The 54,914-nt window shown below is 46.6% G+C and overlaps 3 protein-coding genes across 5 annotated transcripts; 1 reads left to right on the top strand and 2 right to left on the bottom strand.

Moving 5' to 3' along the window:
- Nucleotides 1-2,177: 2,177 nt before the first annotated feature.
- Nucleotides 2,178-4,260, bottom strand: LOC108932219 (alpha-(1,3)-fucosyltransferase 4-like). Its single transcript, XM_018748463.2, has one exon. The coding sequence runs from the start codon at nt 4,258-4,260 to the stop codon at nt 3,214-3,216; it is 1,047 nt and encodes a 348-aa protein (XP_018603979.2). The 3' UTR covers nt 2,178-3,213.
- Nucleotides 4,261-6,504: 2,244 nt separating this feature from the next.
- Nucleotides 6,505-16,025, bottom strand: ankrd49 (ankyrin repeat domain 49). The gene is made up of 3 exons (XM_018748533.2): nt 15,962-16,025; nt 14,607-14,863; nt 6,505-7,702 (listed from the first exon to the last, which is right to left on the bottom strand). The coding sequence occupies exons 2-3, from the start codon at nt 14,823-14,825 to the stop codon at nt 7,247-7,249; spliced, it is 675 nt and encodes a 224-aa protein (XP_018604049.1). The 5' UTR covers nt 14,826-14,863; nt 15,962-16,025; the 3' UTR covers nt 6,505-7,246.
- A 101-nt stretch (nt 16,026-16,126) lies between these two features.
- On the top strand, nt 16,127-54,587 carry mre11a (MRE11 homolog A, double strand break repair nuclease). 3 transcript variants are annotated; one of them, XM_018748884.2, is made up of 20 exons: nt 16,127-16,189; nt 16,552-16,601; nt 17,062-17,194; nt 17,328-17,488; nt 18,327-18,414; nt 18,670-18,811; nt 22,402-22,516; nt 23,042-23,227; nt 25,381-25,552; nt 27,791-27,871; nt 28,843-28,999; nt 29,102-29,208; nt 36,355-36,528; nt 46,045-46,104; nt 46,432-46,633; nt 48,810-48,905; nt 49,615-49,676; nt 51,943-52,007; nt 53,655-53,739; nt 53,880-54,587. In XM_018748884.2, exons 2-20 carry the CDS (start codon nt 16,576-16,578, stop codon nt 53,934-53,936), a joined length of 2,169 nt encoding a protein of 722 aa, XP_018604400.2. In that variant the 5' UTR covers nt 16,127-16,189; nt 16,552-16,575; the 3' UTR covers nt 53,937-54,587. The 3 variants fall into 3 exon arrangements, with proteins under 3 accessions (XP_018604400.2, XP_018604401.2, XP_018604402.2); XM_018748885.2 differs by having other exon boundaries at nt 28,873-28,999; nt 53,880-54,485; XM_018748886.2 differs by lacking the exons at nt 16,127-16,189; nt 16,552-16,601 and having other exon boundaries at nt 17,134-17,194; nt 17,306-17,488.
- Nucleotides 54,588-54,914: the final 327 nt, after the last annotated feature.

The raw sequence follows: 54,914 nt of genomic DNA, 5'->3' as shown, positions 1-54,914 counted from the left end.
AAAGCGACGTACATCTCATAGAAAATACAATGTGTTCATTACATTAGTAAAAAGAGACACTTAGATGCAGACAAGTGATTCTTAAGTGCAGTGAGTTTGTTTCTTTCCACCATATGAACCAACGTTCATCACACGAGTAGCTCCATAAAACTTTATCCGAATATCGATAATTCCTGATCACCTTCCTATTAATTCATTTTTTTTTTGGAGATACATGTAAACATTTACGCTACATTACACGAGTAGCTGTGTAAAGGATTGAACCGAGGATGATCTTAAATGTGTGGTCCATGAGCATTTACACCTTACATGAACTTAAGAAATGATGGGTGAAGTGAGTCTGGAAGAGGTGAGTTTTAAGACCCTTTTTAAACATGGATGGGGATTCAGCAGTTCTGAGTGAGAGGGGAAGGTCATTCCACCACAACGGAGTCAGAACCGAGAACCTCTGTGCTTTACCTGTCGTGGGTGGGACCACCAAGCGGGCAGATGTAGAAGAGCGTAGCAGTCTGGTTGGGGTGTAGCAGTTGATCAAGTCTTGTAGATATCTGGGAGCAGTTCTATTGATGCATCTGTAGACAGTAACCAGGGTCTTGAATTTGATTCGGGCAGATATAGGAAGCCAGTGCAGAGAAACGAGTAGAGGAGATACGTGGGAACGCTTCGGCAAGTCAAACACAACTCTTGTAGCAGCAGCGTTCTGTATCGGCTGCAGAGGTTTGATGGCAGTAGCAGGAAGGCCACACAGGAGAGAGTTGCAGTATCCTGACAGGTTGTCACCATGGCCTGGACAGGTAGTTGGGCAGAGTCAGTTGTGAGGTAAGGACAGATCTTGGGGATATCGTGCAGGATGTAGCTGCAGGTCCGGGTTGTGGCTTCCATGTGCCGAGAGAAAGACAGACTTGAGTCAATCGTCACTCCCAGACTCTTAGCTGAGGAGGTTGGCAAAATGAGTGAGTTGTCCAGTTTGATCAAGAGATCGTGACAATGGGAGGCTATGACCGGGCCGGGGGAGGAAGTGTAGATCGAGAAGAGGACCCAATACTGAGCCCTGTGGGACACCGGCTGAAAGAGGCAGAGGAGAACGGGAGCTCCGCCAGACCACTTGATAGGATCTGTCAGATAAGTAGGACTCAAACCATCTTAGCGCTGTTCCTTTGACCCCAAGCTGACTAAGAGAGGAGAGTTGAATTCTGAATCACTCTTTGCCCAAAGCTCTTCAAGCACAATTTGCAGCACAGAGATAATGATGATTTACGCTGATAAGGTCATAAATTCTGTCGACAGTCAAAGAAACCCAACATTCTGTGGGAAAAACTGCACCTGAAAACTGATAACCTGAAGAGTGAGGAATGAAAGCTTGTAAAGTAGGTCAAACCCCAGATTATTATTAACTTTTTCAAATCTGACAGCCCTGTCTAAGGAAGCGTACAACATAAATCAACTTTACAACGATTTACTCCTTTGCACAGCGGGGTAATTTTTACCGCATCAGTTCAGGGAAGGTCGCTTGATCAAGGGTCCTACAGCAAGAGTTGGGATTCATACCAAGAACCTTCCGGCTGCACGGCAATTGTGATAATCACAGAGCCACCCGCTTCACCGAAGACCGAATTCTAACTGTTGGATCAAAGGCACCTCATTTTCACCTTGATTTCACACAAGATTTCACCCTATTCCCACACTTTGTGTCCGCTGTTAAACATTAATAGTTATGATGTGCCTCATACACACTTTTACTGTGGAGGTTGGTATGTTGAGCTGAGAAAAGTGCTAAGGTCAACTGGTGATGTAAAACACATGCACGCACACACACACACACACACAAAGTGCTGATCTCACTGGCCTTAAGTATTTATTTTGACTCAATCTTCTGTATAAGCACTTCTTATCAGTGGAGGATGTGAAGTGCCACTCCTCCCCCCTCCCAACCCCCACCTGGTTATTGCAGCTGAGGATAGTGGTAGTGAAAGATTGCTTTAATAACTACTATAATTTCTGGACCCCCCCCCAAAAAAAGTGGATGTTGTTGGTTTTGAGTTAGGAAAAAAAAGATCAACCCATAATGAGGAACCAGTACCTTTTTAGAGTGGAGCCCATGCTTCGCCTGCACTATAACTCTTTCTCACACACACACACACACACACACACACACACACACACACACACACACACACACGAAGGAGGAAGAAGAGGAGGAAACAAAGCTGCTGCTCAGCTGAATTTAACCATAACCGTTTCGCTGTGGAGGTATTGTAGAGTATGGGCGGGACTCGGGGAGTGTGTGTGTGTGTGTGTGTGAGTGTATCTCTGTGTGTAGAGAGGGCCATTGTGTACTGCTACACCCCTCCTCCCACGTCAAAGGTGTGTGCCGAGAGGCGACTGCACACAGATGGCAAGCGAGGAAAACACACGCAGTTAAAGTAAGCACCTCCCCCCCCAGCCACTGTTTTTATTCACACGACCGTTTCGTTCAAGGCATTTTACACTGGTGGGTAAGCAGCTTTACCATGATTTGCCTCAACGTACAGCATTATTACTACTGTATCAGTTGAAGGTAGGGATATAGCAGCAGGAGGAACTGAACCGATGACCTTCGGGTTTCAAGGCCACAACCCCTACGCTACCTGCCGCCCTACTGAGTTACTGCGAGTCCCCCGGCGCGTCGCAGAGAGGTGACACCTGCCGTGTGTCCCGTCGAGTCTCGAACACGGCGACACGGCGACGGTGGGTCCGCCCCCCAGCGAGAAGGTCGGATCAGGTGACACATTTACATATCGTTGTATTTCACCAGGGCATAGGGGGCATCCGCGATACCAGGAGAAGCGTTTGTTTGTAGGCCAGGTGGGGGTGGCGTGGCAGGGCGCGCGACCGAGGGTCACGTCCAGGTGCACATGGCCGAAAGGCTCCTGTCTGTGCTTCACACTGGAACACGGACAGGAAAAGAAAAAAAAGGGGGGGAAACTAATGATCAGTTTTAAAAACAGTAACTGGCGTTGTTGGGAAACGTGGTCACTCCCCGCTGTAGGAAAATCATGTTCCAGAATCAGACTTCCAAAAATGAGAAGGGGAAAAAAAAAAAAAGGAATTACTATAAGCAGTCGCGTGAGAATAAATATAATAAGGGAAGGGTTGAGCGCGCAAAGCTCCGCTCGACTTTTACCGCTTCCTCTTCATCCACGCCGCGAGCCCTCAGTTAGCTCAGACAGGCTCTCACGCGTGGAACCACAGCGCCAGGTCCGAGACCACCTTGGCGTGGCGCGCGGAGGCGCGCACCGCCGCGCACGCCGCGCAGTAGTGCTCGTGCCAGAAGGAGGCCACGTGCACGGTGTAGCGGCGCTTCCACGCGAAGTAGCGCAGGTAGCTGCGCGGGTTGCGCGCCAGGAAGCGCAGGTAGGCGGCGAGCTGCGCGGGCCCGCTGAAGTCGTCCACGTGGATGAAGGCGTCCGCGGGCAGAAACTTCTCGTAGTTGCTCCGCGGCGGCCCGAGCACCACGGGCACGGCGCTCGACTGCAGCGCGTTGTGCCACAGCTTCTCTGTGATGTAGTCCGTGTGCTGCGAGTTCTCCCACGCCAGGTAGAACTTGTAGGCGGACACGGTGCGCACCACGCTGTCGCCCACGAGCTCGGCGCCCGCGCGCCCGTACACGTCGATCGGGACGTACCTGCGCAGGTTCCAGTAGAAGACGACCCGCGCGTGCGCCTCGTTCCAGTTGCTCACCACCCACGCCACGAGCCGCCGCTTCGTGGGCAGCGGCACGCGCCGGGGCGGGGCTCGCGCGCGCTCCAGGTAGCCGTAAGGCACAAAGATGTCGGAGCCGAGCTTGTACGACATGGTCATGTTGAAGAGCCCCTCGAGGCGCTCCAGGTGCTTCGTGTGCGTGGGCGACTCGAAGTTCATCCAGATCCACTTCTGCGCGCCGCGTCGCGCGCTCTGCGGCAGCCGGCTCACGTTGCCCCTGATGTCGCGGTGGTGGACGAGCACGGCGTCCGCCCGCGGGTACGCGCTCCGATTCGCGGTCACGATGCAGCCGGGGATGGCGTACAGGGCGGCGCAGTCGGGCATGGCGCGCCGCGCGCCGAACGGGTGGTACCAGAGTAGCACGGTGACGCCGCGCGCTCCGGCCGCCTCACCTGGGTCACCTCCTGCGCGCGCGTTCGGCTCCGCGGGCGACGTGGGCAGCTGTCGGAAGCACAGCACCAGCACGAGCAGGATGGCCAGGAGGCCCCCCGCGAACACCCGCAGGTAGGACACCTTCATGGCGGGCGCGCGACATGCTGGTTCGAGGCTGCGGCTCGCGCTGCTCCGGGAGCCCCGGGCGGGACTCGCGTCCATTCAGTGCGGAGAGACGCGCGAGCTCCGGCGTCCCGCGCGCCTTCCTCGCTTCCTCGGATCCGTGGACGGTAACCCGAGAAGCACCTGGGAGCGGCCGGGGGCGAGCTCACCTGGCCTGTCTCACCTGTCCCACGTGCGCGGGGGAACCAGTCCGTCCCGTTCGGCCCGCGCGCGCGCACGGAAATTTGCCGGCTGTCGGGCGCCCGGCGCGAGGGCGTAAAGAAGCCAACAAGTGGTACCTGTGCTCCCGGATCCCGACGTGGCAGCTCGCGCCGCCGGTGAAAGGTCTCTTTGTGGGGGGGTAGGTTGGGAGGGGGGTGTGGAGGAGCAACGGAGTCCGCGCGCCCCGCCGCTTCTCCGTCTTCCTCCACACCTCGGCGCGCGGTGAAGGCCTCGCGCTGTTTACCGACCGCGCTCGGGCCACGCCCCCTGGCTCGCGCCTCTCCAGCACCCTCGCGGCGAACGTGTCGGTGGCCGCGCCGTAACCAAATCCTGCCGTAGCTAAGTAATACGGCCTTGAGGAAGCAGCTCGCGCTTTGATGACCTTTTTCTCAGCCAGGGGCAGCATCCCTGTATGTCGGAGGTACCGAAATCAGGATGGTTCCGCTGCTCTCAGGGTGCTGCTCTTGTCCCCTCACCAGATGTTTGCTTGTAACAGAGAAGCTTCCGGGTGAAGACTGGCAGGGGCCCTTTGGCACGCAGGTTTCATCGCTCTCTTAAGGCGAGCCTCCTGCTCGTGGTGTGTGAAAAGAGACGCAAAGTGAAGCCACGGACGTCTTCCTGGAGACCTGCGCAATTGCGAAGCGGCGCTGGGGTTCGTGGCCGCGGGCCTCTCCGTTTTTTATTCCTGCTAATGGAATGACATAAATGGGCTCATTCATCCCCTTAGTGAAGTGCCTGAGTCACGGATGCTATCGGCCCAAGCGAGACGGGGCCGGCCGAGTGTTTTTCCGGGATCTCGGCGGCGGCGGCGGTGTCACCACCCTGTAGTCTTTTGCTGCTTCTGGTTTCCAGGTGTCTGCATCTGGTGCATCCTCCTGATGGTATGGGTGACATGGTGGCACAGTGCCTGGGTGGTGCGAGATGACATGGGTTCGATTCCTGCTCAGTCTGGAGTTTGCATGTTCTCCCTGGGTCTGTGTGGGTTTACTCTGGGTGCTCTGGTTTCCTCCCACACTCCAAAGACATGCTGTTCAGGTTCACCCATAGTGTGAGTGACAGAGAGAGTGTGTGTTCCACTGATGTATGGATGAGTGACCCAGTATAAGTAGTGTATCTAGCAGTGTAAGTCACTGCGGTGAATAAGGTGTGTGGGCTGATAACACTACAGAGAGCTCGTTGGAAGTCGCTTTGGAGAAAAGCGTCTAATAAATGTTTCTCTTTGCGATCCTGGCTGCTTTTCCTTCAGAATATTCATAACTGCCGTTCCTCTTGGGATCAACCCGACCTATTCAGTTTCTTCTGAGTCACACAGGTCTTTGACAGCAGGGCTGAGGGTGTGTGTGACCTGATAGATACGTGCAACAATGACGCCAACGAGAACGTCTGACATTTCACCTTTATAGCAGTCATTGCCCCGTTTGTATTACACTATAAAAGTAAAATGGGAAAACTGTACTTCTCTGCTTTCTCAAATAACGGTACCAACAGGAAGGACACTGAGCGACAACGGAGACTGTCATCGTAACGCATTTTTTGGAGGCGGCAGGTGGCACAGTGATCCGAGCTGCCTCCCATAATCTGAAGGGCTCCGGTTCAAATCCCCTCTGCCGAAGTACCGTTCACCGAGGTACTTGCCCCCTGAATTAAAATAAAAACCGTTTTTACATCAGTCCTCGGTGTGGTGGAATGAGCTCCATGTGCCCCTCAGAGCTACTGAATCCCTCGCACATTCAAGAAGGGTCTCAAACCCATCTCCTTCAGAGCCACTTCTCTCCTGATCGCCGTCCAGCTCCATAAATGAGTCCAACACTATTTGCTACGATTATCTATTTGTTGCTTGAATGTCGCTTCTATAGGAGCTACTGGAGGGATGTGAACCAGCAACGAGATGGAATCAGACAAACAAGCTGTGTCCACAATCCAGCGTCTGTGTCTAAAAGTGCTTTGTCTGTTCAACGTACTTTACTCCGAGTTGTACGTTAGATTGGCGAGAATTCAATAAATGTGAAAATACACGAGTATTTACTCTTTCAATACCTTTACTCCTGCTGTCAGCTGTCGGTGGATTTATGAAAAACACACACAAAAAAAGTATACAAAGAGTAGGTTTCAGGTTCAATCGCAGGGAAAAAGTAAACACTTTTTGTCCTTGCAGCATAAATAACTGAAAGTCATAAGTGTGTGAGTCATCGGAGCGCATTCTGCCGGAAACACTTAAATTAGTCAAGGTAAGAAAACAGTCAGCAGGCAAAAGCAGCAGTAGAATACGACACATGAATCACGCTTGTGTTGGTGTACCAATCCTCTTGCCATCAACACCCAAATATCATTGATTTTTTCTACAAATATCAGACTAATGGCAGGTTTAGTTTATTTTGTTAATGTTTACGGGTAAAAATGTCACATCGAGCCGGCGTGAGACGCCGTTTCCGGAACACGCGTCTCGAGTCCAGCTGTCAGCTGGCAGACTGGAGCTCGGGTCCCAGCCGCTTGTCGTCTCGACGCACATGCAAACTTTAGGTTCTCGATGCAAAAATGTCGCGCTCTTGTTTATTTTTGTACACGAGGAAAAGTGATTAGACAGCACTTGTCCCCACGGTCTCTCAGAAAAGCCTTTATTTTCTTGCGAATGGTTCGGGAAAATTCACCCACAGACTTTGAAATCGAGGAAATCCTACACTTCTCGGTGTAAACATTACAACGGGTGGGTATTAGTTACACATGTATGTTTACACGCCGTCATCCTCCCCTACGGAAGGATGCTGTTGCACGGTTCCACGATCTCGAACAAGCGGTAGAGGGCACTTGTCCTGCGGGCGATGTCAAACGCCGTCTCGCCGCTGCTGCTCTTAAGCCCGGCCTCTAGGTGCCGATGCGTCAGCAGCAGCTCCAGGGTCTGCCGGGCGTTGCAGTTGCTGGCCGCTAGGTGCAGCGGAGTGAGCAAGCCGTTGGTCTGGGCGTTGACCAGCGCCCCCTGCTGGACGAGGTAGGATGCCACAGCAACGTTGTTCCACCGGCAGGCGCTGTGAAGCGGCGTCCAGCCATCCACGGTGCGGGCGTTGAGGTCGGCTCCGTGGTGCACCAGCGCTCTGCCGATCTCCAGGTGGCCGTTGTACGCCGCCCGGTGGAGAGGCGTGTACCCGTCCTCGTCGCGAGTCCCCGCCAGCGAGCCGTCCGCGCTCAGCAATCTCTGGACCGTCGCCAGCTGCGGTCACACGACAGAGCGCAGGTAAGAAAAAAAGAGCGATCGAGGCGTGGAACGATCGAGATGCAACCGTGACTAAGAGAAATTACCAAGAGTTTGACAATCAAGTCGGTCCAAACTGGACACACACATTCAAAATCAAGTGGATGGACACGGCTAAAAAAAAATTTCTTTCATCCATTATCAACAACCGCTTGTCCAGTGTAGGGCTGCAGTGGTCTGGACCTTATTCTGGAAGTACAGGGTGTGAGGCAGGGTACACCTTGGGGAAGATGCCAGTCCATCATGGCAATCTCACACACGCACACCACCTACAACCAACTATACTTTGCTTGGAAAATACCTATGAAGCACACTGTAGCATCGTAAGGAATAAATTAATTAAAATTTATATTGCTTCATTTAGCAGAAAGCAGTGATTAGCAGAAACTAAAGTGCATCAACAACAAACGAAGAGCTTCAGACACACAGGCTTGACACACAGCTTGTGTGTGTGACACCACTATGTCGCTGGTTCACATCCCACCAGTAGCTCCTATAGAAGTGACTGGAGCTGTCAGGAGAAAAGCGGCTCTTATAGCGATGGTTCCGAGACCATTCTTGAATGTGGGAGGGATTCAGCAGCTCTGAGGGACACAGGGTGTTTGTTTCAAAAACAACATACAGCTGGGTAAATGGATACATTTTAAATTGTTTTAATGAAGTAGAGCAATTAAGCATATGGTTCCAAACCCCCCCCCCCCCCCCCCCCAGGTATAGGCTGTAAGCTATGGTACTTTACTCTGAATTAATACAGTTCAGCAAAAATACCGATCTGTAAAAAGGCAAAAAATAAGCTTCTCGGAATAAAAGCATCAGCTAAACAAGAATGATAATCAAAACAATGATAAAAGATAAAGTTTGGGACTGATTTACTATCGATCATAAAAGGAAGCTCGGCTAGCAAGTAGGACGCGGCTGAGCGTAGCTGTCGGGAAGCGGCCGTTAGCGAGGACGCTAGCAAAAGATGAGTTAACATCTCCTAACCTTTGTGGTCCACACACTCCGGCAGTGCAGTACAAACTGCTGCTTTATCATAACCGAAGGCAGTCAGTTTCAGTAAGTCGACTGAGACGGCGATAAATCCGTTTTCAGAGAAGCTCCGCTGCACATTATTTACCGCGTGGTTTACCACTGACGTGTGGGGCAGCGTGTCCCCTGTCCTCCACTAAAGCGGCTTCATAAATTACAGTCCTCTGTGTGCGTGGGGGGGGGGGGGGGATTTGCCCCATTTCCATGTTTTTTTGCAGATTTCTCAAATTGAATTCAATCTAGTCCTTTTGTCAGTTCTACTAGTCTCTACCAGTTAGAAATTATTTTTTAAATTTAAAATATATTAAAAAAAAAGTCATTTCCCTTCATGACATGATGCGTCTATGAATCTGTTTCGCCAACTCGACTTGTGCTGATTGAACATTATATTCGACACGACTGGTCCAAATGGGACCTCACAGTATACTGTATTCACACAGCTCACCAATTACCCCCTTCATTACTCTGAATAATGTAAAGGGGGGGGTTTACTTTCTTACCCCTATTACTGTACCTCCAAAGAAATGAGAAAAAACTATGCTTGCTTTTGGACCCAAAGGTCATAGGTTCAAATCCCACCTCCAGCTATCAGTACCTTTGAACAAGGTACTGTACTTACCCTAAACTGCTCTGGTAAAATTACCCAGCTGTGTAAATGGGTGAATAATTGTAGGTACATTAATACTATACGTTGCTTTGGAGAAAAGTATCAGCTAAACGAACAAAAGTAAAAAGGATTTGATCAAACTCCTAGCGAAAAAGAGGCAAAAGCAGAGAAAGTGCTTCTTCGCGGCCCTTGAACACGACTGGAAGATTCTTCTAGAAGATGTGGACTTCATCTGATGCTTTTTGTTCCCTGAGAGTAGATTGTGAAACACAGCTTGACTTTCATTTTTAAGAACAGGAACCACACTTGGAGGGGGGGTCAGAGGTGCTGCCGGGATGGTCGGACTGGGTCCCACTGACGTTTAGCAATTTCCCACGTTTTTACACCCCCTTTCTGGGAATTGGATGCGAATGAGGTATTAATCGGTGCTGGATGGGACAGCGGGCCAGGAGAATGAACTGGCAGTGCTAATGGTCCCAGAGCTGGCGCACGCCTGGCGCATCCGACGTGGGGGTGGTCCGTATAAGGAATCGGGTCCGAATCACTTTCTTCTTGCGCCTTTTATCAGTGTCGATTATAATCAAGCCGTACGCCGCACTCAGAGATGCTTCGTCAGCCAAAATAATCACATCATTATGCAAATTATCTGGCACTCATGAGCACAGCAAGGAAATGCTTTGTTAAAAAATTGTGAAGAGCATGAAAAATGTATCGAATCCACATTTGCACGGTAACATATGACACAAGGATCTGCGGCACTGGTGTGACGGGCAGGTGACATGCCAGCGCGGCACCTTCCACGCAGGCTCAGGCGGCGCGTCGTGGAAAAACTTGCTCGGCCGCATTATTAAAGCGCACGGGTCCGGGGACGAGGGCATTCGCAACTCGTGAAGCCTCGATGCAGACCGAGAGTCACCGACGGTTCAGCCGAACAGCTGTACGGTCTCGGTTATCCCATGCAGTCGTCCCCGAGATTCGCCCACGGCGCTGCGAGAACTCCGCTTCACAGGGAATTTCATTTAACGCCCCCACTTTCGCTGACCACATGTATGAGGATGAATTTTCATTTCCTGTGCCACAAGACATTTTCATATTAGTTCATTTAGCAGAAGCTTTTCTCCAGCGCACCATTTATAGATTATTAAATAGTACTTATGTGACACCTTGATCCAAGGTAAATTACAGTGTTCCATACACTGCAGTAAAGTCCATCCTGCATAATATCCGCAGGACCCGGCCTTATCTGACAGATCCTATCAAGTGGTCTGGCGGAGCTCCCGTTCTCCTCTGCCTCTTTCAGCCGGTGTCCCACAGGGCTCAGTATTGGGTCCTCTTCTCGATCTACACTTCCTCCCCCGGCCCGGTCATAGCCTCCCATTGTCACGATCTCTTGATCAAACTGGACAACTCACTCATTTTGCCAACCTCCTCAGCTAAGAGTCTGGGAGTGACGATTGACTCAAGTCTGTCTTTCTCTCGGCACATGGAAGCCACAACCCGGACCTGCAGCTACATCCTGCACGATATCCCCAAGATCTGTCCTTACCTCACAACTGACTCTGCCCAACTACCTGTCCAGGCCATGGTGACAACCTGTCAGGATACTGCAACTCTCTCCTGTGTGGCCTTCCTGCTACTGCCATCAAACCTCTGCAGCCGATACAGAACGCTGCTGCTACAAGAGTTGTGTTTGACTTGCCGAAGCGTTCCCACGTATCTCCTCTACTCGTTTCTCTGCAATGGCTTCCTGTATCTGCCCGAATCAAATTCAAGACCCTGGTTACTGTCTACAGATGCATCAATAGAACTGCTCCCAGATATCTACAAGACTCGATCAACTGCTACACCCCAACCAGACTGCTACGCTCTTCCACATCTGCCCGCTTGGTGGTTCCACACACGAAAGGTAAAGCACGGAGGTTCTCGTTTCTGACTCCGTTCCACTCAGAACTGCGGAAACTCTGTCTACATTCAAGAAGGGTCTGAAAACTCACCTTTTCCAGACCCATTTCACCCAAGATCTCTCCAGCTCATGTACGGTGTAAATGTTCACGCACCATAACTTCATGAGCATCCGCAGATAAGCCTTTATTGCCTACTGCAGCACTGTATGTAATTGTTTGTGTATCTTATTATAAAAAAAATTGGTAGGTGATCAGGATTCATCTGTCCTGCGTTTTACACACCTACTCGAGCGATGAACATCGGTGCATCAAGCGGAAGGTAACAAACTAGGTTTACTCAAGAGTCACATGTCTGCACCCATGTCTCTTTCTCATAATGTAATGTACAAACTGTATTTTTGCTCAGATGTACGTCGCTTTGGAGAAAAGCGTCTGCTAAATGAATAAATGTAAATAAACGTAGAGGCATTTTATTTTCGACAAGCCAGGCAGAAAACTAATTCAAGTGGGCAGGGGTCAAAACGGCCCACAAAGAGCACCTTTGGAAACACACACTTGCTGTGTTTGCAAAGCAGAAGTAGAAACCGGTTCTGACTGAGGATCCTTATCTGGCACATTTGTTGGAGGTGCAGGAGTCATATGGATGTTAACTTTTTACTAAATCAAGACTAATACACGAGCTACGGGCTATTAAATCCGCAAAAGGGAAGGAGTGCAGTGCCCAAAAAACACAGTTAAACAATGATGAGCTGAGAATCCAACACAAAACAGAAGTGGAAATTTTTACTAGTTATTTTTATAATAAACTTGCTACTCGGAGGCCAAAATTAAGATATCTCATTTGCTGAATTATTGGCTCATTCATACACTTCAATCCGCACGAGTATAAAAACGGATGTTTTTCATGTCGAGATTAACACGCGGCGTCGTGCGAACGTCCGCACAATTGGGGCGCGTCTCCTTTAAGAGCGCGTGACGTCACCGTCGAACGTGTCCGCGCTGGAGAAACGAACCCGGGTCCTTCGCCTTGTAATCCGGGGAATTAGAAGCTCGCGCTTGATCCGGCCGGACAGACACGTTTCCACAAATGTGGTTTTAAAGTTTCAGTTTGTGGTCGTGAGCTTCGTAAGAGGAGATGATGATGATGATGCTGTTGTGACGTTACATGATTGATGAGGTCGGAAGAGTGACCAGACCAGACCAGTACAGTAGTAGTAGAGGCGGATCTCGGTCGCTCGGCTCCGTCAGCAGAAGCAGGACCAGAAGCTGCAGGACAGGCAGGCAGGCAGACCAGCAGGACAGGAGTGGACGAGACACGTCGTCCGTCCGGTACGGCGGTCCGATCCAGTGAGATCGATCGATTGATCGATCGCTCGATCGATACACTGTGACTGTTACGTACCGTATCGATCAGCTGATCTGATCACTCCATAAAGATCAATTGTTACGATAGCTGTGAGTGACAGCTCGTGCCGAGCATGATCGAGATGATCGCAGCATCGAGACTACGGTGTGTGTGTGTTGAACTGATCTATGGATGAGTGACCCAGTGTAAACAGTGTATCTAGCAGTGTAAGTCACCGCAGTGAATAAGGTGTGTGGGCTCATAACACTACATAGAGTTCATTGGAAGTCGCTTTGGAGAAAAGCATCTGCTAAATAAATGTAAACCCCTGGGTTCATGTAAGGTGTGAATGTTCATGCACTTTAACTTTAAGATGATCCCCTGATCAGTCCTTTACACAGCTACTCCTGTAATATAAATGTTTCTATATATCTCAAAAAAAAAAAACAATTATTAGCTAGGAATGTGATCAGGACTCACTGATATTGAGAAAGTTTTATACAGCTACTCTTGTGATGAACGCTGGTTCATGGTGGAAAGAAACAAACTAACTGCACTTAATCAAACGTTTGCATCTAAGTCTCTCTTCCTGCTCATGTAATGAACACATTGTATTTCCTATGAGATGTTCGTCGCTTTGGGGAAAAGCGTCTGATAAATTAATGCATGTAAAGTACAGTGATTCACACATCTATACGGCAGAGCAATGTAACACACACACACACACAAACAAAACACTATAATAGGCAATCTAGAAGCACCCGTTGGCCCGAAACACGTCTCTGTACCGCGGGAGAAAACCCACGCTCTTCTCAGAATTCAGCACCTAACAGTTATTAAAGAGCTCAATGAGTGCAGCGAGAGTCGTGCAGCATTATAATTAATAAAGGGAAACAGCCTTGTCGTGTTATAATAACTGACATCACTGAAGTAACTGTACATTTTATTGTGATTTGGTGACTTTTTTTTTTTTTTTTAAAGCATAAATGGATTTCACTTTTGAGGCTCAGGAACAAACAGAAAGGTTTACCAATGAAATTCATGGTAATTAAATCTCTGACTTCTAAGAACTGACCATAGGAAAAGTTTTTTATGGAGAAATTACCTTCATTAGGTAATTAATTCAAGACTACATACGGTACTAGAAACATAGAAGAATGCAGTGGAACTTACTGGAACACAGTGGTTAGAGCTGTATGTAGCCTTGCAATCAAAGGATGTGGGTTTGAATCCCCCCTCCTGCTGTATTATCCTAGAGCAAAGAACTCACCCTGAACTGATACAGAAAAAAAAAAAAAAAGATACCCTGCTGTATAAATGGGTAAATCATTACACGTAGTTTAGTTTAGAAACCTACTGTTTCTCATTTGACTTGTGTGTTAAACACTTTGGTTTAATTACGTGCTTTCGTTTAATTAATAAATGTCATTTCGTTCATTCAAATACTTTGTGTTGATAGTTTCCCGTAATTTAAAGCTGTTTTCAAATCTAGATGTGTTACCAAATAAACCTAACATTTGATGAAAAATAAATGTATTGGGAAAAAAAATATCAGTGGAGTTGATTTAAATCAACAATTGAAAAAAAAATTGTTGATGATTTAACTAGAGTATTTAAATAGGCTTGATTTAAATCAGCTGTCCCTCGTATTTCATCCTGGATGATTTGGATCCACGCCAAATTTGATGGACTGGGGAGGGGGGCAGCAGAATAAATAATACATGAACATAGACTAAGTGTCGTACAACAATTTACTGTATGCAGTCTGTGTACAGTGAGCGTGAGTGAACTCGCAGTATTTCGTGAGCACATTACCCATTTATACAGCTGGGTCATTTTTACCGTATCCATTCACGGTAAGTACCTCGATCACGGGTACTATGGCGGAACATGGGCTTCAAATCCAGCTCGTGCAACCGGAAGGCGACGAGCCCAAGCCCTGCGTACGGCCTGCGAGCAGGGAGTCGCGTCACTCACTCTGTTCCTCTCCGCCGCCCACAGCAGAAGCTCCCCAGGTTTGTCCCTCAGCCTCTGCTCCTGCTCCTGGTACCACTCCTCACCGAGCGCACCCTGCCTTTCCTCATCCTCATCCTCGTCCTCGTCCTCCTCAGGACGCAGGCTCTGCGTCCCCACCGGGATGAGGTGCCGGTGGGTCTCCAGCAGCTCCAGCTGATTGAAGTCCTCGGGGAAGTCCATGGGGGGGTTGGTGCAGGTGCTGCGCTCCTCGCTCACTCCTAGCAACAAAGTAGAATAAACCCCTCACTTCTCACATGAGTTGAAGGTTGTTGGTTTGAGATCCACTTCCTGTTACTCCTTCACTACCCCCGATGAAGCTACTTATCCTGCTGAATGAACCGGTCAAATTCTCAAAGTCACTTCCAATAGAAGCATCCAGCAGGTGCACTTCTGGGGATAATAAATGTACTGGATGCTGACCGCCAGGAGGTGGATTCCGAAGCACAGACGCGATGGCTGGAAGAAGCTAAAGCCTCGTCCAGTAGTTTGCAATGAGCAACACTGAAAATAACATTCATTTTAACTATTATTACATTTTACATTTATTTATTTAGCAGACAGGGGGTGCGGTGGCGGAGTGGGTTGGACCGGGTCCTGCTCTCCGGTAGGTCTGGGGTTCAAGTCCCGCTTGGGGTGCCTTGCAATGGACTGGCGTCCTGTCCTGGGTGTGTCCCCTCCTCCTCCAACTTTACACCCTGTCTTACCAGGTTAGGCTCTGGCTCCCCGCGACCCTGTATGGGACAAGCGGTTCAGAGAACGTGTGTGTGTGTGCGTAGTTAGCAGAGGCCTCCCAATGAACTCTATGTAGTGTTACCAGCCCACACACCTTCACCAAGGCGACTTACACTGATAGATACACTACCTACAGTCAGTGGAACACACATGCTCTCTCTCTGTCACTCACACACTATGGGTGAATCTCAAAAGCATGTCTTTGGAGTGTGGGAGGAAACCAGAGCACCTGGGGGGAAACCCACGCAGACACAGGAGGAACATGCAATACCATTGCTATTGATGATTATTCACAACAACTGAACTGGCAGCACTTTCTCATACTCACGAGGTCTGACCGAAACAACACCGAATAATAAATATAAGCAACGGAAGGAAAAAAAAACAGCGTGAGACAGGAATTTTAAATCAATAAAAATCGTAAATTTTACTAGTGAGGAAACTCTGAGTTCGCTCGGACACGCTGGAGCCCGTCTCCACAGCATTTCCTGCATTTTACCCTTATGAACTGCACAACTGTCACAAACAACACAAGCTGCTCCTATTACTAATAAACGAAGTGCTAGTAGAAACAAAACACTTACTTAGCAGCAACAGCTCCTCCTAAACCTTTCCTTTCCATTCACATACCTGCCCTCTTACCAAGGGCTCATGGGAAATGTAGTCTTTTATGTTTAAAACCCTCCTCTATGCCTCGATATGGAACACAAATAAAACTACAAAACCCATCGACAGGGTCGGGTCTGTGACGTTCGTAACAGCTTCCGGTATTTTCACGTGGGCGCCAAATAGTCAGGATTGACGTGAATAAGGTAAAAAAAGAGTAAATCAGTATTTTGTTAGTGGCGTAAACCGGGATCTCTGTTTCAGGTTAACGGTCCGCGAATGCGTGATAGTTGATATGAGACAGCGGGCAACATTCACTTTGAATGAATTCAGGAAAGAGACGATCTCTGTCCTGACGTGCACGCACGGTGCAGATCAATCGCGTGGTAGAAGAACTTGAGCTGCATTCGATTCCCTCTATTTACCATGTTTACTAGGCTGTATTAGCTTTGCATACACCCCTTGTTCGCCAAGTGCTCATGATGTAACTAGGTCTAGGAGCCCTTGTATACAGTACAAAGTACAGTATAATCAATAATGTGATCAAATAGTTCCCTCTGTTTTCTAGGATTCATCCCGGACAAGTGTCACGATGACGTCATCATCAGGAAACACTTTGTGAGTTAAGAGTAAATTGAGGGAAAAATAGAGTTAACAAAATTATACATATGTATGCAAGTGTGTGATACGTATATATATTATATATATATATATATATTTTTTTTTTTTGTATGTGTATATGTATTTGCACTGGGGGACAGCTGGTAGTGTAGTGGTTATAGGTCCAAAGGTCATAAGTTCGAATCCCACCTCTATCTGTAGTACCCTTGAGCAAGGTACCTACCCTAAATTGCTCCAGTAAAATTACCCAGCTGTATAAATGAGTAACTGTAAGCATGTAATAATCATAACCTTAAAATTGTAAGTTGCTTTGGAGAAAAGTGTCTAAGTGAATAAATGTATACCTGTATCTACCTATACTGTGTGTGTGTATATGTATATATGTATATACACACACACACACACACTCACTCTCACGCTCCTCATATGCGCACTGTGTCTGTCCTGTCTCACACAGAGATGATGAGGACACTCTCAAGATCCTCATCGCCACCGACATCCACCTGGGCTACCTGGAAAAGGATGCCATCAGAGGCAATGACACCTATGTGACATTTGATGAAATCCTCAAACATGCCAAGCAGAATGATGTAAGAGGGAAATAATGAGTATTTCACTGGATGTCTGCTGTTAGGCTGATGAATGGACAAGTGGTGACTTTTGGGTTGGTTTGAGAGGAATGGCTTGTGTGTGGCATTCAGACCCTCTGCTGCGGTGCGACAGGTGGATTTTATCCTGTTGGGGGGCGACCTGTTCCACGACAACAAGCCATCCCGCAAGAGCTTACACAACTGCATTGAGCTGCTCAGGAAGTATTGCATGGGCGACAAACCCATCACCTTTGAGATCCTGAGTGACCAGGCTGTCAACTTCAGTACCAGCAAGTGAGTCACTCCAGTGCAGTTTTGCTGCTGTGCTTCACCACATATAAACTCTGCCATGAGTCACACTTTTTACTCTACATCCAGGTAAAAAAAAAAAAATAATAATAATTTCATTCATGCTGTTAAAGTGTACACACACAGAGGCCACGAGAGTGTACGTCACTTTATTCATTTATTTCTGCTTGTGACTTATTTTTGGTATTTGGGACATTGTTCAGAGCTGATGCCTTGCGCTGGAAGGATCTAGGTTCAAATCCCACCTCCTGCTGTAGTATCCTTAGCATCAGCTAAATTAATAAATAATTTGTACTTATTTGTTTATTTCAATCATTATTTCCTCCAAGGCTACTTACGAAGTTAGGCTAATTACAACTGTTTGCCCAAGGGTGGCTGGTGGTGTAGAGGTTAGTGCTCCTGCCTGTCATCCCAAAGATTGCAGGTTCAAATCCTAGCTTCAGCTGTAGTACCCTTGAGTAAGATACTTACCCTAAATTGCTTCTGTAAAGCTGTATGGTAAGTAAAAACAAATAAAAATTATATGTCACTTTGGAGAAAAACTTCAGATAGAAGAATAAATATGAATTCAAACAGCTGGGTAATTTTTACCGGATCAGTTCAGGGTAAATACCTTGCTCAAGAGACTACGGCAGGAGGTCGGATTTGAATCTTGGCCCTTCGAGCCAGAAGCGCCAGCTCTAACCACTGCGCCTTCATTTGGACCAAGCATTTTCCACGAGGTTCTTTAATCTCTCATGTTAGTGGGCCGTTTAATTTGGTGCAGAAGGGCGAGTGTGTAATATGTATTTTTTTTTTCTTTTTTTTTTTCCTTTTGGTTTAGGTTCCCTTGGGTAAACTATCAGGATGAGAACTTGAACATTTCCATCCCCGTGTTCAGTGTGCACGGTAACCACGACGACCCCACAGGGGTAAGGATGGCTGTTTCACGGTCCTCTAAAAAGACTGAATGTTCAATGTGGTAGCAGGTCTCTAGTGGAAAGTGCACAAGTGCATAAAGTGTTAAATGCGATTGGATACGGCTTGGTCAACGATGCCGGAGGAAACGATACGCCTGGGGAAACTGAGGGGAAGTTTAAAGTGTGAGGAAAATCACTGCAAGCTATGAGATGCACGAGTCCCTTTGGAAAGGAGGAGCCGGAGACGAACGATCCCCTCTCCCCCAGGCGGACGGGCTGTGCGCTCTGGACGTGCTGAGCTGCGCCGGGCTGGTTAACCACTTCGGCCGCAGCCGCTCCGTGGAGAAGGTGGAGGTGAGCCCCGTGTTGCTGCAGAAGGGCAGCACAAGGATCGCAATGTACGGCATCGGTGAGTGTGCCTTCCGCCTGGGACGTTTTGCGCCGAGCCGTTCTCCTCGTGCTGCGCGCTGACAGGTCCCGTTGTGTCGAAAAGACACTTTTCTTCAGCTTGGGTAAAGTTGTGATATTCTCCTTTGCGCTGGGATGGAGCTGGAGTGGATCATGAATGCGAGAGAAGCGGAATACCGACAGTTCTCCATGCCAGGTGGAAAATGAAACTCACCGTCTGTTACTCGTTACTCTTCTAATAGAAACGCTGGTGTTTGGATGGGATGTTCGTTTTCCGGACCGGTGCGGTGTTGTTTGACATTATCAAATTGACAATTTCTGCCGTTGCTACAGAACTGTCCTGGACCGGAGTGCAACAAGAACGTCTGTGTTTCGCGGACGGAGACGTAATCGCTGCGGTCTCGACGTTCTGTGCGGTGAACACACACACACACACACACACACACACTTTCAGAACCGCTTGTCCCATACGGGGTCACGGGGAACCGGAGCCTACCCGGTAACACAGGGCGTAAGGCCGGAGGGGGAGGGGACACACCCAGGACGGGACGCCAGTCTGTCGCAAGGCACCCCAAGCAGGACTCGAACCCCAGACCCATCGGAGAGCAGGACTGCGGTCCAACCCACTGCGCCACTGCACCCCCGTGCGGTGAACACGTTCGGCGTTTTATTCTGGTTTGATTAGCAATAAAGAACAGACGGAGTCTGAATCACTCAACAGGACTTGGGCCAGAAGTGGCTTTGGCTGCCAGGTGGTGTTCCACCAGGGCCTTCAGAAGCCCTTGTGTGTTTTCTGCTCTTCAAACTGGTGTTTTACCATGAGGATCTGTGTGGACACACACTTTTCCATACATTCGCATCGACAAAGTGCCCGGCGCTCGTCCACCTATTGATTCTGAGCTCTTGTAAACTATACGTAACCATCCCGAAGATGGAGTCTGTGCTTCAATGGACCGGGAGGTGGGCATTTCACTAGCACGGAATCAGAAGTTTGTTGCAGTGCAGAGGGAGCCATTAGTGAAAATATTCTCAGGAATGGACATGATCACAAATTGGCAACGGATACGGGTTTCCTTGCTGAAAACTAGCATGTACATGGAGGCACTTTTTGTTGGCACTGTTTGTTGGCATTTTGTATTTTGAATGGTGCACAGCAAGCGGTGTAGTGGTTCGGACCATCACCTCCTCGTCAAAACACGGGTACAGATCTCACGGCCTGCTGTAGTGCTCTTGATCAAGGTACTTGCATTCTTACTCATGGTGGCACGATGAGTAGCGCTGCTGTCTGACAGCTCCTGAGTGGTGCAAGAGGATGTGGGTTCGATCCCCACTCAGACTCTGTGGAGTTTACATGTTGTCTGTGTGGGTTTCCTCTGGGTGCTCTGGTTTCCTCCCACAGTCCAAAGACATGCTGGTCAGGTTCCCTATAATGTGTGAGTGACAGAGAGAGTGAGTGTGTGTTCCACTGATGTATGGATGAGTGACCCAGTGTAAGTAGTGTATCTAGTAGTGTAAATTACCACGGTGAATAAGGTGTGTGGGCCAATAGCACTACGTAGAGTTCATTGGAAGTCGCTTTGGAGAAAAACATCTGATAAATGTATGTTCATGTGGTAAAAATGGCCCTTTTTTTGTGAGCGGGTAACATTGTGCACTAATTACAATCTTCCACCATTGGTCGATTTGAGGGTAACACACACACACATTGTCTGAAACCGCTTGTCTCGAGCGGGTTTGCGGCAAGCCGGAGCCTAACCTGGCAACACAGGGCGCAAGGCTGGAGGGGGAGGGGACGCACCCAGGACGGAACGCCAGTCCGTCGCAAGGCACCCCAAGCGGGACTCGAACCTCCGACCCACCGGAGAGCAGGCCCTGGCCAAACCCGATGTTCCACCGCACCCCTGTGATTCGAAGATAAACGTCAGCTAAAGAAATTGATAAGTAATAACAATAATGCATATCTGTGTGTGGAATTTTGTTTGCTGCATGTGGCTGTGGAACGTGACTTGAACTGCCGAACTCTCCAGCATTAAGGAAGGTGGCACGGTGTGCATCGATAGAGCACCGTCTGCCATGGAGACACACCGGACGAATGCTGGAAAGGCCTTCGTGCACTGCTGATGGCTACACGGTGCGGCCGGACACGTTGCTAGGATACCGTCCACAAAACAGTGTGGATGGACTCTGGGGATAATGAGGTCAAACTCCCCGAAGACACCGCCGGTGCTACGGCACGGACAGCTTCCCCAAATGTAGCAGCTAACGAGAGCTTCCAAGACCGTCCACGCCAGGTGCTATTCTGGGCCGAGACGTGCTCTCAGACGTGCTCTGGGTGCCGGTTGTCGCAGCCACCGGTTTTGCCCTTGGTGAGCAGAGATCCACAGCGGAGGACCCCATTTCACCTTGTCATCGTGCCACTATAGATCGCGGTACCTCCTGAACTCATGACAAGACTGCACATCTACCCGTCGTTTTTATATAGTACAGATGCTCCTCGACTTACGATGGTTCAACTTACGATTTTTTTGACTTTACGATGATGAGCTGGCGATAGACATTCAGTAGAAACCGTACTGCGTATGTTGAATTTTGATTTAGTTTTTTCCCGGGCAAGCTATACGCGACGCGATCCTCTCTCGCGATGCTGGGCGACGGCAGCGATTCGCATCTCCCAGTCTGTCATGCAGAGGTGTGTATTAGGTGTATTAAATGCATTTTCGACTTCCGATGGGTTTCGCGGGATGTAACCTCATCGTAAGTCGGGGACCACCTCCACATTCATCCCCGAGATGCGGCCATTTGTGTTACGCGAACATGGCTTCACGAGGAGTTTGTTTAATATCCCTACTTTGGGTTTCCCGAATATCACGAATTTGGATTTGGCGCCTCCCGACAGCGGTCGTCTTCTCGGTTTTGTTGGGCTCGCGCCGCAACCATTTTCATCGTTTTCATTGATTTTTTTTGTCTTTGCCGCTCTGTTTTTTGCATCGAAGGTCGAGTTAATTCCTAGACACTGAGTATTGTGTGTATGCGTGTTTTACGTGTAGCTAGGAAAGAGGTGAATGAGCGCAGGTGAAAAGTCATAGCGTTGCAGAGTAATCAATGATTAATGAAGGGAAACTGAATCGTTGTGTTATGATAACTGATGTTAACCATTGAAGTCATTTTGTCCATTTTACTGGGAATTGGTGATATTTCAGCATGAATGGCTTCCAATTTTGCGGCTTAGGAAGACATCATTTTTACCGTTGAAACTTATGGTAATTATGTCTTCAAGATGTAAGAATTCACTTTACAAAGGGTTTTTCAGCAAGGAGCAAATTACCTTCATAAAAGGGCTGAGGGCTGTATATATTCTGCACAGGTCATCCTTGTGTTATTTTGACTTAATTAGGCGATTAGGAGGTTGAGCCAGTGAATTGTGGGCAGCTTTGTCCTCTCTTCCTGTTGGAGACTTCCAGGGCATAATGAGGAGCAGCGATGAGCTGGATCCACAGAGAGTCCCAACCATGCTGATAGTCCTGAGCGTGTGAAACGTGACCACAGGTGTCTTGCTGTTGTCATTCCTGTTTTTCGCTGGTGTTTCCACAGGGTCCATACCTGACGAGAGGCTCTACCGGATGTTCTTGAACAACCAGGTGACCATGCTACGGCCGCGGGAGGATGAAAGCAGCTGGTTCAACCTGTTGGTTGTCCACCAAAACAGGTGCGACGCCTCTTTGGGAGCGGCGTCGGCTCGCGGGAAAACAAGTTGGCCGCTGGCGGAATTTGTCAGAAGGAGTTTTGAGTTAATCCCACCGTGATTTCTGGAACGAATTCATGTGCTGTAATCCTCGGAAAAATGATTTCTGCGTGCGGATTTAAAGCCGAGCTTTACCAGACGGGAATACTGTACGTGAATGGCTCTTCATGTGCATGATGAATATTCCAATCTAATATGGACCTGTGGATTCAAGATATGCAGGTCTCATTATTTAGAGCTTCGCGCAAGTTACAAACCAGGCAGTCGTTGACTCAGACGTTCGACCCAGAAGGCATGGATGTGATTTTCAAATGTGTTGTTATGTAATCTGTAGATAATGATTGTAATTCTGAAATAAATTGACTGACCTAAAAGATTAACCACTGGAAATGGTGAAAAGTGAGGGAAAATTATGTGCGGTTATGTTGCGCAAATGCTGATATTTTTTTTTGTGTGTATGTGTGCGTGTGTGTTATTTTCTGTGTTCAGGAGCAAACACGGGGCTACAAACTACATCCCGGAGCAATTTCTGGATGACTTCTTGGACCTGGTCGTGTGGGGCCATGAGCACGAGTGTCGGATCGACCCCGAGCGCAACGAGCAGCGACTCTTCTACATCACGCAGCCTGGAAGCTCGGTGGTAACGTCACTGTCGCCAGGAGAGGCCGTCAAAAAGTGCGTTTCTTTTTCAGGCACCTGATGCCGGTTTTGAAAAAAATTGACAACGGAACTGCGTCACAGTAATATGGAGACGGAATCATATTTATTCTCTTATCTGGTCCTAATTTGTTCCTGAAAATGGAATGAATATCAAAAAATCTGATGATAAAATTACCTATTCCGTTATTTCTGATGAGGAAAAATTCTAATTTGACCCTAAATTCACCCCAAACAATGCTTAATAACGTTAGGAAAAAGTAGCGCAACACTTTCCAATAGGAAGTATTCTAAAATAGATTTTTTTTTTAATTACATCAAAGCTTTTTTGACTCTTCTGCGCAACAAACATAGGCCTCTATATAAAAACTTCCTCACTCTTCTGAGTGTGAGAATTATTTTTTTAAACCTTCATTTGCAATAGCGATGAAATAGAACAGTAATTTTTTTTTAAACTATGTTTAACTTTCTAAAATATAAATGAATGCAGAACTTAAACATTTTTATTTTTAAGGTTCAGTAGGTCTATAGGGTAACAGCAAGGGGACATGGACAGAACCCCAGTGAACATAAGGGTCTAATAATATTTTTAATTTATTAATGATTTCATAAAGTAAACCTGTCATGATCTTGTGCATGGACCGGCTTCAGGAAGACAAACGCTCTATGTATATTTAAATAAATAAATAAGGAAATTAAAATACATTGGTGCAAAATGGAGAACTCAAATACGTGGGTACAGAAGTGAAACGAGAGTGGCGAACTGCAGCTGAGAGAGTAGGTACACTGTTCCCACAATGCAGTGCAGCTCACAGTCTCTCTGACGTGTTCATTTTTGAAGTTAATTTTTATAGTGTGAGAATGTTAAACAAGTCAACCACATATTTGCTGAGGTCACCCTGGTCGGTAGAGGAGCGCGGTGGCGTGGCAGGCTTGGCCTCTTCCTGCTCTCTGGTGGGTCTGGGGTTCGAATCCCGCTTGGGGTGCCTTGCGTCGGACTGGAATCCCATCCTGGGTCTGTCCCCTCCCCCTCCACCCTTACGCCCTGTGTTGCTGGGTTAGGCTCTGGTTTGCTGCGACCTTGCTTGGGACAAGTGGTGTGGGTGTGTGGGGTGGCAGAGTGAGTAGCGCTGCTGTCTCACAGAATATGGGTGGTGCGAGAGAACGTAGGTTTGATAACTGCTCAGTCTGTGTGGAGTTTGCATGTTTTCCCCATGTCTGTGTGGGTTTCCTCCCACCCTTCAAAGACATGCTGTTCAGGTTCCCCCATAGTGTGTGAATGACACAGAGAGAGTGTGTTCTTCTGATGTATGGATGAGTGACCCAGTGTAAGTAGAGTATCTAGCAGTGTAAGTCACCGCGGTGAATAAGGTGTGTGGGCTGATAACACTGCATAGAGTTCATTGGAAGTCGCTTTGGAGAAGAGTGTTAAATAAATGTAAAAATAGCAATGTGTGAGCCTGGTTAGTGTGAACCATAGCAATAAGACATGTTTTCTTGCTAAGTGTGTAAGGGTAGTCAGTATACTTTCAATAACTTCAAAAATGAAATTGACAGTTTTTTCATTCAATGCATAATGTAGTGACACCTGTGTTCTTTTTCTGGTCGTGATCCAAAACCACCTCTAAGAGGAAATGAGAAAATCTCTTCCCTTTAGTGTTTTTCACAGCTGTTTGCTATTTGGCTTCTTGTTCAGCTTCACATCTCACAGGCTTAATGCCTTCAGCTGAACATACTGGAATGTGAATGTAGGAAGCCGTTCAGATCGATGGATTATTGAGGTTGTGACATGGTGGGATCTTGGCTTTCTAACTGGACTGTTAGGGCCCCCGCTAGAGTGATGGAGAATGTGTGACATTGAGCTGCTCGAGCGCCTTGTACCACTTACCACAGTGATCTGGTTTTGAGAGACAAGCTTCTTTTTCTTTTAATAGACACAAATGAATCAGAGTTATTAACCACAGTATTGCTCATGATTGAGTATTGTTTTACTTCTGGTAAAAAGTGGATACTGGCTGTCGTTCAAAGCTGTAAAAATTAAACAACACGGCCCTGAAAGATGAACCGCCGAGTAGAGTCCTGTTCGTGACCGAACCCTCATTACCACAGTTTTACAGTACAGAGCGTCTGCTGTTGCTGGAGTGGCCTTGCCTGTGCCCTTTCCCTGGCAGACACATCGGCCTGTTGCGGGTGAAGGGCCGCAAGATGAACCTGGAGAAGATTCCCCTGCAGACTGTGCGGCAGTTCTTCATCCAGGACGTGGTGCTGCGCGACCACTTGAACCTCTTCAACCCCGACCACCCGAAGGTCACGCAGAAGATTGAGGCCTTCTGCCAAGAGAAGGTGTGCCCAGGGAGTGGTGCGGTACACATCGAGCCTTAATGAATGTTTACACACAGTTCTAGTGAAGCTCACACAGGAGCTACCTGCGAATAACGTTAACCGTATGCTGCTGAGATGCCCTGAGTGCAGGCCGATTCAACATCGGCAACACAGAGCTTCGGTAATTTCTATAAATAATGTGAGTGAAGTGCAGGAGCTGCCCAGAGAAACTGACTCAAGGTGGGTTTGCGTGTTTTCTTACAAAACAGAATGCAAATGAGTTGTCCAGTGGCGTTACTTCCAGGATTTATAGCCCCACCCGGTCATCGCTGTCTGTGATGCTCCTTCCGTTGGATCGTTTATAAGTTCTCGGTTTTGGTCTTTAATTTCCCAGATTACACTTTCAAATGTTGTTCTGTTTGAGAGCCCAGCCTCTGGAAGGACACGGAAGCGTGTTCGCGCACACATAGAAAATCAAAAAAGGAAGAAAATGCATATTCAGTTGCGGTATGAATATTTACCAAGTTTTTATGCTAAATATGGAGTGGGTTTTTGATATGAAATATTAAATTCTCACTCCAGAAAATAACAAGTGAAATGATTCGTATTACCGAGAGCTGTTGAATCACAGGAGGTTCTGTCTATCTCAGCTGAGCTCCTGGCTGCTTGGGGCTTTAATAGAACTTTGGAGCATGTCAGTCGATGAACAGTAGAGGTGGTCCTCAATTTACAACAGGGTCTCGTTCCGACGACCCAGTCGTAAGAGTGGCACGATGGTACAGTGAGTAGCGCTGCTGCCTCACAGCGCCTGGGTGGTGAGAGGTTGTAGATTTGAGCCCCACTCAGTCTGTGTGGAGTTTGCATGTTCTCCCTGTGTCTGTGTGGGTTTTCTCCGGGTGCTCTGGTTTCCTCCCACAGTCCCAATGCATGGTATTAAGGTTCACGCATAGTGTGTGAGTGACAGAGAGAGTGTGTGTGTTCCACTGATGTATGGATGAGTGATCCATCGTAAGTAGTGTATCTAGCAGTGTAAGTCACCGTGGTGAATAAGGTGTGAGGTCTCATAACACTACATAGAGTTCATTGGAAGTTGCTTTGGACAGAAGTGTCTGCTAAATAAATAAATGTAAGATGGAAGTCCCCTTCTTTGAACCACAAGGATACATGAACAGTTAACATGCCTGATTCCTACGTCGTATTCACAAATTTCACATATTATTCATATTAACATACTATAGGGTATAATATCTTATAATATAGAATAATAGATACAATATGTTATTATTACTATATGTTTATGCTGTGCTATTTTCTCCTTTTTTCTAAGTCTGTTGTCTTCTTCTGTTTTTCTTCAGCAAAACCACAACACTTTCTTTTTCACTTGCTCATTATTTTAAGCAAAGAGTAGGACTGCTGGAGACCCAAACACTGACTTTGAGACCCAAACAATAAGAAATATGGTTCCTTGTGGCAGGGGGCCAATCGATGTTATCTTGCAGCAGATGGAGCAGTTGGCGTTCCGCATCACGTGCAAAAATCAGGACTCACAAATAAGGTTGATGGGATGGCTATCGTAAGTCCGGGTGGTTGTAAGTCATATATGTTGTAACTGAAAGACCACTTAAATCTTACGTATTGAATACACATCTGTAGTGCAGTATTGCGGCTCCAGGCTGCATTGGTTGCGTTGGTACCCCACCTGTTTACTTCCAGGAACAGTTCTGGTGTTGGGGTTCTAACAGTATGGGTTGCTCCCAGGTCCAACAGGTGCAGGAGATCATAGATATATTCAGGGTTTCATAATTAGAAGTACAGAGTGAGGTCAGTAGCAACAGTGACCAACAGGATCAGAACCTATGGGCCTGGGTACCATCGTTAGGTTCCATGGACTACAGCTTTGCCTCACAGAGAAACAAATCTTTTGTTTCACACACATACACAGAGGTTCCACGTCACCACAGGAGGGGTGGGCAGGCCCTGGTGCTTGGACCCCCCCGAGGTTTATTTTTCTCTTTTTCTTTGGGGTGGGAGTTTTTTTGTTTTCCTCTCCTCAACTGTCAGCTGCCTAATCCTAATAGAAAATTATAACTGGTGGTTTACTTTGTTCAACGCTCTGTAAAAATAAATAGGATGGAGTTTTGTTGTGTGAAAGGAGCAAGAGAAACGTACAGTAAGTGTTGTACCATGGTTTACTGGGTTACAGCAGTTCTTGCTTTTTGGAGGCCCTGTGACCACCTGTGTTGCTCCTCTTTTTTCCAGGTGGAGGAGATGCTGGACGAAGCGGAGAGGGACCGTCTAGGAAACCCCCAGATGCCAGAGAAGCCGCTCATCCGGCTAAGAGTGAGTTCCCATTGTGACCCTTCCTTCCCCCCGGTGTCCCAGCATCCCCTGCACCGACCAGGGCCACGCAGTAAATACAGCCTTCTGTTTACAAAGCCATTGACGTCCACATTCAGACTTTGGAAGGTGCAGAGCGGGATCTCATCCGGGAAGTGATGTATGGTGTGGTATTCCAATGTTTGCTCTTTAGGATTGAATTTCTGGGCCTCAGCATTCACATTCACACAAGTAATGTGTAGCTGTCAGAAAAACACACAAGCCTAACCCGGCGATTTCCTCACTGCGCGTCACACCCCACCACTTGAGCTACGGAATAACAATGGACCACTCTGCTGTGGGATTAGTGCTGTTGGCTCATTAGTAGATGCCAACATACAGCACATGGTTTTCTCCATAATGTGCTCCTCACTGCCTCCCAAAGCTCACATTGTCCTCAGCTTGAATAGAAACACCTTGTTCCTTATTCAGTCTGGACCGTCACACTCGAGTCCTGGGTACCGAGTGTTGCGTTTGCCGACACCGTGGACCAGGGTGTCAAGGGGTGTTTAGTTCTTGTTCGTGCTGGAAGTGGTGTTAGACTGTGGACGTTTGTTTGTTTTGTGTTTTCTGCAGGTTGATATTTCAATCAGTGGGCATTTAGAAGTTTTTGCTGAAAATCCAAAGTCCACCTTTGGAAGCTCCATTATACATTATGATGGACTGTTCCGGAACTTACTGTATGAAGTCACTAAATTTGAGACTAATTATGTATCCATTTATACAACTGAGTAATTTTTACTGTATTAGTTTAGAGTAAGTACCTAGATCAAGGGTACTACAACAGGAAGCGGGGTTCGAACCCGAGCTCTAACCGCTACGCTACTTGCTGCCGTTTGCCATCCAGTTTGCTGTAGACGTTCTACTGTTAACTCTACAGCAAAATGTATGTAGAGGGCAGTGGTTGAAACCTAATGTGTGCGACGCCTCCTCAGCACAGCTGCGGCCCCCCTCTCCTCCACCAGGTAGACTACACAGGTGGGTTCGAGGCCTTCAACGTCATGCGCTTCAACCAGAAGTTCGTCGACCGCCTGGCCAACCCCAAAGACGTGGTCCACTTCGTCAGGCACCGAGAATGCAAAGACGCCAAAGGTGAAATGGCCTTTCCGTACTGATGACCTCTGACCTCTGCCAGGGCCGCCCGGTCCCGCTCGACTCGACTCTCGCGTTGCTTTCTGCTCTTTTCCCACGCAGACGAGGAAAACATAAACTTCGATGAGCTGCTGAGCCGCGCCTCTGCAGAGGTGATGCAGCTGAGGGTGGAGGACTTGGTGAAGCAGTACTTTGCGACGGCAGAGAAGGTGAGAGCGTCACGAGTTGCTGAGAATGAGCGAGGAGGACATGTTCAGTGGCGTACACCTGGGTTACGGATGAAAACTCTTTCTCTAGAGGGTTGAGCCCTCTGGTTCTGCACTTGAGCTTTTCATTATTATTATACACTCCTACCCTGTTACTGGGTCTCCCAGTATCCGGTTTTTCACGTATTCACTCTGAGATGATTAATACCATGTATCACATCCCACGTGTTAAACGTGTATTGTGTCCCACAATCTGTCCGGATTATTCTATGTAAGATCTGCCGCATCCGCTGCTTCTCCCGGTGACTTTTGGTTCGGCACGGTAAACTGAGACCACATTTGAAAAATGCACCATGCAGCTGTGTGACACACACTGCTTTACATTTCTTATTATTCATTTATTTAAATGTGACATTTAGCCGTCGTCTTCCTCAAGGCAGTGCACACGCCATCAGGGTAAGTTTACTTTATGAAATCGTTATTGATTTTTATTTTTTTTCCTCAAATTTATTTTATATGCATTCCATTACTGAAATGTTCACATATAGCTCACTCTATGGGGGGTCCTGACATCATCATCATCAGCAGCAGCAGCAGCAGTGAGGGGACCACAGAAACAAAATAGCAATTATAGAATAACAAATCTTTCACGTAATTCTGAATTTATTCATAATGTAGAGTACAAGAAAAAAAGGAGATGAAAAGCTTTTTAGAAATAGCTCTGTAAAAACGGTAAATTATTTCAGTATTTTCCAGGAACAAACCACAAAAAGGTACAATTGCATAAAATTTGAATGTGTTACACTACTTTTTCCTTATGATATTAGGTGATTTTGCCGTGAACTTGCCAAGGGGCTTGCAACACACGGGAGTTCTTCCCCAAAATAAGTAGTGGAATAAATAGTTTGTTATCCAGTCCCCCCCTGATACTTTGGTCCATTAATGTAGGATGGGTGTATTGGCAAAAGTCCCTGGAAAAATCCAATATGGGAGGTACTGTGTAGCAATAATAACAACATTAAGAATTAATAGTTGAACGGCACCTCAGTCCTCGATGTTTCTGGTCATTTCGGTCATTCTTTGCGCGTGTCGCACGGACGCTTCGCCAGATAAGCGGGAGGAAATGAGGAATTGGATATTTCGCAGGCTGAAATACACTCACTTTCCCCCCCGAGATGATTATTGAAGGAAGTGCCTCTTTTCAAACAAAGCAGGGAAAAAAGCAACAAGCAAACAAAGGCAGAGGGAGATGGAAGGAGAAGAGATGAATGGATAAAACATACGAAGAAAGCTGGCGAGACGAGAATGAGAAGGGCCCTCAGACTGAACAATAACGGGGTCTCGCGATCTTGTAGACGTAGCCCGGCATGAACTTTGGCTATTAAAGGAAAAGGTATTATCGTGTTTCCATCCTTTTTGGACTGGGTCACATGTCCAGTTGAATACGACCGAGTAGAATAGGGTCAACGGGCTTTGGCTCCGTCCTCATTCAGATCATAGGCGGTCCCCAATTTACGATGGTTTGACTTAACGATTTTTTCGACTTTACGATGGCGAGCTGGCGTTAGACGTTCAGTAGAAATCGTACTTTGAATTTTGATTTTTTTTTTTTCTTTCTTCCCCTGGGCTAGTGATACGCAGAGCGATACTCGTGATGCTGGGCAGTGGCCCGATCCACATCTCCCAGTCTGTCACGCAGAGGTGTGTATTAAGTGTATTAAATGCATTTTTGACTTATGATGGGTTTCACAGAACGTAACACCATCGTAAATCGTGGACCAGCTGTATAGAGGTAAGATGACTTTCCCAGGGGCCCTGCAGTATGTCGGGATCCTGACTGGTCAGGCAGCGGTCTTTTTATCACACTGAGAATGCTTGAAAGCATAATTGTAAAGGCATCATATTATCAAGGATAAGAACTATATGAAAAGAACATTAGATCAACAGGTGTCATCCAAGGTAGATGATGTTTATCACAAAAGGGCAAATATGTCATTCAAATATGTCAAAATTAACATAAGGTCCCTTGTTGCTGCACACGGCTCATATTTGTCTCTCGAAGAAAGAGTACTTTGGGCAAGGAAGGTGAATGTGAAATACTGTTCTCTTTAATCCGCTTTTAATTTGTTATTTGCTGTTTTCTCTCAGCTCCATCTGCCTTTGATTGTCACGTCGGAGAGTCGCGAGGCTTGAAACGCACTCGTAGGCGCTCTCCTTGGCAGGTGGCGTTTATTCAATCATACGCCGTTTGTTCGGTGGCGAGGGGGCTCCACCGTCACTGTTTGACAGCCCAGGCCGCAAAGTGATGCTGCTGATGGGAACCGCTCCGGGGCACGTGACTATTGCGCCTTGTCGCCTGACGCCTTTAAAAAGTATGGTAAAAGTACGGTAAAAGAATTTCAGGGTCAAAGTCGACTTTACTGTCATTCCACCTATAGGCGAATTAAACGGAGGCGAACGAAATTTGGATTCTCTTTGGACCCTGGGCCACGTAGGACAAATAGTGCAAGACGGTGCAAATACAGGACAGAGTTTGGCGACAATGTACATAATATACAACTATATAATACACATAACTACATAATATACGACTATATAAATAATACTAAAAAGATTTGCATCTAATATAGAGTACAAGGAAGACTGCACAGGATGTGTAATTTACACTGTAGCACTAGAGAATAAAACACCAGAGACAGTGATGTGAGCTGTAGGAGCACAATAAATAAATGGGGTCCTGATGGGGTCGCCTCCTCTTTTGCGTTTAGTTATCCCTGCTTTCCGGCTCGGCTCTTAATTATTTTCGCTCTGCTTTCCGAACGAATGAGTCATGAGGTCGGTGGAATTTTTCACGCTCTCTTTTTCACTCGTGCCAAGCAGGCGTTGTGCAAAGAACCTTCCAGAGGTGCATCTATAGGACTAAAATATTCTTTTTTTTATTGTTTTAAACTCAAGGCTAACTGAATAAAACAGAACTGACAGTAACACTTGTTCATTAATTCGTTTAGCAGACGCACATCTCGGAGAACAGTAGAAAAAGTACATTACATCAACAGCTGATCCTCACTTTGATTAATAATTTAGCTGCTCAACTGCTGAAAGGCTTTGAACAATTATGTAATTTTTAATAACTGTTTAACTGAAATAATAGCTGCTATATTACAGATTTTAGCAGGGAAAATCACATTCTTTGCTCATGTTTTCACTGTTACAGGCATTTCTCAGATCACTAAACCGCGTGGAGCCCTCGACTGAGACCTGGGCTTGGATCCCGACCCTCCCAAGAAGGGCTTCTATAGGGCCAGATTGGCACATAAGAGGGCCGTGGGTGGAACTGGATACTTGGGGCTCCTCTTGACGTGTGTTATGTGACCTGGGGAGCGTCCTTCAAGGGGGAGACGTCAGGATTAAGTGGGGGCAGCTGGTAGCATAGTGGTTAGACTTGCTGCCTTTGGATACAGAGGTTGCAGGTTCAAGTCCTACTTCCAACTGTAGTACTCTTGAGCAAGGTACTTCCACTAAATTGCTCCAGTAAAATTACCCTGCTGTATAAATGGGTAGATACAATGTTAAGCTACTTTACAATTAAGTTTCTTTGGAGAAAAGTATGAGATAAATGTGAGTAATTAGTTGCAAACAGCAAACAAAAATGTGGGGAAAATGATGATCGTTCTTCAGCCGAGTGCCAAGTCGCGTTCGCTTTAATGCGATTTGAGCTGTGCGACGCATTCAATCTACAGCTCAGCTGGAGCAATAATTAATAGCGCAGCTGGAGCTCGGCTGGAACAAACAGCACACGCTTGGGTTCTGCTCGCAAATCATGCGATCTCAGCCCCCACCTTTGATTTCCCAACAGCCTTTACTTGTGATTTTGGGAGCTTTTTGGATCTGGGGGCTCGAGTGCTGGGAGAGCGGGTGGGCTCCCACCCGGCCGAGTCTCGGAACAGGGTTTCGACCTGCCGGCGTGTGTCTTGGTGCTTTCTGTGCGCAGCGCCATGGTCACCGAGGTGTGTCGATTCGCTGGAGCAGCACTGCGGGGGCTTTGACAGCTCCTCATCTGAACACTGTGTGTGTCTCTTTCAGACGCTCGTGTCCTTAGCCAATCACAAACTTCCGACACGTCTCCCCCCCGTCCAGACACACCTGGAGTTTCGCCCAGAGCGTCGCCGGATCCCTGCCCTCCGCGCGCACACACACAGTGACTGCTTTGAATGCAAACTGAGACCCGAAGAAGTGAGACCGAAGGAAGTGAAAAATGAACAAAAACGGAGACGCTCTTTTATTAAAACCTCTTTTATTATTATTTTTTTAAATACCAGTGCGGCTCGGGGGGATGCGGTGAGTCACCGGTCTGAGAGGTCGAACCTTTTACCGTTATGCTTGAGCTCGCTCGGTTAGCGTGGTGCAGCCATTAAGAAATCTGCAGGCGGCTCGAAAAGACCTTCGTACCCATCATGGGTGATGATTCCGGTTGGTTTTGTCTTCCTCCCTGACTTCCTGTGTCACCCCCCCAGCTGGAGAGCAGGGCTCCACGGTGACATTTACTCAGACCCACGTTGCACCATTTCGCACTTCAGGCCCACGAGAAGCACTTGTAAGCGCATCGGTTCCAGCAGGAAGCCTGCGGTGACGCTGGCCGCTTTACAGGAAAAGCTCGGTTCAAGCACTTGGGCCCTGTGAGGACATGGGTGTCCCCACCCCCTCTGGCGACATTCCGGCGGCGGCGGCGGCTCAGTACACTGCCCTTCTTGTGTCCGCACCATGTGAAACTGACCGCGCGGGGGCTGCTGTTGCTGTCGTCATCGCCGCCGACCAAAAGATGGCTCGTTTGTTTTCCGTTCGCCCCGCCGTTCTCCAGACTCAACCGCCCTTTTTGTCGAGCTCCCGTCCCGTGCGACTGGGTACACCAGGCTGGTGGGAGTCGGAGCAAAGGGTCCACACACATCGATTTGGTCTGAGTCATTGGCTTTGTTGCGGTGTGGGTGGGAAGAGGCCTTCAGATGCTCCGCTGTCTCATTTCATCCGCGCCGCCGCTTGGGATCTTCTGATCTTTCCGTGTTGTTTGTGCATCTTGGTGAGCGGAAGGCCTGATCTCGCTGGTGCCCGTGAGTTAGCAAGCTCCCTATTAACCCGGAGCTTTGTCAGCACGCCTCAGCTGTAACGGGCACGCCGCAACCTGCTCTGACGCCGCCGTTCCTCAGGGTGGCACCTTTACAACCGCTTGCCCCCCCAGGGTGCGTCACTCAGAATGGTGGCGAAACGTCGCCGGGAGCGACCGGACTCGCTCTGTAAACTCTGCATCTTCCGAGACGTGAGGTGGAGCGTAGCCGTGTCGCGTGGAGGATAAACAAGCCTCTCTCTAAAGTCTCTCCCTTTTGTCGACGGGACCTTCGAGCTCACAAGGAAGCATCTTCGCTTCTCAGCTCAATGTGCGATGTTTTTGAAGCCCTGGTAATTGAACCTCACTTCTGCCGAATGGCTTTTTTTTTTAAATAATTTCCTTAGAGCAGCTGCGAAATGAACCCTTATCCTGTATCATCTCCGTTCATCAACTATTACTCAACTCATTGACTGAAGGACTAGATAATTTGATCTCGTTGTGCTGGATCGTAGCCCTGGCCGTGACCCCGGTGTTTCGAAATGCTTTTTAAGCGGAGTTCACGCCCTGGGGACCGAGCGCGGTATTTCCATGTCCCTGCCATGCTGCCTGCGCTCATCAGTAAGGCTGTAAAGACCTTGTTTCTTGCCTTGATACGCACAGGAGATATGTAAAGCATGCAAATATCCCCCACACCCACACACACTATAAAGCTGAAGACAGTTTTTTTAAATGCAAAATAATTCTTTGTGACAGTACAAATAGCATTCTAATCATGTAATTATCTAATTGCGCATTGAAAAAGTACCGCAAATGCCAGGTTGTTGTGCTCAAACGTTTACTACACCCCAGGAGAGGGGTTATTAAGTGTGTGTCTGAGTGTGTGTGTCTATAAGCTGTATGACTATAGTCATTTATGCAGCTTTGTCCGTACTTTTTTAAACAGTGAATTGAAGCCATCTCTACCTCCCTTCTGCAATTTTGTCACACTCTCAGCCCCTCACTTCCTGTATTTTCCTATATCTCTGCTCCTGTTCTTCCACTTCATTTCCACTCTCTTTGCACCTCCGCTGCCCTCCCTGCCCTTATACTGTATCTACTGCAAATTTAATTGAATTATATAATAATACAGTTCTAGTCAGGGGGGTGCGGTGGCGCAGCGGGTTTTTCCAGATCTCGCTCTCTAGCGGGTCTGGGGTTCGAGTCCCCCTGGGGGTGCCTTGTGACAGGCTGGTGTCTCGTCCTGGGTGTGTCCCCTCCCCTCCAGGTTTGAGTCCCGTGTTGCCAGGTTAGACTCCGGTTCGCCTTGACCCCGCTCGGGACAAGCGGTTTCAGCCTGTGTGTGTGTGTGTTTGTCTGTATGTGTGTACGGTTCAAGTTAGATACCCACTTGAACATGCACCACACCTAAATAAAATACAGTGAAAAAATATCAGTTTAGTCATTTAAGGTTCAGTATGTGACTTGCAATGACTTTTACACATGGTCATCAGACCATTTCGTTATAGTGCTGGTGGCAGTTGGCCATAAAAAGTTGGACTCTCCTGATGTAAATGTTCGAAGTGGTATGTTGATGTGCCAGGTTGGAGTCGTAGTTCTGTCCCTCCCCAGTTGTGTTTGGAACATCAGTTGCTCTATTTGCGTGCTTTGGTTTCTTTGAGACCATGCAGATGGACCGCACCGCTGTTCCGTCCTTAGAAACAAGTACACATTCATAGCATGCAAATATAAACTCTTTGGCATTTTCAAGCTCTCAGGGAACCTGTTATGAATCATTAACTGCATTCATATTCAAAGAAAACATTTTCCCTGAGTTCTGTAAATACCCGTTGACTTCTCTCCTGCACGATACAGATGCTGACACTTACATAAGGTGCCTTTTCAGCCAAGAAATTTCAGTGCTGCAGAAATTTTTTTTTTTTTTTTTTTAGTGTTCTTGTATTTCTATACTTAATTTATAGTTTTTTAAAAAAAAAAAAACTACAGTTCATGGGTAAAAACCCTTGCAGCTGAATTTGAAAGCATGCAGACCCACTGTTTCTCTCTGCCAGAACATGCAGCTGTCGCTGCTGACCGAACAGGGCATGGGGAAGGCAGTGCAGGAGTTTGTGGACAAGGAGGAGAGGGATGCCATTGAGGAGCTCATCAACTACCAGCTGGAGAAGACGCAGCATCACCTGAAGGAGCGAAGGGTTGAGGCGGTCGAGGAGAAGATTGATGAGGAGGTCAGTATTCATGGGTAGAGAAGTGGGAGAAAGACATTACATATTTAAATGGATAAAGCAAATTTGTATCTCTTTATAAGCCCGTAGTGTAAGACATTTTCATCCCACATTATTTGGTCTCTCGATATCCAGTTTTCCTTGTATCCGCTCCAAGATTATAAATGCTGCTTAGAGTTTATCGATCCAGATTGTCATTTGTCCAGTCTGATGCATCCAGTCTGGGATGTGATATTTAATCTTGCGTGATAAACTGAAACCACATTTTAAAATTTTGCCATGCTGCTCTGAGAGAGAGAGAGAGAGAGAGAGAGAGAGAGAGAGAGAGACTATGAGATGCAGTGCATTGTGGGAACCGTGTACCCATGCTCTCGGTTTTTGTCTTACACAAGCCAGTCCGCACAAACTATTGTGGTAAGTTTAATTCTTGAAATCATTTAAAAATATATTTCGTATACATCTAGATGCTTGATGAGTGAAATTTCTGTGATAACTCGCAGTTACTTTGTAGACTCAATATGTGCTTTATGAGGGTCCTGACACCACTATCATCATCATCAGCAGCAGCAGTGAGGGGCCAAGAAGAAAAAATAGAAGCTGTAAAATAACAAATCTTTATTTTCTACATTTATTTATTATTTTTAGTACAAGAAAAAAGCAAATGTAAAATGTCATGAAGTAAAAGAAAATTCCTGGTTCTTACCTCTATTCCAAATTTCAATTTTAAAAAAAGTGAGGATGTAGAATAGCGAGGTAAATTTTTAAATACCGACCATATTATATGTGGTGCTACAGATGCGCTTGTTCTTCCGGAAAGTTTTGCAGATACGTGCGTGATTCATAAATGCTTTGTGCGGGCAGTGGAATCAAAAATGATTTTTTTTAAAAATGTATTTTGCTGGAACAAGCTGCAAAAAGCAAAACTGCATAAAATTTGTTACACTACTTTTCCCTTTTGCTATTAGACATAATTTAGCGGGATTTTAGAGTGAACTTGCGTGGGGGCTGGAACGAATTTCATTTTAAATAAGAGTAAATAATTTCATTATCCAGTTTTCAGTATTCACTTCAATTTCAGGAACAAATTAGGACCAGTTAATGAGGGATAAGTGTATTTTGTGGCAGGATTGACATGGTGCTACTTGAGGGACAGCAGCGCTGGCAGGAGACAAAAGAGGAGACATGAGGATGTTTATGGAGATGGTTCTGGGGTGAGGAGAAGGTCAGGCATGTAAAGTCCTCACAATGATGGGAAATGTAATGTGTGTGTGTGTGTAGGTGTCTCATTTTCAGCAAACCTTTAATGAATGCAGTCCTTCAGATGGCAGCTAGGTTTCATTGTTTCGAGGGGTTTTTTTTTTTTTTTTTTTTAAATAATGTTCTTGTACATCTAATGTCAATAAATGCAGTATTTTTGCCAGAATCTATGCTGTTTAGCATTGCTGGCAGAAACATGCCTAAGGCTCCAGTGGATTTATTACAGTAGTTTTGTTTTTTTTTAGCATTACTTCCAGCTGAATTTCAACAAAGTCTTTGAAGGATGCTAAAGTCCAGCAAAGCCTGTATACAAAGGGAAAAGCTGTATTCAGAACAAGTGCAGCCCTGCACAGCAGAATTAATTATTGATGGCAAGCTGTAAAAATTTCTGAATTGATCGGAAAACTGTTCCTTATGACTTATTTTTCCATAATTCTGGCATTGGGAATTCCATCCAGTAAAGGTCATAGTGGACCACACTGTACAAAAAGAACAAACGGTCTACAATGTCCATCCATGGATGGAGACCCTGTCAAATTTTATTGAAATGGTTTTAGTGTTGGGGTGCGGTAGCACAGTGGGTTGGACCGCAGTCCTGCTCTCCGGTGGGTCTGGGGTTCGAGTCCCGCTTGGGGTGCCTTGCGACGGACTGGCGTCCCGTCCTGGGTGTGTCCCCTCCCCCTCCGGCCTTGCGCCCTGTGTTGCCGGGTAGGCTCCGGTTCCCCACGACCCCATATGGGACAAGCGGTTCTGAAAATGTGTGGTTTTAGTGTTTGGTTATGGAGATCAATCCCAAGTTTGTTTGCATTCCTTCATACAACCGCTTAACTATGTTAAGAAAAAATATTCATCTTAGTATTATCTGTTCTTAGACTTGAAAATTAGACTAAAGATGATATAATTTGTTTTGAGGGCAATCAGCTACTAAGGGTTTTTCATTAATTAATTGTCTTAGTATGGTTTAATGGTATTTACATTTACATGTAATTTTAATTGCCATTAAAAAGTATGTCATTGTAGATATTGAATGTTGTACGGCTGCCTTGGACAAAGACATCAGATAAATTTTTATGATTATTTAAAGACTTCTCGAAATATCTGTAACCAAGAATTATTAAAATGAGATTTAAAGATGCAGCCTGAAGCACAAAGAAACCTAAATTAATGAGGACCTCATCTTGAAAGAAAATGAGCAGAAATTGGAGGTCTTCAGAAACCAAATTGAAAAGGCACTGCTGTAGAGCCGCAGAGCCTGAGTAAGATGTCTACAGATAATACACAGATAAAATAATCACTCACTTCATTTTGTCATCACTGGAAGAAGGCAATTTAGTTTTCTTCCAGGCTGCAAGCTCCCTCTGACAACTAAAGAGGTACAGAAATCGGTTTAGGTTTGGACGCACAGCCACTCAAGTTGTTTCGGTGAATACATCTCACTGATTAATGACTTATTATTGCTTTTGGTTTTTTAAAGGATAGTTTTTCAAAGGCTTTTTCTGAGCTGTTTTAGTTCTCTGGGCAGTTACTGTTTGTGCCCATCGGCAAAGTGCTTGACCTGACTTGCCCGTTTAAATGCCCAGTTTGCCGCTTACTCTTTTGGTGCCTTTGCAGTTCTCTGGGCAGTTAATGCTTTTGCCCTTTGGTGAGGTACTTGACTTTTCTTGAATTTTCTCCACTTGTGCTGAGAACGTAAATTTGAGCAAAAGAATTTTCCAACCAGCCGACTTCAAACATTGAGGCTATTGTGTAAGCTTCCCTTTGCTGGAGGCCTCCGTTCATCTGAGTTGCCCTGAGTAAGGAGTGGATGAGCATCCCACACATTTGTTTGAACAAATTTCTTCATCTACAGACAATATAGTTTCACTTGCAGAATGATTTACAGCTTGTGATTTTTACTCCATCAGTTCAGTGAAAATGTTGGCCAATTTATCCATGATGCATTCAAAAAAAATCTGATCTCATCAGGCTGCTCTCAGGTTTATGCTTGAATTAATTCTTAAAATGTCACATTAAATTAATTAAATCATGTTAATGATTTTGTAATTGCAATAATAATATTTAATATGGAAATCTTACCATTGTTGGCTCAGTAGGATGAATGTGCCTGCTTCATCTACGTAGGGACTGAATCTCAGTCAAACTCAGCCTCAAGTTACCTTAAATGTCAAGCTTCGGACAGTAGTTTGTTTTGATTGCAACCAAAGCTAAAAAATCCTGCCTGCAGAAAAAAAGATCTGTCGTGAGGAAAAGAGAGTAGGATTTTTAGTACACCTTTGGAAAGTCTTCTGAATTCAGCTGGTAGATTTTCCCAAAAATCTGTTAAGAGCATTGTGTTGAAACGTAGATGCAGGAACTTGGCACTGGACAGTTCTGCCTTTTCAGTTCACACTGATGAGTGTGTGTGTGTCCACTGGGACAGCAGGGTGCAAAGCCAGGCATCACTCACATTTCTGTCTTTAGATGCTACACACACGGCAAAAACAAATCGCGTTTTTTGCGGTACTGATCGGTCGGTACGCCAAACCTTCGACTCCGACTCCAGTAACCCAATAATTGCTTCCGACCCCGCAACACTGCCTAAAAGTTGCCCAGTTTTTTGGGGGTTGACTTATCCGGCCAATAGAGGCCTAAACCTATATTACACAACTAATTTTTGGGGGTCGACTTATACGCCGGCATATACGGTACATTTGGTCGGAATTGGAGTCGCTGTATTTTTCCCGAATCTGACTCCAGTAACCCAGTAATTGCTTCTGACTCCACAGCACTGGTACTGAGGGACATGGATGGGACTGGAAAGACTCTGCCGCATGAGACAATGTTTCAGTGACATCTTTGTTTGTTCGTTTTCCCCAGAAAGGAAGCTTTTGTCTCCTTTTGAAAAATGTACATATTGCCCTCCTCAGAAAGCACGTCCCCCATGCTGCTGAAGCGATACGCTTGTTTTCTTCTCAAAATGACTGGAAAGTGTTGGGAGCGACCGTGCTGCACGTACCCAATTTCTGTGGTGGTGGGTGAATCGAGGTTAAGGCCTTATGACTCTACACCAGTTGTAGGACCTTTTGTTGTTTAGTCTTTTGAGTTGTCACACCCAATAATCCAACCTCTACTTTGTGAGCAGCTGTGAGCGAAGTTTCTTCAACTGCGCAGTTGAATTATTGAATTTTGTGGAGAAACGGTCCAGGGATGTTTGAAATGTTGAATCGTGCATTTTGAATAGAGGCAATGAAGAAAGAAGTTTTCGTCTGATGAAGAGGTGAGAAAAGCGACCGCCTTCAAGGCAATGTCAATTAAATAAGATTAATCTCGGAGAAGTGTACGGAATGCGAAGGAACCTTCAGATGCATGACGACAGACGTAATCTCGAAACTTTTCAATCAGTGCTTTGTTATCTGGCAGATAAGCCAGTTGTGGAATAAATTGACTATCAAGTGCTCTGAGAGGAGATATTAATTTGCACTGTTCAGAATTTCTTTGCTTCTTTTCCAGGCCCAACACTTCTTCTCCGTGGTCATCTCACTTTTAAGTGCAGCAACGGGTGTTGATGATGAACCGCTGTTTCCTGACATTAAGCCACCGATAAGGCTTTGCATTCGCAGGATAATTTCAATTCCTCTTCCAGTTTTTCTTTGATTTTTCTATTTTTTTTTTTTATTTCTCGATAATACCATATTTACTCGAATATAACTCGCCCTCGCGTATATCTCGCACCTGTAATTTTACTTAGCGAAAAAAATGAATTAAAAAGTTAAGCATATACTCGCACATGAAAAAAGTTTAAAACTAAGAAATAGATCATGTTGTTACGGAAGTTTCAGATATTTTGGAATTCGGTTAAAGAGAAGCAGCATTTCAACAATCGTCTGCTTGGCTTTGTTGTTGAGTCGCGATCTTTTGTTAATAATACCGCACCGATCATCTGCGCACTCACTGCCCTACCGTTGTTGTCCGTTTCGCTCCGCTTTCAGGTCACTCTTCTCATTAATTACAGAAGCACTGTCCCTGAAAATTCAAATATCCCGTGAAGAAAGTGGGCGGCCGATCACGTAAATAACGTTAATAATTAAATTTTAATGCATTCATTTTATAAATAATTTGAGCAATTATAAATTCTAATGAATACTGAATTATAAACTTTTTTTTTCCCTGTAAAACTTTGGTTTCCAAAAATTCCCTTATATTGTAACGACCCGCGTTACTGTTTAAATGTAGATAGTTGCATTATGGGAAATAATGTTAAATGTGTGTAACCACTGGGGGCACTTAAGGGAAAATAGTAGGGTGACCGTGTCTCCCGGTATGTTGAGAGAGCTTAGAGGCGCTAAAACAGGCTGGCTATAAGCGCAGGTCTTGGAGGAAAAGGGGTTCTCGGACCGAGAGCATAATTCCCTTTGTGTTGGTGTTCAAATAAACCATTCCTTATGAACACTGCGTCCGCGTCCCTCTTCGCCCCATCCAAACCCACGGCGCTGCGCGCCACATTGGTGTCAGAAGTGGGATGGGGCAGAACGATGAGAGGCTGGATCAGGGAACAACTAACCACCAAGCATCGGGAAGGAGAGAAGACCGGGACGGAAGGACGGTATCCGGCGGGAAAAGCGCCTACGACGGTGGAGGTCGAGGCGGACGAGCCGTGGCGGAGCACGGGTGTCCAGGGGGACGCTGGGGAAGCGTGCGCAAGGGCGAGGACGGCGGAGAAGAGCTGCGCGGTGCCGCTGGAGATGGGCGAGCAGGTCGAGTGGGGTTTCCCTGCGCCCAGAGAAAGAGCGGCAGGAAGAGGCAGCGAACCGCCGTCGACCGCGGAGGAAAGTCGCCCCCCGCGAAGAGCGCCGCTTTCTCGAGCAGGACGGATGCCGTGCTGGGCGACGCGGAGCAGTGTGCCTCGTCTGTGGACGGGCAAAGCTCCGTGTCGGAGAGGAGCGGAACCGCCGACGCGAATTCTCCCGCGGAACGGGAGTCCGGCACTTTCGGGGAAAAAGCGCCCAGCCTGCCTGAAGCCCAGGCCAGCGTTGTTGAAGAGCGGCGCGGCGGAGCAAACGCCGCGAAAGGAGGAGGGCTGCGTAGCAAGAAGCGGCCAGTTTTGCGAGCGTCGCGGCGGGCTCAGCGGGCGGCGAATCGGCGGAGGCGGGGGCGGCAAGCAGGGCGGCTTTGCCGGGTCCTTCGCCGAAAGACGGCCGAGCAGCGAGGCGCGCGGCGAGACGACGGGGGGCGCGAAAAAGATGTTCGCCCCCGACAATTTTTTTAATTATTCAATTATTCAATTATTTAAAAAAAAAATCCGATAAAATGGGATTTGACAGCATTTTACTAGGTTGCCTCAGACTGAGCCGAGAGCATAAAACACCATAAAAATAAAAAGACAAAGATGGATGAATATATTATATATTGAAGCAGGTCGTTCGTAACAACTGGCAGTAACTCTGTTAAATAATACACAACTGACTGTCTGTAACTAAGGTTTATCAAAACGGGACTTAAGACTGACTGAAGGAATTGGTGTAGTTTTGCGACTGGAAGGTCGATATTGCGCGTAGAGTAAAAATATTACATATAACCGGCTCGCCACATAAACTTTAACAAATCAGTAATGTGTGGTTACAAAATACTGTTTTCACATAATGAGGAAAGGATAAAAACATCAATATTAGTTTTACAGTTCCATTGGGAAGGGTTGATGTCACTCACTTGGTGTGTAGTACATTCTGAAAGGTTATTCTTCCCTAGAAATCCATTTTTGTCCAATAAAATGAAAAAAAAAAAAAAAAATTGAGGGCCACCCACTGAAAGCTGAGCCCATGTAAATTAGCTGTGGCCAGGGGTAGCTGGTATCATTGTGGTTAGAGCTGTTGCATCGGGACCTAAAGGTCACAGGTTCGATCCCCACCCCGCAGCTGTAGTATCCCTGAAGAATGTCCTCACCCTAAAATTGCTCCAGTGACAGTACTCAGCTGTCTAAATGGGTAAATAATCATAAGTAGACTAACATTGTAAGTTGCTTTGGAGTAAATTGGCAGATAAATGTAAATTCCCTTCAAATAATATGCACCTCTAAAGTGGCCCTATCTATCACCATGTGGCACTTGGAGACCCCCTGAAGGCTGTGATCCCTGTCCTCCACCACCTGTCAGTGATTCTCCATCCATTCTCCTCTGTTGTTGGAGTCCTACTGGGCTGCCAGTGTTACTTTTTATTTTTACACCCTTTGATTTGCACACTTTTTTATACTTGGCACAGTATGATTTTTATTTCTTCCAGTTTCTTTTGAAGTATTTTGGTCTATGTGGACTCCTATAGCCTGGTGCAGTTCTGTGGGTAAAATAATCTATCCATTGCTCCATCTTTCAATGTATCTATGTCTGTCTCTCTATTGATATCTAAATCAATCTGTCGATATGGTGCCTGGGTCTGGGGATCGAGTCCCACTTGGGGTGCCTTGCGACGGACTGGGGTCCCATCCTGGGTGTGTCCCCTCCCCCCCGGCCTTTCGCCCTGTGTTTCCGGGTTAGGCTCCGGTTCCCCGCGACCCCGTATGGGACAAGCGGTACAGACAGTGTGTGTGTGTGTGTGTGTGTGTGTGTGTGTGTGTGTGTGTGTGTGTGCGTGTGTGTGCGCGTGTGTGCGCGTGTGTGCGCGTGTGTGCGTGTGTGTGCGCGTGTGTGCGCGTGTGTGCGCGTGTGTGTGCGTGTGTGTGTGTGTGGTGCCTTGGGTCTATTGGTGTCCATGTAGCCGTGAGGCTGAAGGTACAGACCTGCTTTGTTACAGATGTCAACAGAAACAGTAGCGATGAGTCATAGGTTTAGATGCTGATTTTCTCCCTTTCCAGTTCTTCTCCTGTTCCGAACCTGCGGGGGAACGGGTTAATTCTTCCGAACAAGTAATTGCTGCGATAATTGCTTTTTCCTTTGTGTATCATTTGAAGAAGCTGGGGGAGGAAAAATATGTTTTATCTTCCTTATCTTCATATTCTTTACTATACGGTATATTGCCATGAAGCTGTGGCAAAAATACACTTCTCAGAACAGGTGTTTTTAGCCTTGGTAATTATTCATTTTGTGGTCTTTGATATCTTGTCAAGCTAGATCAGAATCCCCACTGCAGTCGCATTATGAAAAAGTCACTGTTGTTAAAATCACATGTGCAGAATTGGGCGTTGAGTTTGTATAAATATTTAAAGCGAGTGCTTCTACCCACAAAGATATTGCTGTAATGTTCTGTCATTTTTTGCCCCCAGCGTGACCGGTGTTTTACTCATCAGTCAGTTCAATGCCCGATTTTTTTCATGGTTATCATTATTATTTGTTGCTTGACTGGTGTATTCTTTCCCCCCCCAGAGTGCCTACAGCCAGGTTTTTCTGCAAGAGCAATTCTGGGTAGATGTTTTGTTCAAGGGTAATGAAGCAGTAGTGGGAACGGGACTTGATCCAATAACCTTCAATTACAATTTGGATTCTTTAACTGCTGCCTTTCGAACGACAGTGTTTTAAATAATGCATGAAAATATTTTGACATTAACTTGATCCCATTGTGCACCATAGGGGTGGATAAGGGTCACGGGCTTTCTGAAGAGCATGCGGAATGTAGTTGTGTATGTGTCAAACCCAGCTGATGCACGGCGCAAAATATATGCGGGCCAAATGGAACACGGAGTACCGTACATGTTTCATCGAGACGAAAAAGCCCATGCCAGTAATTAATTTTAATTGTTTCATGAGAAACAATACCACCCTCGATACAACTAGGAATTTTAAATTAGCCAGTTTTCTTCCACAAAGTTGGTGCTGCCTGATGTGTCATTAATGCGTTATTGATAAGCTCATGTGTTTTATATGGGATTCGTGGTTGATCACAAAAACGATCGTAGTAAAGATTGCGAGAGACAAGGAAACGACAAGAGTACAGATTGTGTGTGAAAACATTTTGATTGTGTCTGCCCTTTTAACCATTTTTAAACAATAGTGTTTTTTGGTCCATCTCCAGAAGTGTGCCAAGAAACACACACAGCGGCTGACAGGCTGTGTGTGGGTGTGCCGCTGATGTTTGGCAGTATGCCAGAGGGCTCTTTCTAAACTCCTGAACGATGCGCTCCGGCTTATTTTAATATCGGCAAGCGACTGCCGAAAGAGAGAAACTGGCAACGCGTGAAATGTAGTATTGTCGGCTGGAACTAAAAAATAATAAAACTTATTTAGTAAAAATAATGAAACTTGTCTGACTCCTTGCCAAACCTCTGATTTTGTGTTTTTGTGTTGTGCGCACGTGCAGATCCGCCGCTTCCGGGATTCCAAGATGAACACAGTGGAAGAGGATGAGGAAGTGAAGGAGGTAAGTTGGAAAGACTTCCTGCAGCAGGGGGAGCGGTAGTAAGGGTGCTCACCTTGACATACAGCAATGTGGGTACTGTTCCCACCTCCTGCTGTGGCCCTCCTGATCACGATACTTACCCTAAATTGACACAGTAAAAGTTACCCAGCTACGTGGATGATCAAACTGCTGTGCGTAACACTAAGTCGCTTTGGAGAAAAGCCTAAAATGAAAAAAGTAACTAGTAAGTAATATTTGCACATCGTGTACCCATTGTGTATACCATATGTGCTTTGTCTGTGCTGTAAGTAATCTTGCATTAGCAGTATATTTTACCCTCTTTTCCAGGCCATCAGTCGAGCCAAGGCCCATCGCACCCAGGAAGACAGGGACTCTGTCGCAGGTGATCTTGACATTTCGGAGGAAGCAGATGTAGCCATGGACTCAGATGATGGCTTTCCAGCCCCGCCTCCCGCCCGCGGTAGAGGGAGGGGCAGGGCTTCGTCAGCCAGAGGAGCATCTTCCAGAGGAGCATCCAGGCGGGGCAGGGGTGAGCAATAATTACTGTTATTTATATTACAGTCGAAGAGAACCTTTTTGGCATGTGGCAGCACTGTGGTGCAACGGGTACTGCTGGTGTCTCGCAGCTCCTGGGCTGCGGACTTGAAATCAGCTCAGTCTGGGTGGAGTTTGCATGTTTGCATGTTTGTTCTCCCCGTGTTCACATGGATTTCCTCTGGGTGCTCTGGTTTCCTACAGTTCCAAGACAAGTGTTTTCAGGTGAACTGGTCATTCAGAATTGCCTGTAGTCTCTGTATGTGTGTTTAATTGCCCTGTGATGTACAGGTCAGCGTGTACCCTACCTCACATCCTACACATCCAGGATAGACTCTGGACCACCACGACTCTGCACTGTACAAGTGGTTATTAATAGCAGATGGATGGATGAATGATTTATGGCTGTCGTCATCACCAACAGTCTATCTGTAAAAGCCTCTTTGGTGTACACCGTCATTACTTCAAACCATCCAGCCTTGAAGGAGATTATACAGAAATGGGATGTCCTTCATTCCTGTCCAGTTCCCACTGGTTTCATTTCAGGTGGTGACAGATGGCTATTACCAAAATGTTTTCTTATAAGAAAGTTATCACTGACAGCCGTGGGCTTGCAGTTGCCATGGCGCTTTCAGGCTAAGAGTCGCCGCTCTTGTTTCCCTCTCTTTAATTGGCCCTAATGGGCAGCAACATGTCATCGGAGTGTTCAGCAGAGGTCCCGTGTCAGTAGCCATTACGGGAAGCCGTGAGAGGCCCCTACACACGTGTGTGTCATCATGGAAACCAAAGAAGTCAGTTTGCGAGGTGATATACAATTCCCAGAGGCTCATAGGTTGCTAAGCTCAGGAAATCGCCCAACAAGACCTGATCTGCTGTTCAGCGCCTCCGTGGGGATGGCGCTTTAGTCGCTTTATCAAACACTTCAAGGAAGAAAAGGTTCATTTTCATCACTCTTCCCCAATGAAAAGCTGGGAAAAAGGCATTGCTTCCATCGTTTAGCGTTATTCAGTAGGAGCTCTCACCTTCCACTCTTCCCCCGATTTGCCATTTTTTATTTATTTGTTGGGGGGCGCGGTGGCGCAGTGGGTTGGACCGGGTCCTGCTCTCCAGTGGGTCTGGGGTTCGAGTCCCACTTGGGGTGCCTTGCGACGGACTGGCATCCCATCCTGGGTGTGTCCCCTCCCCCTCCGGCCTTACGCCCTGTGTTACCCGGTAGGCTCCGGTTCCCCGCGACCCCGTATGGGACAGGCGGTTCAGAAAATGTGTGTGTATTTATTTGTTTTGTTTTTGTTTTTTTTTTTTTTTTTTTTTTTTTACAGAAATTTGGTGCTCTTGGCATGCTCTGAATTGAGTTTTCTCATGTCCTTAAGCAATGTGGTGAAATTAGATTGCTTCAAGGTTGACTTTTCTTTCCCGCAGCCTTTGATTTGACTTGCGCTTCATCAAAAGGTGAATTGAGGAGAACGTTGACAGCAGATAAATGCAATGCAGATAGTGCAGCTGATTCTTTCAAATGAGGTACATCAGATTTTTTTATGAAGCTGCTGTATTTTCAGTAGAGATCCTTCAAAGCGCAGAAACCAGGTGAGGCTTGATTTGAAAGCACCCCTTATGGAATCGTCCAACAACCAAACAACGGAGTCTGAGGTTTTTGTGCTTGTAAATATTTATTGAGGTTATTGTATGTCAAGAAATTTTTTGTTGAGGTGCACAGATGAGGTCCAAGTAAGAGAAAAGGTAATTTTGAGGTGCATTCACAACTTCCGGCTCTGCGAATGGAAAACATGGTCCACTAGCGTAGAGACCTACACTCTGTGGCCTCCAGGACCATGCCAGATGTTGGAAGTCAAGGAAAGGCTTCAAACGTCAACTGGATGAATAAATGCAATGTTACATCTCTTCTCTATTAATGTTCATAGTAGTTTTCAAAGATTCTTGTCAACTTCTGGTTCCTTTCATGGAAAATGACACCGAAGGAGTCAGTCTGCTAAGTGGAAACTTCAGTATCGGAGGGCAGATGAATGACGACTCCCTGAGACGAGGCTTTTGCCGTCACTCGAAATCTTCAAAGTCCAAGACTAAAGAAGCAGCAGCTGTGGAGAGTTGTTCAGTAGGTGTCATAGAAGAGCTCTGAAGTTGTTTGTTTGTATATTTATTTATTTCCGTAATAGGCGCCGGCATCCCATCAGAGCCAAGGCCCGCGGGGAGAGGACGTGCCCAGAAAACTGCTCTCGCCAGCCCCACAAAGAACCGGTCTATCATGGACGGTGAGTTTACACCTCGCCCCAGCTTCGCATCTGCCCCATGTGCTTCCAGCGCTTAGAGACGTCCATTTATCTTGTATCTATCTTTAATTATTTCTTCTTTTAAAAAAAGTATTTATATATTCATTATTCATTTGTCTAACTAGCTTTCTGTCTGTCTCTTTATTTAATTCTATATTAAGCTCTTTACAATGATTTACCCATTTCTATAGCTTTTTTTACTGTGTCAGTTTAAGGTAAGTACCTTGGTCAAAAGATACTGCAGAATGAGGTGGAATTTGAACATGGGTCCTTCAAGTCCAGAGTCCTTTTCATTACCTGCTGTTAATCTCTATGCTGCTGTCCTTCCTTCCTTACCCTCACACACACCCCAACCCATTCAATTCTGTACAAGCACAGGAACGCAGGGCCCTTGCATAGCTTCCCCAGTGCTGTCATCGAAAAGAGGAAATCTGTACGGGCTGTAATCTGTTGTTCGTGTACAGATTGTCAGCGGGGACAGTCAGATCGTGTTGCAAATCTACTCTGATAACTGCAGAATTTTTCCCGATGCTTCATTTGCAGCCCTCTCTCTTTTTCTCGTTGCCTAGTAACTGCCAGTAAGTGACACTGGGCGCCGGGTGTGTTTCCCAGGTAGGAGACGGGTGGCAGGTTGGGACCGAGCGCAAAAAGCACCACATCTGTCTCATCATCTCTCCTCTTTGTGCACCAGCTTTCCAGGCAGTTTCTCAGAGGCCATCAAGAGGCACGGCACCGAAAAGCTACACAGAGCAGGTGAGGCCTTTGCTGCAGTTTGCCGACATCTCCAGTTTCGGTGGCCTGGGCCTTCATTTCATGCTTTTAAACCCTTGAATCGCACTTTCCTGTGTGGGAGTGAATTTATCCCTAAGGTAGCGGGGGTAGTGTTTCCCGTAAGCTTAACGTCATGATAAAAAAATCCTGCACGGGGGTATGCACAAAAGAACAAGAGCACAGAACTTAACAGGTATCTTTGGGGACTGTAAGAAGGGTGAGGATCCTGGCTAAGAAAAACACATGCTCTCCACACAGACAAATTTTGTTGATGAAAACGTGGCTTACTGAGCAGCTCTTTTGTGTGCTGCTGCTCTTAGAACAAGATGACCTTGAATTTTCTTTCTTCTTTTTTTGAATTTCACTAATTCCGGTTGAAGGGGACGTTTGGGACACGAGACACGGAATACATGCTGTTCAAACCTGACCCGAACTCCCTAGCAATGCGGAAATTGCGATTTCACCATCAAAGAAACATCCATTTCCCAATTAAAGCATCTTCGCGAGCCCTGCATCTCCAAGGAAATTTTTTGAAACAGCATTATTTACAGCTGATTATTACTAGACCATCACCAAAGTTTATTCTGTATATCCACTTAGGTGATTTACACAGTGTTCATGCAGGCAGATAACTCTGGAAGTTTGCAGTGTATCACAGGGTGCAGTTCTCCTCTGTGCTTTCTGGGTGGATGTCGTGTCGTTTTTTGAATATCAAAGCTTGTTTAATGTTTCCTCCAGCATCGCAGAGAGGAGGTGGCTGGTTTGAATGGCGCCTTGATACCGCTGATCCGCCTAATGTTGCGCGAGAGAATGGGGTGATCGACACGCTCTGTTTACCACGCACCTTTCGCTAACAGCGTGCGTGTGTGGCGGTGCTGGTTCCTCAATCTCAAACACTTTTTCCCCCATTCCCCCCTGCATGCAGAGTAGATGAGAAGAAACTGAAAAAAAAATGAATTTTCTTAACTCATTTTTCTAAGGTGTCTTTCTAGGCACCAGGTGGAATGAAAAGCAAAGAATGGGAGCTGTAGGGAGCTGCAGACAGCAGTGATTTTTTTTTTCCCCCCCCCCTCCATTCTTTTCTTCACTCAGAGAAGGGGTAACGTTGCCACAATTTTCTCTGCTTGTTGTATTCTATTCTGTCTAGGCCTTCCCAGCTGCCCAAAATATGTGTTCAGAAGTAGCAGGTATGAAGGTAATTTCTTCATGGGAAGAGATGGCAGGAATAACTAAAGCTGATTAAGAAGTAAATGCAAACCTTAAGGTGGACAGAAATGGCTGAAATGATGAGGGACAGATGAGTGTTGCCTATTGAAACAATTGGACAGCGACACGGTTACATTTATTCATTTATCTGACACTTTTCTCCAAAGCGATTTACAGTGTTATGTTACTTACACCAATTTACCCATTTATGGAGCTGGGTAGTTTTCACTGTATTAATTCAGGGTAAGTACCTTGATCAAGGGTACTACAGCAGGAGGTGGGATTTGAACCTGGGTCCTTGAGACCCAAAGGTGGCCTTGATAACCGCAATGCCATCTGCTGCCCAGTTTGTAAAGTGATGGGTAATACCGTGAATAAAGCCCTCTTCCGGACCTTGGACTCATGGTGGAAATGTCCAAGACACGGTCTCAAACCTCAGAAATGCTAAGTGGAAGCTCGTGGCTGGAAGGATATTTCCGGCAGCGGGGGTCATAAAGCAATCGCTGTAGTCTGTTGTCTTCGGCCACCGGTTGCCACCGGTTGCCACCTGCTCGGCGGGAGATGAATAGATGTTCGAAAAGGGTGGAATGGAAATTCAAAAGGACTTGTGTGATTGCACTGTCTCAACCTTCCATTAAGCAGCACGTGTCAGATGTGTGATTGAAGCCGGTAAGTGGAGTGGAGTTTTTTTTTTTTTGGTGACTCATTATGGTTCATGCTGTTCCCTTAAATTCCCTTCGAATGAGGCCGTGAGGATGTACATCAGTTTGACCTTTGCATACTCTTGGGTTCTGCTACCCGTGTATAGCTGTAGAAATTAACGTAAACGGAGTCGCTTGAAAAGGTCAGGGTCGGGCATTTTGTGGAGCGCTGAGAACGTTCCGGAATGAGGGAACGCTTCTGCGGAGGGGTCCCTCCGTTTTCAGAGATGCTGAAGTGTTGGTCTCGCACAGATGGGGCGAAGGTGGCAACGTCCATCTGGGGAGGCTGGCTTTGGCCCTCAACGGTTCCTTCATCTCCCTCCTTCTGCCGTTTCCTGCAGATTGACATCGATGACGACTCCGACGAGGACGTGTCCTTCGCGAAGCCCTCCAGACCAACTCAAAGGTGGGCACGAGCGAGCAGCGAAGCAAGACGAGCAGAGCCTTATTTTCACTACATCGTCAGTGAGCAGATGGTCACCGCTGATACCGTCCACTGTTTTTTCTCAAAAATGCTGCGGCTGCTGAACTTCTTACAGTTTTAAGTAAAAGTTGACAGAAAGAAACGCAGCAAAATCCTTTCTAGTTCAGAATATAATTACAGTCTATTTGTCACTAGGAACTAATTGCATCAAGTGAGACGGCTATCACTGTTCAAACTTGAAAGAAACGGAGTTTCAGGCTCCTGTGTGTCTCTCGTTCAGTGTGGAAAATTGTTCTGACTGTCATTATTTTCTCCAATGCCTTACAAGGAAAAACAGAAGTACAGATTTTTTTTTTGGAAAAAAATACAGAAATTGGCAGCGTTTAAAATTGTCTGTCCATCCATCCATCCGTCCAGCCATCCAGCCATCCATCCACCCATCCACCCATCCATTCATTGTCAGTAACATCTGTCCCTTGCAGGGTTGCAGTGGTCCAGAGTCTATCCTGCTGCAAGCATAGGGTGTTAGACAGGGTACACCCTGGACTGGCCACCAGTCGGTCGTCGGGCAATCTTGCACACTCATTGACTCGCGCATATACACACATCAGTCAATTTAGAGTGACGTGCTCATGAAAAACATATGCTCTGCCCCCGTTGACATTTACATTTACATTTATTCATTTAGCAGACGTGTTTTGCCTGAGAAAAATCCAAAAAGTGCCTTGTTGATTGTGATGACAACAAGATGCTGTATGGTTCTACCCTGCTCTTTCCAGCAGATACATTACTGCTACCTCATCGGTCACACTACTGTGTGGACACTATGGTAAATAGAATCCCAGTGACCTTCCAGAATCGACTACATGCTGAGACCCCATTTCATGTGGGGTTCATTTGGGTCCACCAGACTATGGGTGCACCAGTGTCACTGCAGCATCTCCAAAGCCCCAGCAACTTAAAAAGGATAGAGAATTCTGTGTGACTACAGTGATCTGAAGAAGAACATTTATTCCTTTTTATCATGAGCTTGCAAACTATCTGCTCTCTCGTTTTGTACCCCATCCTTAATTTACACATGATGGATGGAGCCTTTATTGTGATGGATCCATCTGTTCTATTGTAAGCACAGTCAGATATTAAAGGCCAGCACATTAACTTCCTCGTGGGACAGGGTGAGCCTCACTGGGAAGGGAATGAACCTCATTCGTAGACCCTTGTCGTCAGGTGACCTGGCTTGTGCTTAACATGGGGACGTGTGTTTGACCTTGAGATGTTTGTGTTTTTACTGTTTGTGAACATTTCTTCAGTACCAGTCAAAAGTTTGAGTTGAGCTCAGGGACACTTTTTATTGTCAAATTCAGCATTTAGCGAATACATTTGATGAGGAAATGAGGTACCAGGTCATCACAGTTCCTTTTGCAGCACTTCCCAAAGGAGTAGGACACCCGTGTGCTGCTTTGCTTCCGCTCTTCTATCCGGTTCGTGTTACCTGGGTGCGCTCAAACTTTTGACAGATGCTCCACATGCCTCAAAAAGTCAGCATCACCACCGTCTCCATAGTCGTCATGACCCCGGTGGTGTCAGTGACAATGACAGGGCGATAGACTCTCTCGTTCTCATTTTAAGGACGTCAGCGATGGCCTCCACCTCAAGAAGTTCTCAAAGCCAGAGCCAGTCGTATAAAGGGGTTTTCTTCGAAGACGACGACGAGGTGAGCGCTTCTCCGTGCTCTTCCTCCACATGTGCCGGAACGCGAACTCTGACCCAGCTTCGCATCGAAACTGTCCTACAACAGGATCCATCCCAAACGAACCTTTGATAGCTCTTCCCGTTCCTTCTGTCTTTTTTCAGGATGAGCCTGACCCCTTTAAAAGCTCCACCAGCTCCAGCAGAAGAGGTCAAAGATGAAACTGCAAGACAACATGTTGTTTCACTCTTTGTGTTCAGTTTGCGTTCGTTTCTTATCCCCAGTCCTGTGTTGTGTAAACATAGCCAGTTACCCTCACTCCACTTTCGGAACTGCACGCCTTTGATGCTTTACGTCTGTGCACTTTTCGGTTTGTATTACATTTTACCTGCCATTACCATGCCTTGTTTCACAGATCAAAGGCAAAACCTTCAACTCTCATGTGAAATAAGAACCGATTTCCATAAAGTAGCGGCACGTCATTTAAAGGTTCGAAAGCACCGAGAGCAAACTGCTTTTCCCTCGTCTCGGAGATTCTGCTGTCTGTTTGCGTCCTGCTGCGTCGTGCAAGGTTCACTGGACAGCGCTCCAGAGTCCCTGATCCACTGCGCAGCCACCACGGATGATCCAGCGTGGACTGATAATGGGAAATGCGGTACTTTGGCGGGGATTTGGATTACCGTGCATAATTAAAATTTCAGTACTGTTGAGCGTGAGGTTCTGTTTGTTCTAATTGGGGGGTTTAGTCATTAGGGATTCTTCAACGATGGGATTTTTCTCTCATGCCCTGGAAATGAACAGGACGTGTGTAAGAGTGTTTGCGTCAGCGCTGTGCGCACAGGGCTCCGTGGCTCTTCAGCACATTACTTCCATTGCTGAGTCACCCTCGCTGACATGCAAAGTTGTCAGACCTTCAACACATCTTATTTCCTGCAGGTTCATGTAAATTTATGTGTTGCATTTCCTCCCAGGAAGTAAACATCTCCTCTCAGTAATCCATGTTCACTTTACCATGGATGAAAAGCTTGTTCTTGGATGGAAGATGAAACGCTCTGTGTGCCGGTGAGACGGGTGGGAAAACGGTTAGCGGACGACCCTTTTGCACCCCTTTGTACCTTACATTTACTTTTATACTGTTAGCAGATGCTTTTCTCCATAGCGAGCTACGCCTCAGTAAACAAAAGTGCATTTTGCCAGCA

The sequence above is a fragment of the Scleropages formosus genome, chromosome 10 (genome assembly GCF_900964775.1).
Source record: "Scleropages formosus chromosome 10, fSclFor1.1, whole genome shotgun sequence".
NCBI classification, from domain to species: Eukaryota; Metazoa; Chordata; class Actinopteri; order Osteoglossiformes; family Osteoglossidae; genus Scleropages; species Scleropages formosus.
This window is presented reverse-complemented; position numbering and strand designations above follow the sequence as displayed.

Excerpts from the sequence above, each read along its gene's own strand:
- LOC108932219 (XM_018748463.2), bottom strand. The coding sequence starts at position 4,260 with ATGAAGGTGTCCTACCTGCGGGTGTTCGCGGGGGGCCTCCTGGCCATC.
- ankrd49 (XM_018748533.2), bottom strand. The coding sequence starts at position 14,825 with ATGGACTTCCCCGAGGACTTCAATCAGCTGGAGCTGCTGGAGACCCAC. Across the intron at positions 7,703-14,606 it reads GGGCGGCGGAGAGGAACAGA|CTGGCGACGGTCCAGAGATT; the intron begins GTGAGTGACGCG and ends GTGTGACCGCAG.
- mre11a (XM_018748884.2), top strand. The coding sequence starts at position 16,576 with ATGACGTCATCATCAGGAAACACTTT. Across the intron at positions 25,553-27,790 it reads AGGCCTTCTGCCAAGAGAAG|GTGGAGGAGATGCTGGACGA; the intron begins GTGTGCCCAGGG and ends TCTTTTTTCCAG. Across the intron at positions 53,740-53,879 it reads TCTTCGAAGACGACGACGAG|GATGAGCCTGACCCCTTTAA; the intron begins GTGAGCGCTTCT and ends GTCTTTTTTCAG.